This window comes from Protopterus annectens, chromosome 5.part0, assembly GCF_019279795.1.
Source record: "Protopterus annectens isolate FY-2018-M chromosome 5.part0, PAN1.0, whole genome shotgun sequence".
Classification (NCBI taxonomy): domain Eukaryota; kingdom Metazoa; phylum Chordata; order Ceratodontiformes; family Protopteridae; genus Protopterus; species Protopterus annectens.
In genome coordinates this window covers 1,151,375,192-1,151,447,280 of record NC_056735.1, presented here as the reverse complement: position 1 = coordinate 1,151,447,280, position 72,089 = coordinate 1,151,375,192, and positions in this window count along the sequence as shown.

Here is a 72,089-nt window from a genome sequence, read left to right as displayed (position 1 = left end):
TATGATACCTACCATAATTTATATTAACTATGTTTAGACACAATAATAATGACATTTGTACTAGCTGCCAGACATGGCTGCATCCACGCACACCATATCAGGATTGATCAAACAGCACTCGAAGCTATGATACCTGCCATAATTGATATTAACTATGTTTAGACAGAATAATAATGACATTTGTATTAGCTGCCAGACACAGCTGCATCCATGCATACCATATCAGGATTGATCAAACAGCACTTGTAGTTGTGATACCTACCATAATTGATATTAACTATATTTAGACAGAATAATGATGACATTTGTACTAAGAGCTTGTTACTATTATTTAACCAGGATATACATGACATTTCTAAATCATACTTTAACTGAAGAAGGTATTAGTCTCCACGACAGCATTATTTTTTTTCAAAACACTCTACTGTTACTGCTATTATATATGTTAATTTGTTACATTTGAGTCTGAACTCTGATGAATGGTAGCTTGTTGAATTAGTTAATTAATTACTTAAATTATTATAAGTAAAAACAATGAAAAATGAACAAGATAAGTATTCATTGAGTTCAAGTAGGGGAACAGAAACTTCTATGTTTGTATTATATGTTGCTTTGTTTGGCTTATATATAATGTAAATAGTAACCCATCTTGACCTACCTTTGTTAGTGAAGAATAATTGGACTCATTGAACATTCTGAATAAATTATTACTGTTTCTCAGTTGATGTACCATATCAGTTGATACTTTGAGAGATGTTGCTGTAAGAGTTATTTTTTGGGACAGCTATCTTGGAATCAGTATTTTTTTGTTTCTTCTTTCTAGCATCAGTCCAATAATTTGTTTCTTTTATTCTTTTAAGAGTAGGGGCCATGCATTCCATTTCTTCTGGGATAGACACTATGTTGTTATTTTTGATGAATATAGTAGCTTCTTCTACATCATTAAAGGTTTTCATCTCAATGTCAAAAATTATTTTTATCATGGCTTTAATGTTGTTTTGTTTCAACAGTTTTATTACTGGACAGACTTTTTTTCCTTTGTTCTAGTATTCTGGAAGAATAATCATTGTCAAACCTTATCAGGCTTTGATTGTATTTTAAGGGTGATTTTCTCCAAGCAGATTTTAATATTAGTTCTTGTCCAGAAATGAAATAAATGTTATAACTATGGATCTAGGTGGAGTATTTGTTGACTTAGAAGCAGGTTTCCTAAGTGCTTTATGCGTCCTTTCAATTCCAAATGAAAGTCCCTCTTTCAAGTCTAAACATTCAGGAATCCAGGTTGTTAAGAATGAAATAATGTCTTCTCCTGCAGTGTTTTCAGGCAGACCAAAGATCCTTATGTTGTTTCTCCTTTCCCTGTTTTCTAAGTCATCTATTTTGTTAAGCAGCCATGTATTCTGTTTAAGCAGAAATTCTTTTTGGAATTCTTCCTCTTTGAGTCTCCCTTCAATGTCATTTAGAGAAGTCTCTATATTTGTTATTTTTATATGGTGTTGCTGTAATAGTTCCTTAAGAGTATCAGTCTGTTTTTGAGAATTTAATTTGAGGTTTTCTAAGTCATTTTAAAGCCATCCATCTTCAAAGATAGTTCCTGTAGGGTAAATGTCATCAATTGCAGTTCTTTTTTCAAAGCAGCATCTGGATGAGAATTCCTTGTGTTGTTCATATACAGTGACTCAATATAACTCCAAGTTACTTGACGGGAACATTTTTGTATATCTCCACCAAAGTTGATATTTATGTAGTTTAGCAGTTTATCTATAGATTTCTGACATTTTAAACTTGAAAGTAATAAAATGTTTCTATATTATTATACTAGTTTATGGAGCTCTCAAAATTCGCTGCTCTCAGTTGGCCATCGAGGCTCCGCCCCCTCCCTCTGTTAATCTTACCTTCTCAGAGTCTGTAGTGGTTGTATGGATAGTGTGTATTCCACATCTAAGTAGGACCACGTAATGGTATCCATTGTCATGCTTCTCTTCTTTTTTTAATAGACTCCTGGCTAAGATCCATAAATTCATTTGTAACTCTAAATTTCTAGGGGTACACAAAGCCTTTTTGGAACTCCTCAAAACATCTAAGTGGTCTAGATTCTTTCACATAGCTTACAAATTTACCACTGGAACATAAACTGTTCTTTTTGAATATATATTTCCCAGGATGAGCCTGAAACTGATCCAGTTTAATCAGTTCTCTTCCTGATAGACAAACTTAAACAAATAAATAAATGGAATAATGAAGTACTGGATGATAATTCCCTAAGCTGGTCATCATAGCACGTGTGATATATGAGAAAAGCTTTACAAAATTGTTGCCTCTTGCCTATGTCACTCTTTAGAATGTATATCATGTGGTCTAGTATCTTGCATGTAAGTGGAATATGAATATATATATATATATATATATATATATATATATATATATATATATATATATGCTATGTTTCAATTAAATGACTTCTTTTAGGTGATCTGTAATACCCAATGTTACATGGTACCAAAAATAATCAGAAATAAGTACTTTCATTTTTCATTTGAGAAATGTTTCACTAAAGCCACCTAACAATATCTCTTACACTCTCTTTTCAGGGTAATTTGCCTTAGAATTGGAAATTGTGGATCCAGAAATTCAGTTTATTTCTGACTGTGATTGCAATGTCAGTGAAGCCTGAAAAAGTCTACAGTGCTAAACTGCTTCCTGTTACAGTGGAAGAATCCCTGCAATTTTGTAATAAATTTGAGTTTCAAGATATAAACCATTTTGTTAAACTATGCAAAATGAAAAAATATATTTTTAGCCAAAGGGATTGCATTTACTGGAAAATGTGAAAATTGGCTATTTAAGAAAATGGTTTATGTTGAAAATGTAAACAAAATTAATGATATAAAGGAGAAAAGTACATAAAAGGTGGAAATGAAGAATCTGTGGAAAACCTGAGAACAAAAACTTAAAACTGATTATCAAGGATTGCTATGTTGACTGGACATTGGTGCAGAATGCAAGATAATATGTGTTCTACTATTAGCTTTGTGGTACAAAGAAGTAAAGTCTTAACTATGCCCCAGCTGATCTGGTATTGATGAGTATCCTAGGTGCTGGAGGAACTGGTGATACAGGATGAGAGTAAATGGCTTACAACTCACCATCATTGGGTAAGCATGGCAATATGGATCTATAGAGTTTTGGTACCTAATGGGGAAGGAGAGAGAGAGAGAGAGAGAGAGAAGGGGCACACTGTTTACAGTATTTGGATCTACCATGTGTACTTGACTCTGAGGGCATTTTCACTTGGTAGCCTTTATGGCACATATGAAGTAATGTGCATAGCCACAGGGAAAGACATAGCAGGTCTAATTGTGCATTTCAGTGACTAGGGAAGGGCTTATAGTCAGAAAATGAAAAATCACTTTTGACTGACTGAATGCTAGCCACAACATGACTGCTTCTTGTTTGAATGATGGGAAATGAATCAGCATGGAGGAGTTAGAGGCCAGATAGACGGTACACATTATGACAAGAAAAAGTATAAAGAAGAATTCAAAGCACTAAATTTTAGAAAGGATAAACTGAAAGCCAGTGATGTTTATTTATTTTACATTTGTTGACCGGGTTTGTCCAGCTGGTCTGATAGACCTTTTTCAGCAGAGGCCCGGGGAGAAAAGCTCCACAAAATTTACATTTGTAAAAGTAAAATGAAAAAGTAAGACAGCAGAAAGATTCCACAGAGAAACAATTATAAACAGTAGCTGAAAAGCATTCTGAACAGTAAAAAACAAAGATGCTGGAAACGCAGAAAACTGTCAGTTTCCAGCATCTTTGCTTTTTACTTTTTACTTTTGAAGTTATAGTTTTGGAGGTTCTGGATTTATGGCTATCCACTGTTGTATTTGTCAAGCATTCTGAACAGCCCAAGTAATTTTTATTTATTTATTGACATTTGATTACTGGGAAAGTCTGACTGCATAGAAGCCCATTTTTAGTGGATGCCTGTGGAGAAAAGCTCCAAATCATTACAAAACATTTTAAGAACAATAATTTTACAATCTTCAAAAATAGAACATATCAATTTAAATAATTATAACAAATTAGACATAATGTAAAAAAAACTTTGGTTAAGAATCCATACAAGGTATATGACAATCATTTAATATTTAGAAAAATTTTAGACAGTTTGTAGAGAAATTAAAGGTAAGTTAGTTTAATACAAATAGGAATTGCAATATAAAGTGAGGGGAAAACAGGCTTATGGTATATTTAGAGAGAAAGTCAGGGAAGAGAATTAGATAGCAGTAAGGAAGTAAGTGAACAAGGGAGAGTAAGGAGGTTTAAGGAATGAAAATGTACTTGTTCACATTTAGGGATATAGTTTATCCTGGTTTTGAGCATGAACAGAGCCAGATTTCAACTAAGAAGTCTTTCAGAGTGGTTTTGAAAGATGGGAGGGAGGGTATAGACCTGATGGATACAGGTAAGAAGTTCCAGGCTTTAGCAACCTTGTACGAGTACAGACAATGCCCAGCAGATGTGCTAGGTTTGTAGACAGACATGAGCTTTTGGTCACTGGATCACAATGATTGACTGGGAACATAGCTGTGTCGAATGTTTTTAGTGCTGGACAGGCAGGCAGATGCTGAATAATTTTATAGGTGGTAAGAAGGTGTGTATATGTGTTCTGTCCTCAGTGACCATTTAAACTTAAAAAGGACATTAAAGATTTGGTCACTGAAGCATTAACTCTTCCATTTGTATCATATACTCTTCCACACAGCTTTATATTGCTTCATTCTGTTTTATATAGTGGAGTTTTATGGTGTTGAGTTGCCAGCCTGGCGCCCAACCTTCCAGAGAAGGCACACACATGCACCACTCACACCTAGGGCCAATTTAGAGTGTCCAATCCACCTACTGCATGTCTTTGGGAAACCAGAGCACCCGGAGGAAACCCATGCAACCACAGGGAGGACATGCAGACTCCGCACAGAAGACACCCCAGCCGAGAATCGAACCGGAGAACCTCTTACTTCAGATCTAACAGCTGCACCACCGTGGCCGCCCATTGTTTAGAAATCACTAAAGAAGGATAATTTGCTCTTTAAAGCAGTATTTAGTAATATGGTAATATTAAAGACTTCACAATGAATTATTATTATTATTATTATTATTATTATTACAAAGACATGCAGTAGGTGGATTGGACACTCTAAATTGGCCCTAGGTGTGAGTGTGTGCATGTGTGTGCCTTCTGTGGAAGGTTGGGCGCTGGGCTGGCAACTTAACACTGTAAAACTCCACTGCCAATCATGAGCGGACAGATGATCCGCTGTGGCAACCCCTACCCGGGAAAAAGCCGAAAGAAGAAGAAGAAGATTATTATTATTATTATTTCTTACAACTTCATCTTTCTCACTCATTTACTTCACTGTTCTTCATTTTCATCTGCCTTCCTTATTTCCCTTTATTCCTTCTTCTTCCATCTACTTGTCACATCACAGGATTGTTCTATTAATAGTTTTCTACAGTTTTTATTCTTTAATTTTACTGTCTTTCCATGGTTGTTAAAATAGACTGTTGTTTCTATACCTGTTTCGCCACTATATTATCTTGCATTTTTCTTTCTAGAGTTGAGTCTGAAATTGGTCCTTTTAGATAACTTTTCTATGCTGGTTGACCCACCTGAATGAATGAATCTTTAAATAAATACATACATAAATACATACATACATACATAAATAATTGTTTTTTAAACAGAAGGAAACCAAACCATGGGTAAAGCTACTGACAGTCAGTTTGTTAGCTTCCTAAATGTCTATATTTTGGATAGTATAGATTATTCAAATTATGCAGTTTTTATCAGAAAGGTTCAGTGAGTAAATCTTGATGTGATAATATTTAAAATATCCAAGAAAAATATCACTTTAGAAGCACATGAAAGATACCTTTAATATGTCTCAGCATTCATAAGTGGTTTTTCGTTCAAAAAAACACAAAAGCACTTGTGTGTGCTAAGACATATTATTAAAGTTTTCATCCTTCATGTGTTCCTAAAGTGATTTTTCTTAGATGATTGAAATTATGACATCTTTGCTGGCATATAGGTTTTATGTAGATGATTCTGCTACACATCTTATAGGATCATAGGATCATAGGTGGTTACTAGACTAATGGCATTGGGGCACTTACAAGCCTAGCCAAGAGTTTATCCCCCCAAAAAAAACCTCAGTCAGCAACTGTCACCCCAGTCAGTGAGGGACAAAGGTGGAACCCCTGGAACAAATGTGTGGTTTCCATCCACTCATTAATGTTGTGCTTGAAGTGGGTGAGCACAGTACTCTGTTTGACATGTATGGGAAGTCTATTCCAGAGACGGGGCAGCCGCTGGGAGACAAACCTTTCTATCCATCAGATTTTGTTGATGTCACATATTAGATTTAGGCCTATTGAGCAGGTAATGCACAAGGAGTAAGACTTACAGATATGGAGCATCTCTAGTAGGGCAGGGTCCAATATTGCCTTGTAGGTGATACACAAATCACCTCTGAGAAATCTGTATGATACCGAGTAGAGCGATAGTGATTTGAGCCTGTCCATATAGGACAGGTGTTGGAGGCCATGGATTCTCTTTGTGAGGTATTTCTGTGGCCTTTCCAGTTGGTGCAGGTGTTTGGAGAGGTGCATACCAAGCGGGGCATTATACTCAATTAATGGCCTAATGAGGGAGGAGTACAGACAGGTGATAACGTTCTATTTTCTGGAGGCAATCCCTTTACTTATGAGATGAACCAAGTAAAAGGCTTTTCTGACCACTGCCTCCAAATGATGGCGAATGTGAGATTTTTGTCAACCTGAGTACACAAATGTCTCACCACAGGTTGTGTGCTTAGGGGTTGCTGTTGATGTGGTAATCAGTAGGGGCCATGTTTTTGCTGAATGGCATGATAGTACATTTTTTTGCATTAAAAGGCTATGACTTTGTCACCAGTTATTTGTAGCTGTGAGATCCTCTTGCCTTATGTTAACATCATTTGGGGAGTCAATGACAGCACCCAACTTACAGTCATCTGCAAACTGAGTCAGCTACATGCTCTTTGTCTTTGCCTGGACCTCCGATAAGTAGATGACAAACAGTAGGGGTATTAGGAGAGATCCCTGTGGAACACCACTAGTGACAGGTCTGCTGTTGGAGGAGGTGGCACCTATTTTGACCTTGTGGGTCCTATCAGTGAGCCAGCTGGCCACCCACCTGATGAGATAGGGATTTACGCCAAGTTGTGTTAGCTTTTTGATGATGCCCATGTGGTAGATTGTGCCAAAGGCCTTGGCCCTGTTAGCTTTTCAATGATGCCCGAGTGGGAGGTTGTGTCAAAGGCCTTGGCCAAGTCAAGGTAAGCTGTATGTACTGACTTTCCCTCATCCAGGGACTAGGTGACAGTCTCAAAGAAGTCAGCCCGGTTCAATAGGCAAGATCTGCCCCTGACAAATCCGAATTGGGTGGGGTCAATTGCTTACGTCCTTGTTTATGAGGTCCATAATAATATGCACCATGGCTTTACAGATCAGACTTGTCAAGCTAATGGGGTGAGAGTTTCCTGTGTCAGTAGTGGCACCACCTTTGTGCAAGGGGATGACAATGGTAGTTCTCCACTCTGCTGGCATGAAGCCTGTATTTAGGCTGTGACTGAATGGTGTGATCAATGGTGAAGCCAATTCTTGCTGGAGATGGTACAGAATACCACCTGGGATACTATTAGGTCCCATGGAAGCTGTGGTCTTTGTCTTGGATAGGGCCTTTAGCCTTGATCTATGGAGATGTGAGTTGTGGGACAAGTATCGGAGATGTCGAATGGGCCTTTGGAGGGGGATAGGGGACTGAAGTTTGTGCTGAACCTATCAGCTAGCAGGTTGGCTAAGTCAACAGGATCAGTGTAAGTGGTACCATTAAGTACTAATTTGGAACACACCTGGGCTTTGCCATGGAGGTTCCTGAGATAACTGAAGAAGGATTTGTGGTTTCCCTTTTTTTGGAGGCTAGTTTCAACTCATAACTGGCTTTGGAGAGTTTCACTAGTGATCTAATTTGCTTGTTGAGGCTGAGGAGGGAGTTTTTCCAATTTGGAATTTGTTCCTTTTTATCCTTGGACAACAGTTTCTTCCTTTTGTTGCAAAGCCTGTTGATAGAGGACATCCGCCAGACAGGGTTGTGTTTTCTTGAGGAGCAAGTTTTAGTTCTGTTGGGTATGGATGAGTCCATGCAGTTGTACAGGTGCTTGTATACTGCACTGACGTACTGTTCAGCATAGTTGCCTGCATCCTCTAAGAGGGCGGTGGTGTGAAGCTGTTGATACCCTTCCTTAGGAGGTTATAGTTAGCCTTTGATAAGTTTTTTAGCCTGGTTACAACTGGAGGGGGGGGTTGGGTGGGATAGAAACTTTGAATGAGGCAGATTGATGATCTGATCTCACCAGGGAGGAACATACTATGGGAGTGGTGCAGTGGTCTCCATTCTTAGTGAGAACCAAGTTCAGAATGTTATCTCTCCTTGTGGGGATGAAACAAGCTGGTCCAGTGCATTAGAAGTGATGAAGTCAAGGAATTGTTGGGTGAGTGTATTAGTGAAGGAATAATTCACCCAGTCTGTTATGGGGTAGTTGAAGTCAAGGATTAGGGTGTTAGGGGGTACCTTGATGGAGTCAAGCAGGTCCAGGTAGGAGGATTGGGTGTCCTGAGTCATGGAGGGGATTCTATAGCTGGCTATAACTTGAATTGGTGTCTTAACAACTGTCAGTTGCACTTGGTGTAGTTCCAGAGCATCATGCTGACAAACCAGTCTGGAGGTGTGCCTGTCCTTAATGAAGAGAGACTCCACCCTTAGTCTTTTCACCCTTGTTTTGGGGTCAGAAAGTGTGGAATGAGGTATAGCCTTGTAAGGCAGGGGTGCTCTCCCCAGCCTTGAGCCAAGTTTCTGTGACCACACAGACATCAGAATCCTCCAGTGCAAGGAGAGCCTCCAGTGAGTGCATTTTCAGGTTAGGGCTCCTATCGTTAAGCAGCATGACCTTCAAATTGCTTTTTGACAGATCTTTTATGTTGGAAGATTTGTCTTTGGGACATAGCCTGAAAAAGGCACAGTGGGGGAGGCAAGAGCCTTGGGCAAGATCCGGAACCCCAAAGGTGACAGGTGGAGGCCATCTCTGACAAAGCATCATGGCCTGTCGACCATGTCATCCCAGGCAGACAGATACTGGATTCCCTTGGAAAGACACCAGAAACTAAGCCAATTGTTGAAGTCAGTTATTTTTGTTGGTATTGTGGTATCATTCTTAGTGAAGGTAGGATGCTGCTTAGGGCTAGGGTCATACCTGCCTGGGACACATACTCTGAGAGTTCAATCATGTCTGTCTTCATACAGTCCAGGGAGGTATGTCTCAAGTCATTCACACCAACATGGACAATGACAGAGTCATTCTTGTACCTGTTGGTTTTAGCACTTGTGCTTCAGGCCAGTTATTTTGCATTTAGGGTTTTTATGGTCTACACTCTTGTAGAAAACCCCTTATCAAATCCCGCTCTCCATAAGTTAGCCGAGTATTCAGAACACTATGCTCACAACTATCATCTGCTTCCCCATACCACATGTTACCTCCACAAGTGTAACCTGTTTAGTCACTGTTATTTAAAAATGGTTTCCCAACTACTTCAATGCAAGCCTCTTCTAAATATCACTGTGACATCAAAAGGCTGAGCATGTAATATAAACATTTTCATGACTGAAAAAAAAAACATGTAGCCCACCAAATCTGCTTACTTCCTCACATATTCTTTTTAAGTGGTCAGCTGCAATAGGCTGTCCTGTAAGCATGCCATACATTCTTGAATTTCATCACTATTTAAAAATATTTTCCGTTAAAACTTTAGAAGAGTCTGGATTAAAAAAACTCTCTCCTGTTGTCTTTGAAGTAATGACTAGGTACGTATAATATACATATGAATGTTGTAAGGAGCACACACCAATCATGTAGAAATTGCATTGGTGCCTTTCTGAAGAGCAGTAGTAGCACCTTTGTTAATTCATGGGCAGTACCCCCCCCCCACAAATGTTAGACAAAAATATGTGACTATCCATAATTTTCCAAACAGTCATTGCAATAATAATTCACCACTTTGGTTCAGATGAGGTAAATCATTTCCAGAGTCGTATCTCATCAGTGTATCTTCATCAGTCTATACATAAGTAATATGGACACCCATTCACTTTAATGAGCTGTGCCATTAGCTAGACAGTTTATGTTAGCAATCAATGCTAATGTAGAATGTCTAGCATGCCCAATTCCTGTTTTGAAACTGGGAGTAGCACTAGATGATTCTTCATGAGTTTGCATGGTCTGAGAAGCCCCAAAAACATTTTTTTAATAATCAGGTGTAGTGTAAGTCTGGCCATTTATTTTAATTTTACCTTTTTTGTTAAAATCTCTAGTTACAAGCTAAACCCTAGCATAAGTTGTTTTGGACTGTGGCTTTAAGTACTCAGTAGTGAGAAATGTTAAATGTTTAACAGAAGAAACTATGTATAATGAGTTATGTAATGAGTTAACAAAGCATGACTGATTACTTTTTTCTTGCTGAGTTGATGAAATTGTCATTATTTTTAAATGTTTAATAATGCAGACTGCAGTGACTTTGGAACTCTGTTTTGGTTAAAATAAAATCTGCCATTATTGTACTTTGGTTAAATGGTTTAATTATGTCCAAAATTATGAAGAAAAATACTAAAACAACAGTGTGTTAGTTTAAAGATCATTTTTCAGAGAACTGATTCACTTAGAGAGATTTAGTTAAGAATTTATGCAAATAAAAAGAGAAATACCGATCTTATATAATTCTTAAAAAATCAGAGAACAGTGTCTTACATGGAGTGCTTTACAGAACAGAACAGACATCATTGTATGGACCCAGGTAGTTATAGGCCTATTAGCCTCACCAGCCTTAAAAGCAAAGCCATGGAATGTATCATGGAAAAACTCATTTATCCAAACATAAACAATTTAACTGATCTAGACCTGAATTAATCTGGTTTTGTGAAGGGCAGATCCTGTCTTCTGAACCTAGTAAATTTCTTTGACAAGTTTACAGAGACATGGACATCAGTCATTCAGTGCATGCTGTTTGTCTCAACCTGTCCATGGCTTTTGTGACTGCCTTCCACACTGATATTACTGGAAAATTAGTCAAACTTAATACAAATCTGTATGACTTATTGCAGATTGGCTATCCAACTACTCTCAGATTGTGAAAGTTGTTGTTACCCTCTTTGAACATTAAATTATAACAAGTAGGGTACTTTCTGGGCTATCTCCTGTTTGACATTTATTTGGCAGACATCCGGTCCAGTATCACAGATGTGTGATTAGCTCATGACTGCAAGTTTAGTATTATGTACTCATCCAATGGTACTAAACTGCTCCAGCAAGGACCGGAAAGTACACAAACCTGGTGTACCAAAACCAGTGTCAGGCTAAATACAAACAAGTTTGACTTAGTATCCTTTGGCAAAAAAGCTGCTCTACGTTAATATGTTATCAGTGATATTCCACTTCAGACAGATGCACTCACAAGAGATCTGGGCACTTAGGCTAGCAAACCTTCTCTCGCTGTCTCAGTTAGTCTTCATGTTTCCACCATTTTTAGGAAATCATTTATATGGGTCGCTCAGATAATTTCCAAATTAATATCCTCAGGAGCCAAAGAAGTTGTTTTATCACTGCACTCTTCCCCTTTTCATGACCACCATTAAATGCAATGCCCCCTTTGTTATGTACAAATCCAAAATATTGCCCAACCGTAAAGGCCCCAAAAATAATTAAAGGCCTTAGATCATTCAACAATCTCAAGAGATTAACATGGCTCTTCTTGTAGTCATTAGTCTAATGGATCCTCCAAGGTGACTTATGTCTTGCTTTTTGAGCTATGAAAGACCAAATTCTATTTTATCTCCTATTTCTTCACAAAACCAGTGACTCTGTTAACACCTGCTGTAGGGTCCTTAATCTAGGACACCGACAAATAAACAAGACTCACTAGATGACTATGTTTCTTACTCAATGTATTCCCAACCTATGGAGTAAGTTACCACTGCAGGTCAAATGTAGTGCTACTTTAGCTACCTTTAAGGCTAGTCTCAGTTATTTGATAGGTAGACACACGCTCACACCACAGTTAACATGTATGTCCCTGCTCAGTTTGGGAGGTGAATACATAAGTTTTTGATAAGGATGACAAGAATGTTCAAGTGTGCCTACTAAAAAACTCTGTATGACGAGGCATCTTACAGTCCCTGTGATCACGTGTTTGGTATTGTATGTTCCTATGTAGAGCTAAGGCTTCAGCAACAAGTTGCATACAAATAAAGAGATACAACTAATAACATTTGTTGTGGAAATCCCAAAGGTGTTCAATATATATTTTGTATTGACTTCAATATATGACACTGGTGACCCAATTTTGAATAATTACTATCCCCAGTACTTGAACCTATCTCTGTCAGCACTAGAGCAAGTAAATGGGGCTATCTTATACATACACACTTACCCTTGGACTACCTTGGATGGCACTGACCTCCAATTTTCAAAATAAGATCTAAATTTTGTTTGGCTACACAGTCACATTTTCAGTTCTTCACTATTACATAATGCTTTTCTATGTGCAAACAGTCTCAGTAGCTCAGCAGGTATTGCACTCACCTTTGGTCCAGAAGGCTATGGATTCTATTCCCAAACAAGGTACTTGACTGAATTTCCTAATACTGACACTGCAGTGCACCATGGAGGGCTGGGGTGGTGCTGCACTTCTCAGTTTGCCATCCTTTGGATGAGATATTAAACCGAGGCCCCAGCTGTCTAAGTTGATGATAGCTCAGATGGATGTCAAAGAACCCTTAGCACTTATTGAAAAGATCCCTGACCAAATTTCCCCTAGTTCATATGAATACCACCTCAGGTCTCTCCTAAAAAGAAGCCATTGGCCGACTGGGACTAATCTGGCCAACAAAGTGTACGTAAATAAAAAATAAGTAAATGTGCATGGCAACTGACTACATTAATTCATATTTTTAACAACTGTGATAAACATAAATAAGATATATATATATATATATATATATATATATAGAGAGAGAGAGCGAGAGGTGTGTGTGTATGTGTGTGTGTGTGTGTGTGTGTGTGTGTGTGTGTGTGTGTGTGTGTGTGTGCATGCAGTGCTCTCTTGACTCTTCTGTCCAAAACTGTAGTTGAGAAATTACTGGTTAATCTGTTAAAAGAGAACTTTGAAAAGAAGAATCTCCTGTCTAATTTTGAGTATGGTTTCTGGAAGGGACATTACAGAGTTATAGCTATTCTCACATTCTTAGAACATGTCTATAGCTCTTATAATATGTCAGAACTTGCTTTAGCTTATTAATAGGATTTCCAAGGATTTTAATTTGATTAAACCTTTAGATATTATACATACTTTAAAGAATCCTGTTATGAAATGGATGTGGTTATACCTAACTGGCAGACCAAATGTAATGAAAAATGTGGCATGAAACATCTGACCCTTTTTTCTGGGGAGCAGGTTCTATGACCCTTTTTATGTAAAAGACACTTTAGTTGTCTCTTTCACAACAGGATTCTGATAAAATTTGTCTGGTTTGATAAATATGCCTAAAATAAATTTGAGTAAAATATAGTTTATGGCTTTTTGGTTATAACTAAGGAACACTTATTAGGTAATGATTCCACTTTAACTATCTGCTCTTCTGATTAGTTTACAAGTGCCAGTTGTTAAGGAATTCTTATAGGTCCCTATTTAAAGTGTGAATAACATACTAGCAAAATTTGCATTATATTCAAAAACTAGTTATGCTATTCATTTCATAAGTCTAAATCAAATTATAATAACATTTTTGAGATGTTCAGTACTGTCTGTTTTGGATTATAATATGATGATTTATTTGTATTTTAGTGAGAAGGTATATAAAAATTTGGTAGAGTATATCATGTCATTTTAAGGTTTATATTTGGCCATCCTGTAGCAACTCACCTTTTTGTTTTATATTTTGTAGAAAATGGACTAAACATGCGTGCCAGAACTGTGTGAGTACTTATGATATTACCATAGCAACATTCTTAGGTCACTTTTCAATAAATTTCAGTGATTAATATTCTAACGGGACATTCCATAGGGTTTGTAAGCCTATCACTTATTTGAAAGTGTCATTTATATTCAAACATGTTATTTATAGATGTTTCTCCCACTCATTGACACAATTTGCAAGAAAGTCCTAAAAATATACTTCAGTTCTGTTTATAATTGTATATGCTTTATATAGCCTGTATGATGGTGTGGGTTATTTACATTTATTGGTTAATCAATTACAAAGACATACGTCTGGAGAGTTTCTCCCCAGGCCTCCACAGAAAATTGGCATTGTTCCAAGTTGGACTTTCCCAGTAAACAAATGTTAAACATAATAAAATAAATAAAATATATTTACTGCATAGTGATTTATATGTTTATTTGAAAATGGCTGTGAAAAGTCAGTACTTACTATACATTTGTATATATGCCTGATTACTTGAAAAAAGGGTTGCATCTATAATTACCAAGGTTAAATAAATGTTCAACTTGAGTTGAAATGAAGCTGCATTTTTTATTAACATGATTCATTATGGGGGAGATCTCATGTGCTTATTGTGGAAAGGTGTCATTTCCAAGTCCTTCATATTAAAATAGATTAAATTATGAGTTAGTAGTTATTTTGTGCAACACTTGAGTAGTTTTTGGCATATTTTGCCTTTATGAGGTATAGTAGTTTTATTTGATAGTTGTCTGGATGTTCATCTTTAAGTGGATGTTTTATAAGGTAAAATTTTCCCTGAAGGTTCTCACATGGATGCCATTTTGAGTGAGAAGGGAGTGAGTACTATGGCATTAGTGGCAGTGGATGAGGTGTCCGTGATAAATGCAACTGTTGAGGTAAGGGAGTTAAATGGAAAATGATCAATTATAATGGGCATTCTGGACACGTGATATTAAAGACAGTGTTTCACTTTATGACAAACCTGATACAAATTAATAATTTGAGTTGACATACAAGAGAATCACAGACTGGGGAAATGAACTTCAAATTAAATTGGCAACTTTTATGTCTGTGAGTCAAATGGAAAATAATACTAGCTGGAAAAACATACGTGTTGCTGGATCATCAGATAAAGGTGACTGTCTGGATTAACTGACTATGTGACTACTAAGATGACTGACTGGTTGGTATTTCTATTTGTAGTTCTAAGTCTGAATAAGCACAAAGTATTTGTGCCACATGTGGGGATGTTGGCTGGTTGTTCTTATTCAGCCATGATATATAAAACAGCAAATGACATTTGGAGTCATTGTAAGCAGTGTTTCTTCGGGTCGAGAAGATTTTGTTTTTATAATGACTAAGTTTTATTTGGCATATTCAGTGACTTTGGAATCATTTTCCTTACTGCTTCAGCTCAGTTTACTGATGCTGCAGAGGCAGTGGATAAGGTTGTGCACTATATAACCACCCACGAGATTCAGGAAGAGATTATGAAGTTTCCTGATTTAATCAAGTGAAACAAATACCTCCATCAGGAATGATGGAAAAATAAGATTCAGACTACTTAAAAAGCACTACAAACAGTATTGTTATACCTGGTAATTTGATTTTGAACACCAAGTGTATTACAAAAAGCAGGTTATTAGTAAGTATTAGTGTATGTTGGATTTGATGTGGCTATGGTGGAAAGCATGCTTTTTAGGTTTGGGTGATGTGATGATTTCATTGGCTGGATTGGTTAACACCTGATATTACATGGATGGTCCTTACAGATGATTTAATCCAGTTTGGAGATGCTTTTTTGAGTGAATGGTAATTTATTTAAAGTGAGCACACTGTAAATAAACTTTGTAAGCTTGTTCCAGATTGTTCCAGCCAATAGGAACCATCCATCGACCACCCACAGAACCTTAAAAAAAGCTTACAAAAGCATATTAAATAACAAAAGGGACCTACCACTACATTTCGGGGCTATATTAGATCACCAAATGCTTAAAAAAGTGAACAGTGATTAATCGACCCTATGTAAGCAAAAGCTTACAATTTCGAACTATCAGACCAGCGATTTTTTTCCTAGAGAAAAAAAATTGCTGGTCCAGCAAAAAAACAACCACTTTAAACATTACATTGAGTGGGGGGCGAAGCCCCCCACACCCCCCTACTTAAATATACCAAATCCGAGACCACACTACAGTGCTGAAAACGGCAAAGTAACAAAGCGGCCAAGCAAATTCTTTCCCAGGGAAAGAATTCGCTTAAAAGCCGCTTCGATATTTTGCCATTTCAGGCTTTTGAGTTCGACCAAGACGCATGCAAAAGAATGCGTCTTTGGTCTTCTAATAGGGAACCTACATTTCTGTAATAAGAAAGGAATAGGTACTCTCCCATCAGAAAAAAAACTCCCTATATGTAACTGGAATAAACATTAAGAGTACATGCTACAGTGGGGAAAAGCGCATAATGCTTTTAATTTTATGTGTCAGTGTTATGAGTTCCAATCAAATGGGTTTTAGGTGTTTTGGTCTCAGTCAACTGAGTGTCGATCAAATGAACTGTTGATCATATGAAGTAGACCTATATATATATATATATATATATATATATATATATATATATATATATATATATATATATGGGTCTACTTCACATGACTGAAAACTCAAAATTCTGAATTTCATTTGACTTGAGACCACAGTACCTAATTTTCAAAATACTGAAAACTCATTTGACTGAGTCTCATTATACTGAAAGCTTACAATGCTGAATTTTAATGTAATGCAATGTAGACCCCCCCCCCACACACACATACATATATATATATATATATATATATATATATATATATATATATATATATATTTGTGTCTTTTGGCTTTTCCCGGTTAGGGGTCACCACAGCGGAACTCCGGTCCGCTAATGATTGGTAGTGGATTTTTACGTACCGGGTTACCAGCCCTGATGCACAACCTTCAATGAAGGCATGCCCCATTCATGTATGCCTCCACACAGAAGACGCTCTAGCTGAGAATCGAACGGGACAATGTCTTGCTATGAGGTGACAACACTACCGCAACACCACCACCGCAGTATAATATGTATATATATATATATATATATATATATATATATATATATATATATATATATATATATATATATATATATCAGTACTTCCTTTTTTCTGTAAGCACTGCTACTAAACTTGCAAAGTTTAAAATGTCTTCAAATGTATGTTCTAAGATACAGCTGTACATCAAGAACATCTTATGAATTTTATTCAAACTCTGTGTCACACTGCATTTATATTCTGTAATAATCATACTGTTCTGTCATATTTTGAACTGCGCTTTGCTACAACTGCCACTGTACCCAGGGCATGGCTGAAAAGGGTCCAAGGGTCATCCAACCTACCTGTTTAACAAATAAATGAATCATCTAACAAACAAAGGAGTTTTTGAATGATATTTGCAAATGGTACTCATCTGATTTTGACTGAGGATTGTAAGTATCTAACTCAGTATATTAGGTAATAATGTACCTTCCTGGAAGTATTAATTGTCCCTTGTTAGGAGTTGTGGTAGGTGTCCCTTGACCTGGTATGTGAGTCAGCTGAATCTTTGACAGAATTCATTGAATGCAGACCAGAGAGCTTATTAAAAAGTTTGCTCCTCTGTAGTTGTGAACTTAGGTGTGTTTTTGTTTGTGATTGGCTATCTGGTTTGCTTGATCATGAATGTTATTTTATGCTGTAGAATACCTCTCTATTCTTGATTGGCTGCATGCTTACTGTAATGGGGAAGGGAAGCCATAGTGGTGGATTGATTTTGCCTTTGGATAAATGTGTCCAGATTGTGGGAAATAACGCTCAAGATGCTGTGTGTGCATTGTGACAGGAGAAATAATTATCTCTCTGGGTTATTATTTAATATTACTGGAATGCTGACTTTTACTGCATGTCAAAGCCTCTGTCTGTAATACTTCAGTACCACTAGTAATATGATAATATGCAAACAAATTTAACATACGCAATAATGGCATTTATCAGAAATTTTATATTCCATTCATTCTGTGCTATAAATTTGTTTGTTAAACATTTTGATGGAGAAGTGGATGAAAGAATGCTTATTTGTAAGGAGATAAATAAAAGTGATTTTGTTTAAAAAAGTGACTCAGTGTGTGTGAGCCATAAAATCATTTAAATCCATCATTGCTGGGGACCAGGGGATCGGTGATCATTTAAATCCATCATTGCTGGGGACCAGGGGATCGGTGATCATTTAAATCCATCATTGCTGGGGTCCAGGGGATCGGTGATCATTTAAATCCATCATTGCTGGGGACCAGGGGATCAGTGATCATTTAATTCCATCATTGCTGTGGTCCAGGTGATCGGTGATCATTTAAATCCATCATTGCTGGGGACCAGGGGATCGATAATCATTTAAATTCATCATTGCTGGGGTCCAGGGGATCGGTGTGATTGATACCAGTATAAAGACCATTATGGATCACAACATAATCCAAAATGGCAGTATCATAGCTGTGTCAAAAGCTGTTTTTGTACTGAATAAAGTTCCTTAGACCTCTATGTAGGCGACTTTGTCCTGTTTACTCTGTCAATTAACATAACCATCTCTCAGGTCAGAGCACCTTGGAAGAAATATAGTTTTACTCATACAGTGACTAGTTTCACAAAATGCAAAATTCAGCCAAGTGTGCATTATGGCACATGTTTTTTGAACCAATGTCCTCATAGTTATAATAAATACACAAGATGTGAGGAAACTTTTACTCCTTGCAAAACACTTGTATAATTTGATTTTCTTTCTTTAGTAAGTCCCAATTTCATTATTTTGGCTTATTAAGCTGGAAAAATGTTGATTTCACACTATTTGCTACACATAATTGACATGCATCCTATTATAAAATGTATTACTTTATAAAATGAAAGGTTTCTTTTACTCTGTTATGGTTTTGGGAATTCAGTGTTATAATTTTTTAATGCTTTCTGGCTAAGAGGCATGGGATACTCTGTTATATTGCACAATGTTGATGAGTATATCCCTGTCTATTAATGTGGAAAACAGTGAGGGTGTATTACATCCATTGTAACAACAAGAGATATAGAAAATAGACTGGATGGGATCACTGAAGGGGAACTTCATGGCTGTCAGTGTCCAACTGAATGACACTCAGAATGTCATCACTGGAACATTGTTAACATCTTGTAATGGCAGTAAGACTCAGAGAAGAGAGAGGAGGTGATTGTTGCATTTTCATAGCTTTCTTCTACTTCTCCAAGTTTGTGTGTTCTCTGAGATGGTGTGAGTGTGCGTGTTTTGGTGTGGTTATGGTACATTTGGTGGGATAGTTGTTTGGTAGAATAACATTTACTTGCATGCATGTAGTAGTTGAATTTTAAGGTAAATTTTGAGAAGTAGATGACTTAGAGAATTTTTTGTAGAATGTATGATCTGATATTGTCAATTTTCATTCTATCCCCAACTAATGGGTTCAGATCTGATCCCTCAGATCCAACTCAGCCATTGCTAAAGCTCGTGGCAACCAAAAACGCTTGAGCCTCTCCCTTACCCATAATGCACCATCCCCAAATACCTCAGATCTCGTTTGCTGCTTTATGCAAAAGATGTGGTGACCATTACTCTCGATCAGATAGTGTTTAATTTAGTGATTTGTGGTTCTTGTAAGTAAAAACTTTATTTTTCTCAGGTCCTTTTCTATCAATTACCCTTTTTGCTTTTATAAATATTATCTCTACTTAATATTTTTCTTAATATTTTTCTTATTTCTGTATACTTTTTAACTTGAATACTAGTGTTCCTTTCCCTTGCTGTAACACTTAGTGTAGATTCTTTAATACCATTGTTGGTATTTCCCTAGTCTTGTTTCTTTCCTCTTAAAAAGAAAATAAAATGGTTTAGTCTCTAAGTACTGTGTTTTTTTTTTTGTTGATAGTGTGTGTACTGTTTTGCCTCTTCTAACTATGGCAGAGAAAGGCCCAGCTGGGTTCAAGAAATGTCTTAAGTGTGGGCATAAAACTCCTGTATCTGATTCCCACACTTCATGTGTATATTACCTTGGTCCTCTTCATTTACAGAAAGACTGTGCGGTCTGTCATGGGTTTAACCCTAGGGCACTCATTGAGAGAAAAAAATAAATTGATACTAAAAGGTTTGCTTCCTTCTGCCTTTGGAGAGGCTTTATATGAAGCTAATTCACTAAAATCTAAAGACTCAAAATCTCCTTCTCTGGGTCCATCTGCTTTTTCCTCCAGGACCTTGGAGCATTCAAAAAAGAGACCTCAATCAGATTCAACCTCATAATCAGATTCAAATAAGAAAAAAATTATCAGATCTGACCTCAACATAGGATCCTAAGCAGAAAAAATTGTTAGATCCAACTTCTTTGAATCCAGTGAAAAAGTTACTGGAGCTGACCACGTCTCCCAGTATTAGTTGCATGCCAAAGACCAGATATTCTCATTCAATGGACCCCGTACCCTCCTGGGTCCTCTCACCCTTTTTGGAGAGACCTAGATCCCCCTCTGTAATTTTCACTTGCTCTTCAATGAGTCTAACAGAAGAAGATGTGTAAAGAATGGTGGGAAATATTCTCTCTGCGCAGAGTCAGATGGGTGCCCTACCAATTCCTACCCCTTTGGGTCAGGAAATCCACTTTTCTAACACACACCCTTTACCAGTTCCTCCTCTGATTCCTATTGCTGTCTCAGAGTCCTTGGATCTGAGCCATCTGGCTCCATTTGACTCAGATCCAAGAATAGTGTTATCCTCAGATCCGAAGTTCACTCTGAGCACTTCTGTTCAGTCTGATCTGGAGATCTCTTGGAGCCGAAGCTTCCCTGTCAGATCCGAGGTGTTGGAGTTGACTCAGAAGTTTTTTGGGCATCTCAATGCCTCAGAGCCTTGGCATGGGTTAGCTTGGGTCTGGCTTCTACCCTGGAAGGATTGCCTTCTGAGCAGGGAAGGACAGTGGTCCAAAAGCTTGCCTTTTTGGATCCAAGGTCTTCCCCCTCTCTGGCACAGTCTGCCTTTGAGGCTATGGAAAAAGCATTGTCTTTTTCAGTAACACAGATGGATCCTGTCCCCTCGGATCAACAGTCTACAACTCTGATGTCTCAGTCCTCAGAGCCCTATCACTCTTTTCCAAAGGGACAGGCAGTACGAAAACCAGAGGCTTCCCAACAGAGTATCCTGACTTCTTCTGAAACCTCCCTAGAACATCCCACTGAGGAGGTCCCTAAGAAGATGTGTAAGAGGAAGCACTTGGACTCCCCAGAGGAGTCTATCACAGAACATACAGACTTTGATGAAGGTGAAGAGACCCCATGGTCACCTCCTGATCTCCTGATGATGAATAACTTGGAGACATCCTTGAAATCTTTAAGCAGAGAGGTGGCTAGATACCCAGCAACCCTTCATTTGAGGAGTCTGTATTCCTGGAGCTTTCGGTACTGGCCTGTCTACCTCGTGGGTAACTCCACCCACTAATGAGCTCATTGAGTTGATCTGTCAGTGTGCATGGAAAGAGCCTAACACTTTTGAATCTATACCTCTGAGATCAAAAAAATTATGGCACCAACTGTGGACAAACAGTTTTGGGGAAAAGGGGTGCCTATTGATGCCATGGTTGTGGTGGCAGCTACTAAAAAGGAATTTGTTGAGGAGAGTTCCACTGTTCTCTAAAACAGGGAGTCATGAGTGATGGGCAGGTTTGGGAAGCATGTCTATGCTTCAGCAACCTTCACCTTAAGGTCACTGAATTATTTGGCACATTTCACCAGATTGCAGAGGGATTTAATTATCGAGCTCTCAATACCCTCTCAGGATCCATTTCTGAAGAAGTACAATCTTCTGTGACTTCTCAGTTGCCTACCCTGCAATCTATTTCCAATTCTTCCATGAGCCTCATTTTACACGTAACTGAAGGAACCTCAAGTGCAGCAGGTTCAGGCATATCTATTAGGAGGCATGCCTGGATTTGCTTATGTGATTTTGTAGAGTCCTTCACGTCTTCATTCATCAATGCTCTTTTTTGACAACACATCTTTGTTTGGCCCCAAAATAAAAGACACATTATCCAGGAGTGAGAAGGATGGAAAGACCCTCTCTGCCATCTGCGTAATTTTTTGACCCCTCAAAGATCCTTTTCTAGGAATCAATGAAGTTGTCACAAGATGTGATTCAAGAAATCCCAGGGACCTTTCCAGGACACACATGGAGGAAGTTCCCCCAGGGTAGAGGAGGAAACTTTAATGGTTGATGCCACCCCTGCAGCAGAGGTGGCATGCAAAACCAGGGGTTCAGAGATGCTTTCTTTGACAGACCCTTCCAGCATTCCTGAAAGGAAGCCTGATTGTTGTAGTCTGGAGGCAACTATCCCTGCATCAGATAGCCTGGCAAAAAATACTGACAGATACTTGGGTGCAGAGAATTATTTCCAGAGGTTATATAATACCCTTTTCCCTTCCTCCTCCAATTTCAAGAAAAATCCCCAATGTTCCAGCCAGTCAGAGGGAACAAGCAGCAATTCAGCTTCAAAAGCTGCTAGAAAAAAGAATCACCCATGAGGTCCCACCAGAAAAGATAGAATCCGGAACTTACTCAAGAGTTTTTTTAGTGCCAAAGAAAACGGGATTGGAGACCAATTTTGGATCTCAGCAGCTTAGACAAGTCATTTCAATGTACCAAGTTTCAGATGGTCATGGTTCAGTCCATTCTCCCATTTCTGGGCAAGGATGACTGGATGTGCTCGACAGACCTCCAGGATGCATACTATCACTTAAAGATGAACAAACTGTCCAGATGCTTACACTTCTGGCTGGGAGCCAGTCATTACCAATTCAGAGTTCTGCCCTTTGGTCTCACCATAGCCCCCAGGATGTTCACCAAATGTATGACAGTAGAAGCAGCTCACTTGAGACTGCAAGGATTCTGGGTGTTTCCATATCTAGACATCTGTCTCATTACCGCCCCGACCAGGCATAAATTGATAAGGGCAAGAGATCAGGTTCTGCAGATGTGTTTTCATCTGGGGATAACTATAAACTACAACAAGTCTCAAATGGAACAACTCAGAATTTGGAATTCCTAGGAACACTGTTCAACACAAGCTCACCGATAGCTTCACTGCCTCCCTCAAGGGTTCAAACTATTAATTCACAAGTCAGAAAATTTTTCTGCAGTACCAACATTTCAGCTGTCTTGGTTCTTCAGGCTCTAGGTTCAATGTCAGTGATGATAATGCTAGCACCTTCATCCAAATTTTAAATGAGAATTCTCCAATGGATGCTAGCAACACAATGGCTGATACTTCACCAACTTGTGTCAACTCTGATACAAATCACTCACACATGCAAAAGATATCCCAAGTGGTGGATTCAGTCAGATCAGGTTCTGAAAGACCATCTGTTCATTCCCCCTCAGCCCAAGGCCATAGTGACCATGGATGCTTCCCACTTGAGGTGGAGGTGGGGCATTTTCTGGAGAAAACAGTCCAAGGCACTTAGTACCCTGAAGAGGCCAACTTGCACATCAATGTCCTAGAGATGAGGGCAGTGCTTTTAGGCATTGCGGGCCTTCCAAGATTCTCTCCCTTCAGGGATGATTGCAATTCAAATGAACAATATGTCACTAGTCTGGTACATCAACAAGCAAGGAGGGACCAGATCATACCCTTTATGTAGAGAATCGCTCAGAGTGTAGCAATGGGTGTTTTCATCCAACCACTTTCTCATAGCAATGCACATTCTATGGTAGCCCAGTGTCATAGCAGACAAACTGAGCAGGTGTATTCTTCTACCTCATGAGTGGTCTCTCAACAAGAATGTGACAGAAATGATTTCTTGTCGATGGGCCAGCCTTGCTGTGATCTTTTTGCGTCTCCTCTAAACAACAAATGCAGCAACTACTTTGCCCTAATCTCCCCACAGGGGGACTCAGTGAGGGATGCTCTACTTCACAATTGTCCCCCTCGATCTACTATATACCTACCCACCAATCCCTCTAATTCCAAAAGTCCTACAGAAAGCTGCCATGTTGAAGAGAAAAGTCATCCTCATTGCACCTTATTGGCCTTGACAAATTTGGTTCCCCTTCCTTTGGCCTCATTTACTTCACCAGTCTTGGATTTTGTATCCAATTCCAGACCTCCTGTCTCACCCAACAGGCATGATCCATCCAGATATATCAAACCTCAGGCTGATGGCCTGATTTCTCCAATTACATTAATAACCAGACAACCTATGCTCTCTTCCCCGGTCTGAAATTTACTTTTATCTTCCCATAAACCTTCTTCTTGTAAGCTTTATTCCAGTTAATGGAAAAGGTTTGTTTACTGGGCACATCAAAGCAATGTTTATCGCTTTTCAGCTCTGATACATAGCATCCTTGAATTTTTGGCCCTACTTTTTAAAGAGGAAGGTAGTTCCTCAACAATTAAGGTTCAGTTAGCAGCAATATTGAATTTTCACATTGGATTTCACGGTTCCTCTGTTGCCTCTCACAAGGTCTGTAAAGCCTTTTTGAAAGGCACTCTTCTTTTAAGACCTCCCTTTAAAGACCCTACTCCCCCATGGCACCTGAATATGGTACTGTGGGCACTTACTCATGCCCCCTTCAAACCAGTAGCTAAATGTGACCTTAAATATCTTTCTTGGAAGACAATATTTCTAGTAATCATTACTTCTGTCAGATGAATTTTAGAGATTCAAGCGTTGTCTTCAAACCTCTATATTTGATTTTTCACAAGGATAGCGTTACATTGTGAACCAATGCATCCTTTCTTCCTAAGGTGGTATTAGAATCTAATATTAATCAGTCCATTAATTTGGCAATATTCTTTCCTAACTTTGCTAAAAAAGATGAATACGTTACTCTTTTTGATGTCCACAGATGATTACATTTTTTACCTCCATAGAATAAAAGACATCAGAAAAACTGACCAATTGTTCATTTCATTTGCAGAAGGGAAATTGGGAAAGCCAGTTGCCAAAGTAACTTTTGTCAGATGTCTAACTGACTGTATTTCATTTATTTATAGCAAAATGGGTCTTGCTTTACCAAAACTGTTACAGGGCCATTCAACTAGATCCATGGGAACTTCCTCAGTATTCCAATCTAGAACATCCATGGATGATATATGTGTTGCAACAACTTGGGCTACTCCCCATACCTTTGTTACTTGTTAGATGTTGGATCTGATCTCCAGAGGTAGAGCATCATTTGGTTCAATGGTGCTCATAAATGTCCTTCTGTGAGTTCACCCAGGATCCCCCACCCTGGGGACTCTGTCCCATTAGTGGAGGATAGAATGAAAATTGCCAACATCAGATAAAGAAGTTATGTGCCCACCATCATGTTCCATCTATGTTGTCCATTTTCATTCTTCCTCAACTCCCCACCCACCAACCCCCATCCTTTGAAGACTCCTGGAAGAATAAGTGGTTAGAGGATATCGCTGTCCTTTATACTGAGCTCCAGATATAGTCATCTCCTTATTTAACTGCACTGCAAATATTTATTTTTACTAAAAATCAGCATACAAGATCTGAGGTAATTGGTGTTGGTGCATTATGGGTAAGGGAGAAGCTCGAGAGTTTTTGGTTGCCATGAGCTTTAGCAATGGCCGAGTCAGATCTGAGGGATTGGATCCAAACCTATTAGTTGATGAAGATTGAAAATGGACAAAAAAGATGGAATGCTATGGTGAGTCTATAACTTTTTTATAACTTTTTATTTGTGGTGTTTTTCTCTGTGTTTTTATAAAGCTAAGTGATACTCTTGTTAATGTGTAAAGGTTATACTCAGTAAATACTGCTGGTGCAGGGAACTTTGATCATTGCTTTTTTGTGGGAAATCACTGCTGCTGATGCTGCTGCTGCTGTGATGTAGTCTAAGTGCTTATCAGAGATTCTGCTGTTCTGGGAGACTTTTATCCTTTGAGTTGGTATGACAATGGAGTTGGCATAGTATATAAAAGTTTTGGGGGGCTTGCTCCCCACACTGGTGTATGCAAGTGGGGGCATGTCCAACTGTAAAAATACTTGCAGCATTATTTTATTCCCTTGTGTGTTTGGGGAATTTTTGCACTTAACTTGTAGACAAAGTATTTGGTCTAATTTTAAAGTAAATTTGATTCTATCATTTGTATCTATGACTAAAGGGTTTTTTGTGTGTGTGTGTGTGTGTGTGTGTGTGTGTGTGTGTGTGTGTGTGTGTGTGTGTGTGTGTGTGTAATTTAGGAGTGTGGGCCTCAGCTCTTAACCTGCAGACAATGAAAACAGAAACAAAGGCCCTTGAAAATTAAGAATATCCAGCTAAAAAAAAATCTGTACATCTAATTAGCATATAATTTGAATACCAACTATTACATAACTTTTCCTGCTTCCAGTAGGAAAGTGGGTTACTACTCAGAAACACTTGTTTAAAAAAAAGAGTGACAAAAATGATTGAAAAATATGGGCATATTATCAAAGAGATACCGTAAAATTTGCAGACTTTAATGAACTGTATTGCAAAATTCTACCGCACAAATCATTTATTTTTCCTTCAGAAAAAGGGAGTTGTAAGATATGTGTCCTGTTTCTTTAAAGGAGAACCGCACCCACAGACTCAAAAAACATGTTTATTTCATCATGGTTTGGTGTTTCCTACATTTTAACACTGCTCTGGGACTATTGACAGGTTTTTAAATATTTTTATACATAATTTCTGAGTCTGACCACATAGGATCTGGCATCTTGAAGTAATTCTGATTGTTTAGTCTGCCTCTAGGTATTCAACAATGCAGTGTTTGTCTGTAAAAAATTACATTACACAGGCCTCCTTCTTCTTAAAGCTCCTGTCACTGCATTGATTTTACATGCACACACTGCTATCTTTCAGTCAGTTAGTTTTAAGTAGCATTTCTTGCTGTTCAATGACTACTTAATACACAAACAGTGCAAATGCCACAGAACAGACTTTCAAAAAGTTTTTTACTCCTGCTTTTTTTTTTGGAATGGCTAAATTTCAGTCTTTTGTGAAGCTTGAATTGAAATACTATGACTCATCTCTCATCCTCCTTCACACTTAACTTCCCTAGCTGTGAAAGTGCTAAGGGTAATTTGAGCTGTTACCTGCTGTAATTGACAGCTCACAGCAGGAGACTTGACTCATGTATTGTTTCCTTGTTCTAGCCTTTACTTTCTGTATGGGTAGGGGAAAGACCAGGCTGAGACACGAGTGGGTTTTTAAGACTGTCATGGTGATGTCAGTTTGGGGAGGGAATTGGCTAGAAAACTACCAGTATTTATTGGCCTTGGTGACATCAATGAATTGGAGACTGCAGCAAGCTTTTCCATGGTGGGATAAACATTTTTTTTTAAAGTGAAACTATCACAGTACAGTAGAATACTGTTCTAGTGGAGAGAAACCGTCGATTTAAAATATTTTAAATGTATTGTTTTTATTCATAGCAGGGACAGTAAGTAGGGAGAAAAAGGACAGAGAAGTTGAGGATTTAATAAAAGAGTCCATTTGTTGTCCTTCTAATTATTAATGTCACTAGTATGTTGGTCATGTAGTATGGCTTTCAGTTTACTAGACAGCTTAAAACATCATATGATGAGGGGGATTCAGAAATTTGTGTGGAGGGGTAAATTAAGCCTGAAAGTAAGGACATACCTCCAAACATATGGACTTTCTAAATCAGGCCTGAGGATAGAATCACGCCTCCAAAATAGGGAGAATTGAGAGGCCTGGTATGAAGTTTTGCACCCACATCAGGTGTGCTGGGGTAAAAAAAATGTTTTTTTTTGTATTTTTACAACTTTAGGAGTGTTGTTATTTTGAGCAGTGACCCCCTAGGGTCTTCAGTGTTTGGGAGTTGAATAATCGCCTACTGATTATAGTAATCCAACAAAAAGGAAGGCAGCTGCTGCAGGAGGTACATAGCTGTGAAGATGATGGGGATGTAGTTCTGCTGCATTCCCTCAGGGTGATGGCCTCCTGGCCACACAGATCTTTCTGCTATATTTATTTTGTCAAACCTTTTTATTTAAAATCTAAAAATATATCAGGAAAATAGCAATGCCGTTGACAACAAACCTGAACATTTTTACATATTATTAGATACTGAAATTGCTTTTCTGCTATATTAAAATAACAGTCCATGAAACCACTATGTAAAAAACTATTCCGCATGTAAATGGAGTCTCACAGACAAGTTATAATGTTAGATAATAGTATTAAATGAAAAAGGAATAGTATTTCAGTTTAGTTTAAAAAATAATTTTAAATACAAATTGAACTAATCAAAAACTGGGGTTTGCATGCCTGCTGTAATGGAGCACTGGCCACATAACAAGAATAAAAAAGAATGGATAGGCCATTTGCCAGCTACTATTGCCAGTGACATGTGGAGCTTATTTAAGGGAATTGCACATAAAAGCTACAAGAAATATATATCAATACTGGGAAATAAGGGGGCATGGGAATTAGACCACAAAGGCTGATTAAACATGCCAAGCAACCACTAAATTTAAAACAGATATACTTCATACGTACATAAAACAAATGGCATAACTCTTGAATGATGTTAAAGTCTTTTAAAATTACAAGACAATCAGAAGATCTGAAAATGTTACGGTAATATATCTTCTGAAAAAAAAAATGTGTAAAAGTAATTGTGAACATTTGTGCAACTATTAAATATTCACTGAAATGCTGAGGAGAGAAACAGAATCATGGACTTATAAAAATATAACAAATCAGGTATTGAACAATAATATTTTGTGCACTGAGAAGAGAAAGAAAAAATGAATAGTGGTACAACAACAACATGGACAAAATTAACCTTTTGAAAAAGGTGAGACACAAAACGTGTTTACTAATTTATGGCCAGTGATGATCAAAGATTCTGTCTACTCGTGGCTAATATTTCTTAAAAGTTCTGGCTATTTATGAATAATATCAATTAACATTTCTGGCTAGTTATGGCTACTGAGGATTAAAATTTCTGGTTAGTTATTTCACATGATAAGTTAACAGAAAGCTTTGTGAATACTCTTGAAAAATCACAAAACAAGGGCAGCAAAGCAAAGAAGTAAGTACATTTGGTCGTTGTTTCTATAAAAAAGAAATGCATTTATTTATTTATGGCATTTGTCACCTTTACAGACCAGATTTAGAAAAGGACAGTTTTGGGAAAAAGTTTCAGTGATTCATTAGAACGAAAAGTAAAAGAAAACTACACGGACAGCTATATCTATGCAGTCAGAAATAATGGGAAAGTCATGTACAAACAACAGTGTAAGAAATAATGGGAAAGTCATGTACAAACAACAGTGTAAGAAATAATGGGAAAGTCATGTACAAACAACAGTGTAAGAAATAATGGGAAAGTCATGTACAAACAACAGTGTAAGAAATAATGGGAAAGTCATGCACAAACAACAGTGTAAGAAATAATGGGAAAGTCATGTACAAACAACAGTGTAAGAAATAATGGGAAAGTCATGTACAAACAACAGTATAAGAAATAATGGGAAAGTCATGCACAAACAACAGTGTAAGAAATAATGGGAAAGTCATGTACAAACAACAGTGTAAGAAATAATGGGAAAGTCATGTACAAACAACAGTGTAAGAAATAATGGGAAAGTCATGCACAAACAACAGTGTAAGAAATAATGGGAAAGTCATGTACAAACAACAGTATAAGAAATAATGGGAAAGTCATGCACAAACAACAGTATAAGAAATAATGGGGAAGTTATGTACAAACAACAGTGTAAGAAATAATGGGAAAGTCATGTACAAACAACAGTATAAGAAATAATGGGAAAGTCATGTACAAACAACAGTATAAGAAATAATGGGAAAGTCATGTACAAACAGCAGTATAAGAAATAATGGGAAAGTCGTGTACAAACAGCAGTATAAGAAATAATGGTAAAGTCGTGTACAAACAACAGTATAAGAAATAATGGGAAAGTCATGTACAAACAACAGTATAAGAAATAATGGGAAAGTCATGTACAAATACAGTATAAGAAATAATGGGAAAGTCATGCACAAACAGCAGTATAAGAAATAATGGGAAAGTCATGTACAAACAACAGTATGAGAAATAATGGGAAAGTCATGCACAAACTGCAGTATAAGAAATAATGGGAAAGTCATGTACAAACAACAGTATAAGAAATATTGGTAAAGTCATGTACAAACAACAGTATAAGAAATAATGAGAAAGTCATGTACAAACAGCAGTATAAGAAATAATGGGAAATTCATGTACAAACAACAGTATGAGAAATAATGGGAAAGTCATGCACAAACAACAGTATGAGAAATAATGGGAAAGTCATGTACAAACAACAGTATAAGAAATATTGGTAAAGTCATGCACAAACAGCAGTATAAGAAATAATGGGAAAGTCATGTACAAACAACAGTACAAAGTAACATCACTATGTGAAAATAGGCAGAAGGTTATACTTAGTGTCACAGGTAGAACTTAAGCCACTGTAGGGTCAGCTACATGATACTATTATAACTGTGGTACTAATATGGCTATTAGCCTGGAATGCAGGGTCAGCTAAATGATGCTTTTATAATTGTGGTACTAATGTGGGTATTACATTGGAATTCAGGGTCGGCTACATGATACTATTACAACTCTGGTACTAATGTGGATATTAGGTTGGAATGCAGGGTCAACTACATGATGCTTTTATAATTGTGGTACTAATGTGAGTATTACATTGGAATGCAGGGTCAGCTACATGATACTATTACAACTGTGGTACTAATGTGGGTATTACATTGGAATGCAGGGTCAGCTATGTGATACTATTATAACTGTGGTACTAATGTGGATATTAGGCTAGAATGCAGGGTAAGCTACATGATGCTTTTATAATTGTGGTACTAATGTGAGTATTACATTGGAATGCAGAGTCAGCTACATGATACTTTTATAACAGAAATAATGGGAAAGTCATGTACAAACAACAGTGTAAGAAATAATGGGAAAGTCATGCACAAACAGCAGTATAAGAAATAATGGGAAAGTCATGTACAAACAACAGTGTAAGAAATAATGGGAAAGTCATGCACAAACTGCAGTATAAGAAATAATGGGAAAGCCATGTACAAACAACAGTATAAGAAATAATGGGAAAGTCATGCACAAACAGCAGTATAAGAAATAATGGGAAAGTCGTGTACAAACAACAGTATAAGAAATAATGGGAAAGTCATGCACAAACTGCAGTATAAGAAATAATGGGAAAGTCATGTACAAACAACAGTATAAGAAATAATGGGAAAGTCATGCACAAACAGCAGTATAAGAAATAATGGGAAAGTCGTGTACAAACAACAGTATGAGAAATAATGGGAAAGTCATGCACAAACTGCAGTATAAGAAATAATGGGAAAGTCATGTACAAACAACAGTATAAGAAATAATGGGAAAGTCATGTACAAACAACAGTATAGGAAATAATGGGAAAGTCATGCACAAACAACAGTACAAAGTAATATCACTATGTGAAAATAGGCAGAAGGTTATACTTGGTGTCACAGGTAGAACTTAAGCCACTGTAGGGTCAGCTACATGATACTATTATAACTGTGGTACTAATACGGCTATTAGCCTGGAATGCAGGGTCAGCTAAATGATGCTTTTATAATTCTGGTACTAATATGGGTATTACATTGGAATTCAGGGTTGGCTACATGATACTATTACAACTGTGGTACTAATGTGGGTATTACATTGGAATGCAGGGTCAGCTATGTGATACTATTATAACTGTGGTACTAATGTGGATATTAGGCTGAAATGCAGGGTCAGCTACATGATGCTTTTATAATTGTGGTACGAATGTGAGTATTACATTGGAATGTAGGGTGAGCTACATGATACTATTACAACTGTGGTACTAATGTGCATATTACATTGGAATGCAGGGTCAGCTACATGATACTATTATAACTGTGGTACTAATACGACTATTAGGCTGGAATGCAGGGTCAGCTACATGATGGTTTTATAATTGTGGTACTAATGTGAGTATTACATTGGAATGCAGGGTCAGCTACATGATACTATTATAACTGTAGTACTAATGTGAGTATTACATTGGAATGCAAGGTCAGCTACATGATACAATTATAACTGTGGTACTAATGCTGCTATTAGGCTGGAATGCAGGGTCAGCTACATGATGCTTTTATAATAGTGGTACTAATGTGAGTATTACATTGGAATGCAGGGTCAGCTACATGATACTATTACAACTGTAGTACTAATGTGGGTATTACATTGGAATGCAGGGTCAGCTACATGATGCTTTTATAATTGTGGTACTAATGTGGGTATTATATTGGAATACAGGATCAGCTACATGATACTATTATAACTGTGGTACTAATGTGAGTATTACATTGGAATGCAGGGTCAGCTACATGATACTATTATAACTGTGGTAATAATGTGGATATTAGGCTAGAATGCAGGGTAAGCTACATGATGCTTTTATAATTCTGGTACTAATGTGAGTATTACATTGGAATGCAGGGTCAGCTACATGATACTATTATAACAGTGGTACTAATGTGGATAGTAGGTTGGAATGCAGAGTCAGCTACATAATATTATAACTGTGGTACTAATGTGGGTATTATGTTGGCATGCAGGGTCAGCTACATGATACTGTTATAACTGTGGTACTAATGCAGATAGTAGTTTGGAAATACTTTGCTGCTGAGAAGAGGTGTACTGAAGTAATGCAATGGGGTGGATGCCGGGCGGGTAAAGGGCTGAAGGGACTGAAGGTAGGGATTACATGGGAGGTAAAGTGCGTAGCAGATAGGGACAGCAACATTTTGTCTTGTGTGGCAAGTTGTTTTCTAGATGAGTTTAGGCAGATCTCAGAATGTCACCTTACACCACAGATAAGACACCTGTGAGCAGACAGAAGGAAACATTTAAATCTGAGCTTAGATTAAGGGACTGTGAAGCAGGTGATCATGCAATGAAACGGTCACCTCTGACTGGAATTTTCTCCAGATTTGTAGTTCACACAAATAAGCACGCAGTGTTGAGGCTGCCATCATCTGCAAAAAACAAAAACATTACTGAGTAAAAACATAAGAACGTGTACTAACTAGCAGTTTAAGCATATCACTGAGACAGACATCAGCACTCTTTCAAAAAGCAGAACTGTAATTGCAAACCCCGTGTAACAAAGGTTTCTGCAAACCAAACATGTACTAACTAAATCTAAACAACATTTTATATCAGTTAGAACAAAATAGTTAAACTAAGGATTGTTATATTCCTGATGCTGCTTGTCTGACAACAAGTTCTGTGTAGTAGTAAAAAGTGGACATTATTCAGATAAATGAATAAACTACTTTTTTATTATCAGAAGATCTAATACTAGACCTTATGGGAGTCCCTGGGCACAAGTAAAAGGAATGGATTTTGTGTAATCTGCTGTAGAGCAAGCCAGATCTAGGTTAAAGTAATACTTTTGTCAATATACCATTACTTGTATTACTCACAAATGTTTATTTAACGCTCTATATTTGTAATCTCATATTAGTTTACTTATTAGTAGATGTAAGTAATGTAAAACACTAGAATCATTACACCATCTAGCTATTAAACCACTGCTGATGGCATAATTCTGGGAGAGTTATCACTCCTCAGACACAACAGATGTTTTATTGTTATTAATTTTATTGTCCCACATGTAGCAGCCGAAAATGCAGTTTGGAAAACCCAGTTCCTCTTGAATATAAGATTTAAACAAATAACACTGACCTTCAGGAGTATGTAATAGCAAATCCCACAAACAAATTTGTATTTCTCCTTAGTGCTGTCTTTTACTGACATATTACTTTCAGGTCACTACTAACATCAGAACTATCCTAACATCATAGTTTCATGTAATGAATACATAATTTAAATAATGAAGTCATTGCAAGGCAGTGGTCTTGTGTGAGCAGAAGGCATAGTTTGTGTAACAAATGTTTCACATTTTTATTTCAGGCATCACATGGAGCTAAATAACAGCAGAGTAATGTTTTAAACTGTATGTGCTCATTTTTTAAAAACAGAAGAGAGTCCCAGCATTAAAACCAAACTTGGACCAGGGATCCCTCTAGACAGTAATCAGCACATGAAAAATAATGCCATGTGAATAAAAACCTCTATTTACAAAAGATAACTGGGCATTAACATAACAGAGCTTTAAGTCTCAAAGGAAAATTCAGAAAAAAATATTGATTAGATACAGTTCTGCCTGCATCTCAATTATCATCCTTGCACTTAGAGTCATTTTATTTATTGGATGTACAGTGTGCCTTAAATGTGCTTAAATATGGTCTAAATTTTTTAAGCCCAATACCATCTACAGTCTGGCCTGTATCATGAAATGGCTGTCATACTAACAAAGGAAAAACAGCAATGTCACAACAATGTTTTGTGACCTTAGATGGGAGAAACGAAACGAAAACAGGAATGCATTTAAAGGAGTGGTTGTAAAAATTTTGCTTTGTTTTTGTAAAGAAAATGCTACTTACAATAAACAGTGGAAAAATGAAATAAGCTTTCTATAAGCTAGACAGATGTTAAATGACTGGCTCCTGAAGTCCTGAAAGATGAACAGGAAAAGCTTATCTATTAACAATAAAATGCAGGCAGCAGACAGTAGTGCCATATTACTTTGTACAGGGACTATGTCAGACGTCATTGCATCTACTGGTCTACAGTCTAATGTGTAGGTGAAATGTCTTATAAGGGGAGGGTACAATGACATTTGATGGAATTCATGCAACAATTTTGAGTTCACCTTGTGAAACCAAATAATTCAAACCTGTGTTGACAAAAAGACCATTGCAGTATCCAATGTAGTAAATAGTCCATTTTTTTATATAATGTACTTAGATTCTAAACATATAAATATACATTCTATGCAGATGAAAAAATATCTTTGAAAGGAAATTTTATTTTACCCAGTAGTGTGGCAAAGATAAAGGATATTTTTTTATTTTAAGCAGATGTATGGCAAAGCTTTATAATTATTTCATTAGCAGAAATCATAGTGAGTTGTTGTTGTGTCTTTCGGCTTTTCCCGGTTAGGGGTCACTACAGCGGAACTCCGGTCCGCTAATGATTGGCAGATAGATTTTTTTACGTGCCGAGTTGCCAGCCCTGACGCACAACCTTCAACGGAGGTACGCAATAACATAAAAGAAGAAACTTTATGCATGTCCTGCAGAATGATTTTTGTAGATCATTTAGAGATAAATTTTGTTTATGATCTTCAGCACCTTGTCATTTCATTTTCCACAACTCTAAATTTTAATTGACTATATATATATATATATATATATATATATATATATATATATAGATAGATAGATACATATATAGATATATACATATATATAGATAGATACATATACAGATAGATACATATATACATATATATATATATAGATAGATACATATATAGATATATACATATATAGATAGATACATATATACATATATATATATAGATAGATACATATATAGATATATACATATATAGATATATACATATATATATAGATAGATACATATATAGATATATACATATATATAGATAGATACATATATAGATAGATACATATATGGGTTACCTTCAGTTTAGCTACAGTCCACTTCCCCAACATGAATTCACCTGACACATCAAATTACCGACATTCCCAAAGCCGACGTTACCCACGCGGTTAGTGAACACTTGACCATCTACTTGAAGTTTACCCCTTACCCCCACGGTAGTGCGTTCTCGGAGTTGTTATATTTAGTAAAGGGGGGGTGTGGTGGGCATAGCCCCCCCCCACATCGGTGGGTTAGTTTTCTTTGGGTAGTTCTTCTGTCGGGATGGCCAAGTGTTTACTTACCTTTTGGGAAACGTCGGTTTTGAGAATGTCAGTGATTTGACGTGTCAGTAAACTGGGTTTCAGGGAAGTGGACTGTCAGTAAACTGAAGGTAACCCATATATATATATATATATATATATATATATATATATATATATATATGTGTGTGTGTGTGTGTGTGTGTGTGTGTGTGTGTGTGTGTGTGTGTGTGTGTTATACTATATAAGGATCATTTTTGTATATAGCTATTAGAGGAATATGGAGCTACCTTTACTTACTGACACACTGCTGCAGTCTACTTACAAGGTTCTTCTTTTATTTTAATGAAAATCCTAAAGGACAGTAATAGCTGCTGCATTTTAGCATACCTTGTAAAATGGTTTTGAATGGTTCATAGGACTGTGGGACTTCTTCTACCTCACAACATCATATAGGGTAGCCATAGTACATGTGATTACCATTTGTTAGGTCACATGATGCAGGACATTGTCATGCTTTAAGCAGTGCTGACAATCTGCCTTTAACTATAGTTATAATGGCACAAATGGGAACAGATAGAAAGATATACAACTGTATAAATAAGGCAGAAGAGTTACTTTTGTTGGTTATATTTATTTTACTGGTATAAGGTATAGCTCTAAAAATGTATGACAAAGAGAGAGATTTTACTTATGATGAAAATGACTTGGGTAATTTATCAATTAACTGCAGATCTTGCAATAATGAGACTGCAGGATAGAGCAAACATGTAATCAATATATGAGACCATGCATGACCTATTATTGTAATATTGTACAGGCAGGGTTCTTGTAAAGACATTGGTGCCTTAATTATAGCAAGCTACTACAAATGGCATGCTTTTTGTATCCACTGTTTCCCTTCCAAAAATATGAATGCAGAATGCATGAGACACAGCACACCTGGGAATAGGGAATTTATTATTACTAAAATATATATATATATATATATATATATATATATACTATACATAAAGTGATTAATTACCTCAGTTGGTTACCTTTGTTATGGGTACATCTGAAAATACTGAGTGACTATTTCACTTTTCCTTAATATCAGCTTCATTTTTTTATTTCTCATTTGCCTTTTATCAGGAAAATAAATCAAAATGAATAATTAAAAATAACACAAAACAGTTCTCTCTCTCATTATATGTCACTATATTTCAAATATTTCAAATTACATTCAATATAAACGCTCAGGCAGCTGACTGGTAATATTTTAAATGCCTAATGTAACTGATGTTAAATAACTTTCTGGCCATTTGTGCTATAGCAGTGAATGTCATCATTCTGACAAGATATGGAACAAAAACACAGAAAATACAGATAAGGTTATCTTACTTCTGTTTTTTGTTACTTTGATTTGTAGTGTCAATATGAATAGCAAAATTGAAGAAAAAAAAGATGTTCACAGTTACAAAATGTCAGCACAGTATATGACATGCTATCTGTTTTACAGGATGTACTTGTTTTGTTATGGTAAACATAGATTCTGCAAAGTTCTTATTTGACATATTCAGTGCAAGCAGCTTTGCTGAGGAATATGTAACACTGTTGGAAGTATTTGTGCAATTTAATGGTGCTACAAATTGTTCAAACCACAATAAAAGTGAAATGCAATGGTTTATTTGTATTTATGTCAATAGTGGCACAGTTTTACTGCTTAAATGACTACTGCTGGTCAGGTTTCAACACTTAAGTATGAACATTCTCTTTTTAGCATGAACAGGATCCTTATTCTGTTCTTTTACTGCTTTAGATTTTGTTTTCCTGAAGGACACCACAGTAGCTACAGGTGCTGCATAGAAGTTGCCGGTGATCACATTTTATTATATTGAGTGGTATATGGTGCAGTCTTTTCCCTTCCTTAAAGCTGTACACATTAACACTTCCTCTGATCTCTGTCGAGACCACAACATTTTATGCATTATGATATACTGAATATGGAATAAGTACAGAGCTGCTATGAATGTGTCTGTTTTTAACCGCTTATGTGATAATCTGTTATGAAACAAAGTAACATCATAATTATACCATCTGTGTGGCTACGAAACAGTCTTTGTTTATTAATTGCTATTTAAGTAATATAAAGCCAAAACATTCATAAGAGTCCTACAGCTGTCTTTAAAAGGCACCTCTCTGCTGACCATATCATGTTGCCACAAATGAGCTTAGCGAGATACTGATTGGTGTATTAGTCTGCAGTGTAGAATGAAGTAATGGTGATTCCTATGGATGGCACTCACTGTCATATAATGTGGTCTGTTACTATGCTTCCTCACTATACCTGCTATCTTCACTGGTGCCTTAGGCTAAGATGCTGATGAAGGCAGCTGTAGATGCTGTAGTCAGCCTTTGTATTTAGTACTGTGCCATCTCACTTTTTTATAGACACTTTACAACAGGTGCTAGTGTAAAAAATGCTCTCTGTTTGAATTTGGTCATTAGAAGAAAAATTCTTCTTTCCCTGTGTGTAGTGACCTTGAAGTTGATAATATTAAATAAGGATTTGGAGGATATAGTATTAAGGGCTTTGCCCCCACATAAACACAGGACATAGATTTTGCTTTATTTTTTTTAAGAAAATTTAAAATAATGTTGTGTACAATCATGTCATATAGCCAAAATGATAGTGGTCCTGATGGCGTTATTTAAAATGTTTGCAGTAGCTGCATCATTAAAACTATACAGTTGATATTTTTATTGGTTTGGTTTTGTAGACCGCTACGTTTGCTGGTGTTGAATGATCCTTATCAGATGCAGGATATATTGCTGAATTACCGCATACACGTACAAATGTTAAGTGATGCATAGAAGATGCTGATTATGCTTTGAAATTGGCAGATAGATAAGCCATTATAATAGTGCTGCAGCATGAGACCCAATCATAACAGCTATCAGAGGTGCATAACAACTTTTATTAAGCCTGTTTGAATGCTTTTATGATGGCCATGTGTTGCAGCACACATTGCAGCCACCACGAAACCTTTGAAAACTGTAGTGCACTTTGAGCTCTCATATGTACAGTGCCTAATAGCTTTTAAAGCTTTTGGATGTGTGTTACAGCTTTCAAGACTATGACACATACAGGGAGATATGCAGTTATATCTCTTTAAACAGTTCAGCAACTACAACTAACAGTCAATAGTAAGCAAGTAACAAAAGAAATATTACAGTGTTATATGGACAAATTTTATTATACTCTGCCTTTAAATAGTAAAAACGGTTAGAACATTTATATTTAATACATATATTTTTCAGATTAGGGAAGCTTAAAATCTTCATCTGTCTGCAGAGTAGTTGCTCATTTTAAGACTAATAAAATATAATTCAAGAAAAGTAAACACTTTGAAACATTTTCCTAGGAATCCTACTCTGATATAGTATGCCAAATCACGAATATTTCTATATCAGTGACCATTAAACCAGAATTTAAACATTTGCTGTAAAATATCATACATCTGTAATTATGTTTTATTCTGTTTCATATATCTAAACATTTTAATAAGGGGAATAACAAACATAGGTACAACAGAGTGCTTCCAGTATACCCGGCTGCATTTGAAGACATGTTTTCGGCATAGCATTCTGGGGCATTAAAGCTTCAGGCCACATAAATTATAACAAATGTATTTTATGCAAGGACAGTTTACTTAAAATAATAGACAAACACTACTACTACTACTACTACTACTACTAATAATAATAATAATAATAATAATAATAATAATAATAATAATAATAATAATAATAATAATAATAATAATAATAATTAAAACTGTTCTGATTTAGTTCTGACTTTTTAGTATTATTTTTGCTACATTCTTGACCTGCTGGCATATATATCCCTTTACCAATTAGACCACTGACTTCAGGGGGAGCCAAACTTATAGTACAATTTAATTCCTAGAACTGGGGGAATATGGACCCAATGAAGAGCCACTGATCAGGTGTCAAGAACCATTGTGCCGTGGGACATTTGGTCAGAATGTTTATCCAAGAGGAGTAATGTACAATGACATCAGCACATCTATTACCCTCTCCCCTAATGAATTACTGACCTGCGAGGCTTCTAAGCTCCACCAGACATCAAACAGGCAGTGGTTCTCCTGAAATCCTCTCCCAAGATTGGAGAGCTAGCCCCTAGAACGGTCCAATTATGGCCTAAATCAGTCCCAAATTCAGGCAGCCAGTGGTGGAGATAGATATTCTGCCTCTGTGTCTTTTGCTGGCTTGATTTTCAGTATTATTAGATAAACTCAGATCAAAACTCATGTTTTTGTAATATGATTTAGCACTACGGTAAGATACAATGGTTTTTTTTTTCAAAAGAATGGCAAACTCACTTTAGCATGTGATTTAGTCTGTAGCATTTGATCAATTTATTTTTTGTTAGAGGACTTTGTTTTATTTGTGCCTATTGTTTTCAGAAATTTCAATTTTTTACTCCTTTATTAAATTATCACTTAAGACATAGACACACATACATCAATAGAAAACAAAAAATATAAACTAACATAAAAGGCACAGTAGCGATGCAGGCAGTAAACACAGTACTAACCAAAATGCAGGAAACAAAGCTGAAAGAACTGCTGCTTCATGAACTTTAAAATTCTGATTTATTGTGATACAAACAAGAGACGTGGTAAGCGCTTTCACCTGGATAGGCTTCTTCAGACCAAAAGAACCCCCCCCCCTCTTGTACACCCTTATATGGCAAAAAAGGCGCAAAAACAGATAAACTATTAAAGGCACAGTGCAACTATCATAGTACAAAACATAAATAAAGTGCTTACTCTAAAATACATTAACCATAGTAAAATAAAAACCAAATAAAAATGCCTATACCACTCATAAAACATGAATAAAAATGCATAAAAAACAAAAAACTGCATAAATTCATACTAATTGCACAACACTAACAATAAATCCTCTCATAAAAATGTTCTCATAACATATGTAAGAAGCACAGTCATACATATCACTTCAATCTCCTGGACTTCAGGAAAGGTTTCAATGGTACTTTCTCATTCATTCCAGGAAAAACATCTGCTCTAAGTCTAACAATCCATTTAGATTCATTACTCTCAGTTCTACCCCTCACATCCCCACCCTAAAACTAGTGTGTGTAAGATCTAATACCTTAAAACGAAAAAGATGTGTGGAATCATTCGACAAGACATGTTTGGACAGAGCATTGACAGTGGAATGAATCCTGATCTGGCAGAGATGTTCCCTTATCCTGTCCCTCAGCCTCCTGTCCGTCTTGCCTACATAAAACACAGCACAGGCTCCACAGGATGCCAAATAAACAACATGTGTAGATTCACAGTTTGAATGAACTCTTACTTCATGGCTAGTGCCATAGACAGGATGATAGAAATGGACATCAGTGTCTATGGAACAACAATAGTTGCAACTACCACAGGGTACAGTACCAGCAACCCTATCACCTCCACCATCCATAACAGGATAACACAGCAATTTCTTTAAATTCGATCTATTCTTATAGACAAAACCTAGGGCAGCACCCACAATTTCCTTCACATTCGGGTCCAGTGTTAACACATCCCAGTGTGATCTAATCACATCCTTCAACCTACCTACATCCTTAGTATAATATAAGGGCACTCTGAAACCATGATTTCTACTCCCTGCTAGAACACCCTGGGAGGGGCCATCATGGTCCCCTCCACTCTCAGAGAAAAAGGGTGCAGCAGCTTGTTCCCCTCAAATTAATGAGGTCTGCCAATCCTCTCTCCATATCAGATGTCAGATATTCCCTGCTCTTAAACCTCTCACATAAATCCCTAACATCTGCCTCAAAACCATCCTGACTGGGATTATACCATGACGTCCTATATACCTGACCCCTTGCAATATTACCAAAGATGTAACCTGGATGCATACTGCGTCTATGGATATAGGAATTACGCTGACACTCCTTTCTATACACTCCTGTGTTCAATAGGCCACTTTCCAATCTCTGAACGTAAACATCCAAAAAGGAAATCCAATTCTCAGAATCCTCATGAGTAAATTTCAGATATTGCGTTAGACCATTAACTCTCTCCAGGAAGAGAGATAACTCATCTTTTGTGCCCTTCCAAAGGAAAAATACATCATCTACAAAACACCTATAAAACATCACGTTCCTCACAAAATCACCTATACCAAACAAGAACTTGGTCTTCCATGCAGCCATAAAGAGGCTGGCGTAGCTATTGACACAAGAAGTGCCCATAGCCACGCCATCCATCTGTAAATAGCACTGAGAGCCAAAACAAAAAACGCTGTTCTCAAACACAACTTCCAAAAACAAAGCTAACAAATACACTACATCACTATCTAATCCAGATTTGTCCTTCAAGTAATCAGACACCAACTGCACCCCATCTCTGTTTGATATTACAGTGAATAGGGACTGAACATCCATCATGACTAAATAATATGGAAGATCAATGGGGACAGATCTCACAAACTCATACAAATCCAACAGGAACTGTTTTGTGTCCCTTAGAATATAAACATTTGCGTCAACCACTGGGCGCAGGAACCTCTCCACATACAACTAAAATGGTTCCGTGATCCACCCCCTGCCCACAGCAATGGGCCTCATGGGTGGACACACACTGTCCTTGTGGATCTTGGGAAGACCCTGGCAGTAGGCGATCACTAACAAACAAATATTCATACAACTTTCATAATAACATTGGTCTTAATCAAATCATCCAAAACCATCTGTATTCTATGGACATGTATATCCACCATCTTACGTTCCACCAAACTGTAAAACCTTTGGTCTGATAACATAGACCTCATTGTCTCATCACAGAATTCAGAATCCATAACTACCAGGGCACCCCCCTTGTCAGCAGGTCTAATGACAAGAGAGGGATCACTCCTCAGTTGTTGTAGGGCACTCCTCTGTGCATAAGTTAAATTGCCCTTTTGTTTACTGGATTTACCCACTCTCTTTTCCATGTCATAAACCCGAATCTGGAACCGGTTGTTAGGAGGAAGGATTTCCATCATACTATGAATAGTTCTGTACATAGTTCTAGTCATGACAATGTTGGCACTGTGATTGTCAATTACCCTTTCCCCATCAATTTAGTTCACAGGGGAGGGGGGAGATCGAGATCTATGAGCAGGGGCAGGATGAAGAGGAAGTTGTCAGCAGATGCCCAGGTGAACCAAAACGTCAAGAAAATGTGGGAGAAAACTGGGAGACGTTAGTGCATAACATTTCCTCCCGCCCACTCACGTCAGATGAGTTAGGGGTGCTATCCAAGGGATTGACTTTTATACCTAGTTGTGACAGCAATTATGTTGATTCCTTAGTACAGTTTAAGTTATTTATTAGGAATCGTTGCCTTAGATTGGAATTTAAGGATACAGTGCAAGTGTTAGATGGGAAATCGTTTAAGAAGCCTAGTGTGTACATGCCAATGGTACCACCGCTAGTAGCTGCTTTCAGTAAACTAGTTGAGAATGATCTGTATGACATGGAAAAGAGAGTGGGTAAGTCCAGTAAATGAAAGGGCAATTTAACTTATACACAGAGGAGAGCCCTTTCAACAATTGAGGAGTGATCCCTCCCTTGTCATTAGACCTGCTGACAAGGGGGGTGCCCTGGTAGTTATGGATTCTGAATTCTGTGATGAGACAATGAGGTCTATGTTATCAGACCAAAGGTTTTACAGTTTGGTGGAACGTAAGATGGTGGATATACATGTCCATAGAATACAGATCGTTTTGGATGATTTGATTAAGACTAATGTTATTATGAATGAGTTGTATGAATATTTGTTTGTTAGTGATCCCCTCCTGCCAGTGATACAGGGTCTTCCCAAGATTCACAAGGACAGTGTGTGTCCACCCATGAGACCCATTGATGCGGGCAGTGGGTGGATCACGGAACCATTTTTGTTGTATGTGGAGAGGTTTCTGCGCCCAGTGGTTGACGAAAATGTTTATATTCTAAGGGACATGAAACAGTTCCTGTTGGATTTGTATTAGTTTGTGAGATCTGTCCCCATTGATCTTCCATATTATTTAGTCATGATGGATGTTCAGTCCCTATTCACTGTGATACCAAACAGAGATGGGGTGCAGTTGGTGTCTGATTACTTGAAGGGCAAATCTGGATTAGATAGTGATGCAGTGGATTTGTTAGCTTTGTTTTTGGAAGTTGTGTTAGAGAACAACATTTTTTGTTTTGGCTCTCAGTGCTATTTACAGATGGATGGTGTGGCTGTGGGCACTTCTTGTGCCAATAGCTACGCCAACCTCCTTATGGCTGAATGGGAAACCAAGTTCTTGTTTGGTATAGGTGATTTTTCGAGGAACATGATGTTTTATAGGCGTTTTGTAGATGATGTGTTTTTCCTTTGGAAGGGCACAAAAAATGAGTTATCTCTCTTCCTGGAGAGAGTTAATGGTCTAATGCAATATCTGAAATTTTCCCATGAGGTTTCTGAGAATTGGATTTCCTTTTTGGATGTTTAGGTTCAGAAATTGGAAAGTGGCCTATTGAACACAGGAGTGTATAGAAAGGAGTGTCAACGTAATTCCTGTCTCCATAGACGCAGTATGCATCCAGGTTACATCTTTGGTAATATTGTGAGGGGTCAGGTATATAGGACGTCACGGTATAATCTCAGTCAGGATGGTTTTGAGGCAGATGTTAGGGATTTATGTGAGAGGTTTAAGAGCAGGGAATATCTGACATCTGATATGGAGAGAGGATTGGCAGACCTCATTAATTTGAGGGGAACAAGCTGCTGCACCCTTTTTCTCTGAGAGTGGAGGGGACCATGATGGCCCCTCCCAGGGTGTTCTAGCAGGGAGTAGAAATCATGGTTTCAGAGTGCCCTTATATTATACTAAGGATGTAGGTAGGTTGAAGGATGTGATTAGATCACACTGGGGTGTGCTAAAACTGGACCCGAATGTGAAGGAAATTGTGGTTGATGCCCCAGGTTTTATCTATAAGAATAGATCGAATTTAAAGAAATTGCTGTGTTATCCTGTTATGGATGGTGGAGGTGATAGGGTTGCTGGTACTGTACCCTGTGGTAGTTGCAACTATTGTTGTTCCATAGACACTGATGTCCATTTCTATCACCCTGTCTATGGCACTAACCATGAAGTTAGAGTTCATTCAAACTGTGAATCTACACATGTTGTTTATTTGGCCTACTGTGGAGCCTGTGCTGCATTTTATGTAGGCAAGATGGACAGGAGGCTGAGGGACAGGATAAGGGAACATCTCTACCAGATCAGGATTCATTCCACTGTCAATGCTCTGTCCAAACATGTCTTGTCGAATGATTTCACACATCTTTTTCATTTTAAAGTATTAGATCTTACAGAAACTAGCTTTAGGGGGGGTGTGAGGGGTAGAACTGAGAGTAATGAATCTAAATGGATTGTTAGACTTAGAGCAGATGTTTTTCCTGGACTGAATGAGAAAGTACCATTGAGACCTTTCCTGAAGTCCAGGAGATAGAAGTGATATGTATGACTGTGCTTTTGACATATATTATGAGAGCATTTTTATGAGAGGATTTATTGTTAGTGTTGTGCAATTAGTATGAATTTATGCAGTTTTTTTGTTTTTTATGCATTTCTATTCATGTTTTATGAGTGGTATAGGCATTTTTATTTTGTTTTTATTTTACTATGATTAATGTATTTTAGAGTAAGCACTTTATTTATGTTGTGTACTATGATAGTTGCTCTGTGCCTTTAATGGTTTATCTGTTTTTGTGCCTTTTTTGCCATATAAGGGTGTACAAGAGGGGGGTGGGTTTATTTTGGTCTGAAGAAGCCTATCCAGGTGAAAGCACTTACCACGTCTCTTGTTTGTATCACAATAAATCCAAATTTTAAAGTTCATGAAGCAGCGGTTCTTTCAGCTTTGTTTCCTGCATTTGGGTTAGTACTGTGTTTACTGCCTGCATCGCTACTGTGCCTTTTATGTTAGTTTATGTGCTTGGACTGAGTTTGGCACAGGTAGCGTTAGTCCTGTGGGGAGTGATATTTCTTGGACTTATATTTATAAGAAAACAAAAAATACTAAAATTTTTTCATTTACATAAATTATACATTACATATGCTTTCTTTCTTTATAACAACTCTCATTTAGTCCACCATTACATAAATTGCTCAGTTCCTGCTTTCCATTAAACCTCGTCTTGAATGCTTCCCTATTAAATAAGCAAACATTCAATGTTTCGAACGTCGCTTTATCGACAGCTAAATGTCGAATAGTCCAAACCCCGAACAAACGGAACAGTGATTTTTTTTCCTAGGGAAAAAAAATTGCTGGTTCGCAAAAATAAATAAATAAATAAATAAATAAATAAATAAATAAAGTGGGGGGGGCTTCACCCCACCCTTCCATGTGGAGGGCTGTGCCCCCCACACCCCCCCTACTTAAATATACCAACTCTGAGATCATACTACAGTGGAGGAAATGGCAAAGTCCCAAAAACAGCCCAGTGATTTTTTTCCCTAGGAAAAAAATTGCTGTTCCGTTGGTTCGGGATTTGGCCTTTTTGACATTTAGCTGTCGAGAAAGCGATGTTTAAAACATTGAACATTTGCTAAAATAATAGGGAACTGTCCTGAACATTATTCTGTATGTATTGTTCCCACAAATTTTATTTATGTCTATGTAATTTGCTCCTTCCCTTTTCTAAATGTCCCATTTCTGGATCTTTTATCTGTTTTACAATATTCAGTACTTAAAATACAGTTGGTTTAGGTTTTGATTTCCATTTTCTAGTAATTGCTTTTTTGGTAGACAGTATAATTAAACTTAATAAGGCCTTACTCTGTCTTGACAATTCAGATCCTGTGTCCCAGGTCAAAAGAATCATTTCCTTAGTTATAGCCATTTGCTCCTTCAATATTTCTGACAGAGTATGGAATTTTTAAAATCTGCCAGTTCATTACACTCCCAGAAAACATATGTTCCCAGTTACTTCTTTCTTCTCCATCACACCTCCAACATTTGCTATCTACCTGAGGAAAAATTCTTTGAAGTCTGCTTGGAGTATAAAACAACAAACACCTCCAAGCACAAATTCTAAATGTTCTGGACTTCGTTGCATACTTGGAAGCCATACATATGTCTTCCCATAGTTCTCTTGTAAATTGCTTTTCCAGTCTCTCTCTTCCTAATCTTTTCTTACCACCTCTGACTGATTCTTAATTATTCCTTAGATTTAATTGTTATGTGCAGCTTGATAGAGTTAACTAACAATATATAAGGTTAGCTAAGCAGATATTAGCATGCAATGAAAAGCAATACATTTTTCTCGTATAAAAAGAAATACAATTTCGCAAACAGAAGATATACAGGTTGGAGGTACATATAATCTGAGATATCAGGCTACATCTTTCATAAATCAGTATTATTGGAAATGTAAAATAAAGAAAGTTAAAAAAGTTAAATGTATCCTAACCCCTATTATCTTGGGTAGTTACATGAACAAATTAGTTTACTATATCTTGTAATAACTTATGACCAGCAACATGTTTGAATATTTTAATGGGAATTAAAAGATTTTCACCATTATTTTGTTTTGTACAGATTGATGTGCTATATCCCTTGAAGAAACACAGATCAGACAGTGGTTTACTGGAAAAATAAACACTGTAAATGCCTAACTGCAAAAAAAAAAAAAAAAAAAAAAAAAATATTAGGACAGTTCGTAGTAAAGCCACATTCAACGTTAGCATGATAAACATATAATTAAACATGTTGCATGTTTTACAGGATAAATACACTGTAGAAACTAAGTAGCAGACATGCATACAGTAGCTCTATGCAGAGGTAACTCTGCTGTAAGACAGAACAGTGTCCATAGGTACCTTTTGTATGACTTATTGGTTCAGTACATTACAGACTACCTTTACTCTAATATCACAGCTGTTTAAATGACTATAAGGTCATTTAAAATGGATGTATTCACAGTAGATGCACTGTACAGGACTGGGAGACCTAATGCCCTTGGCTTCACATGAAGAGAAACTTGATAAGCACAAACACAGCTGGGTTAAAATAACGGAAAACTCTTTTCCCCTGGTTTCTCAGTGGACTAATCTTCCTGAGGTTTAGGTTTTTTGTTCGTAAAGTCCAGACCTCACTCACGCAAGCAGAGAATAATCCTGGAATAGGGCCTTTCCTGCTTCCAGCCTACAGGAACCCGGTGGTGCTAATGGGACTGTTCTCACTATGTCATCAAACACTAAGGAAATGATTAAACAGGACTTTGACTGAGATTAAAGACTTTAGAATATATCCTGCCAGGCCCTGCTTTGATTATGCGAAAACAGAAAGCCTTAAGGACTTGCGTGCAGTTGATACACTCTATCATGGGCACAAATCCCAATAAAGCTAAATATAAACACGATAAACATTCATATAAAACATGCATTGTTTAGATTACCAGAAGAGAATAACCATATTATGAATGCATTAAATTCAGCTTTTGTATTGCATGAGAGTTTTGAATACTAATAATACATTTAGTTCAAGATGCATTTCCTCCTGTAATGGGTTGGGCATTCCAACACCCTTTTAACAAAAGCTCTGTGATCCCAGATAGATTAAATTGATGACTGTACTGCCATTTTTATTTCAATTCCTAGTGCTACTTATCTCATGTTCAGCCATTATAAGCTTGTATTATCTGTTTGTCTCATGTTGCTGCAGACAAAGGGATTGCCATATTTTTTTGCAGTTGCGTTTCATTTGCTTTACATAAACTGCAGTTTGGATCCTTGCTGATGACATTGGCTTTTTCAGGATTAATGAATCCTAGCGATGAATAATTGCAGGATCACACTCTGTACTACTATGTCCAGTCAGAAAGAAAATTCCAGAATGCCACATTGTTTTAGGCAACAGTGGAATTCCTACTATTTTACGTTCAACAGAACCAGTTTAATAGCAGGGCAAATGTATCATTTAGTAGATATATCAGGAGACAGAAAGTACAATTTTAATCACTGTCTTCCTTCTAGGCTTAAATGACCAAATCAAAAGCAAAATATAATACTGTTGATATCTATTTTGAGATTTTCTGGAGTATACAAGACAGATAAACCACATGACATGCTGAGGTATTACACACATATAAAACACATAAACTGCATGACACACTGGGATATGACACATTATACTGACAAGCCACAAACATGGGTACCCAGAGGGGCACATCAGTCAACAAACACAGAACCGTACATTTAAAACTATATATTGTGCATATATTAGCCTAGTGAAGATCTCATTAATGATTTAAATATTAAATGGATAAAGGGAAATATTTTGAAAAAAAAAAACTTTTTATGGAAAAATACCTCTTTTTTCCTGTAAAAATAACCATTCCTCTCAACTATTCACGTTTTCCCAGACTGTCCAGATTTTTTTGCCTCATATTTTTGCTGTGTTCCTCATAAAATTTGCATTTTTCTTACAAATTACTGGGATGATCTGAGGATTAAAGTCACTAAATTACATGTTTGAGTTTCAGTCTTTATATCCTACAGAAAATGCAGGCTAGCTAACCCAAATCATGTTATTCTAGCAACTTCCTAAGTTAATAAAAGCAATATTTAAAATGTGTCCCTATTTTTAGGCTTTTGTCTTGCATTATGTCATGCTTTATTCAGATTTCTTAAGTTAAGAAGTTGAGAAGTATAAAAATAACAAATGTAGCTACTTGTCTTTGAAGCATTTTTGTGCTCACATACTTAATAGAATGAGTACTTGTTTACCACTACTATGATTGGCACCAGCCCTACATGATCCTGATTAGGATACAATGTTAACTGGAAAATAGATGAAAGGATGTCTGCAAAACTTCAGATTTCTCAGTGTTCTACTGACTGAATGCTCACACATGTCTCTAGCAGCAAATAGAATATCAGGCCAAGGTTATGCCAAGGGTTCAGGCTTTTCTGAGGCAGGTCAAATGCAGAGATTTCTGTGGTGTGTAGTAAGCACATATGGTGGGGAAGGGGGGCAGGAATTGCTCATGAAAGAAATACTGTCAACTAAAGTTGTGACTGTTGTGTGGCATTCTTAAAGATACTGTTCTTGAAAATACCATGACTGTTTTGTTATCTTTCAAATGCCATCCTATCCATGTGTGTGTGTGTGTGTCTGTGTGTGTGTGTGTGTGTGTGTGTGTGTGTGTGTGTGTGTGTGTGTGTGTGTGTGTGTGTGTGTGTGTGCTGGGTAGGCTAACAGCACTGATTGGCCTATCACATCTAGAAGAGACCGTCATTATCCTGCTTTTTTAGAACCTGAGGTGCTACAATTAAATCAGATTTTTTACCGTGTTTTATGACAAAGAAGAAGCTATCATAATTTAGGCACAGTACTTCTCTTTGCATTACTGCCATAGCTCTCAAACTCTTAGTGCAAGAAATCTGGACAAAGCCTAAAATAATGTGGGGACAAATAGACAAAAATAGGGACAGATTTTGAAGATTGATCTTATAAACTTAGAAAGTTTCTAGAATAACAGACTTTGTATTAGTGTACATTTTCTGAAGGATATGGAGTCTAAAACTCAAATACATGTCATTATATAGTGAGTTCAGTTTTTAGTGATTTGCCAGAAAACCACAACTGTTTTGAGGAATAGACCAAAAATATGAGGCAAAAATCTGGACATTCTGTGAAAATCTGGACAGTTGAGAGCTATACTCCTATCATTTTCTGAGAAATACAACAAAAGCAGGTTTCTTACAATTTAAATGACCATCCTGTAAAATATATTGTGTTAAGCTTAACTGAAAAACATTGTTTAAAAGGGTCTTGTAAAGAGTGTCAGAAACAAGATTAAAACCTCAGAAACATGTCCTCGTGCAAATATTTTGGCTTACTTTCTACAGCACCATTAGTTATTTGACTTTTATATGTCCCAAGCTATATGAAATTCTAACCATTCAGCACTTCACTCTCCCTTGGGAGTCAATCAAAACAGGCTGTTTTTCAAAATCATGAATATTGTACACAGCAGGTTTATATTTAACCTTAGGTGAACATATAAAATGCATAAAACTATCTTGTTAATTGGAAGCGCCCTTGTGTTCATCAATCTTTGTGTTTCTCAGTGCTGTCTGTGTTTGGATGAAGTGTTGCTTCCTGCTTCATGAATAGTCACGCAAAGAGACTAAATGTATACCAAAGCTGTCAGCTGTTTCCCTTTGTATTCCCTTTTTATTTCCAGTCAAAACAGTATCTTCAAAAAGACCTCATTTTGTACTCTGCAGATGAAGTGCCCTCTCTCTGTCTTCATTCTCTGTCCCGCTTGTGCATGTGTGTGTGTGTGTGTGTGTGTGTGTGTGTGTGTGTGTGTGTGTGTGTGTGTGTGTGTGTGTGGTGGAGGTGCATATATATACATACATGCACACACAGTTCTAAAGCTTTTTTTCCTTCTACTATACAATAGCTGTATGACCTACAAATTTGCATTTGCTATCTGCCCACTAGACAATGCACATTTCAGACACCTTTGTATAAAACTGAATTTTACTTAGAGCAGAGTAAGGAAACTGTGACTTATGGATCACCTGCAGAACTGTACCTCAGGGAACCGAAACAATACAGCTGAACAGTTTGAATCTGAGCAGGTCAAGTAAACTGATTTTATATTCACGAAAAGTTAAAATCACACTTGCTGAAAGCACAAATCAGGTGTGTAGAAGTCTTTCAAGATTTCATTTCTACACGGTCCATTCTCATTGCTGAGGTATTTTTGGCAACTCTCTTTATTTTTTTGTCACCACAGCCTCGTATTATGGCATGTATTTTTCTTTGGTAGGTCTATATAACATCAAAAATAATCAACATTTATTGGAGGAAAAGCATTTGCAATAGAAGAAACGATGGTATCAGTGAAAACGAAATGATCAGAAACAGTGGACGAGTGACGTACTTCAGACTTATTGTGTAACTATCTGAACTGTATTTCAGGTTTAATTTCACACTGGAACGTTGCTTAGAGCTCATTACTTCTAAAGATGTTTACATGTAGCATATTTTAAAAGTCTATCAAGAAAGAGCACTTTCTTCATATGAATCATCTCTCTCGGCAAACTGCAGTACTCAGAAATGTATGATTTAAAATAATGTCATTTTTCTCTGTAGCTCGCCTGCTCAGAACAATGCATGGTATACCATACTTCTGTTACCCCATTCTCAGTATGATTTCCAACTCGTATATTCTGATCATATCCTAACAATTAAGTACAAGTTCATTGCTGTTTATTAACCATACATTTTTTTCTATATTGTTGTTGTCTTTGCCTTGGCATGTTATTACATTAGATGCATCCCAAAATATGTCTATATTGCAGAGGCAAAATTCTAACTTTATATAGAAATTCTATAGTTTTTAAAAGACTTAAATAAATAAGTACCATTTCTGTCTATGATGAAACTGATGATACTGAAGCTATTTTTTTTCAGAAGCTGCTTTGAATGGGGAAAATTACATTACTTTAACAAGGTACAGCACAACAGTTAAAATTATTTAAATCCCTTGGACTGGAGTTACTTGTAATGAAAATGCCTTAAAATAATAGAATAATTAAGTTAACAATGTATATACTAAGTTCAAAGCATTTTATAAAGTTTGTACTATCATGGATTTAAATAGAGAATGACAACTTCCTTTTATAGCAAAATTGATTTTGTTTTGGCATTTAAAACTAACATTGAAATACCAGACAGGTTGCAAATGCTTTTCTGTAAACTGACAACTTTGATGAAGTAATGAATACTGTAACAACTTTTAATGGATTAACAATAGAATGCTATTTTTGCAGCTTTGTTGTTGGTTTATTCGAAGGTATCATAGTGTACAGAATTTTCAGTCAAATTAAATAGTATGATTAAAAGAATCTGGATTTAAAGTTATGTGAGTCTCTGATGTTGTTAATAATAATAACTATGATGGAAATATTTAAAAAAGACAAAAATAAATTGTATGGTTAAATAGTGGAATCATATTAAATTAAAAAGTGCAACAAATGTGAGACAGTTAAAACAGTGAAAAAAAAATCAGATATGCCCATGAATCAAACTGAATCAAAATCTTGGAAAAAATGCAATAACATTTTAAGAAGGCCTAAGTATATTTCTTAACCGGAAACAATCTAAATCTATCATCAAATTAGGCTTAGATATGCATGTGTACAATGAAATAAATTTCTGCTGGTAAAACACAGGTGCTCAGACAGAATAAATTTGAGTACTGAGTTTCAAAACTGGTTGTTTTGTGTAAAAAAATAAATAGTTGTCTTTTCTTCTGCGCAAAGGTGACCTTGAAAGTGATGATATTAAGTAACATGGAGTGTTTAAGGTGAAGCCCAGTTGTGGAGCATTGGAAATCATCCCTAAACACCGGTTTCAGTCAAATGTCCATTTGTGATATTCTAAGCAAATTCTGTGCACTCAGGATAGAATACCCGCTATCAATTAAAAGATCTGTGGACAGTATTTCTTTTTAGGGTTCTCTTCACCCTTTCCGTCTGCTTACTAGTCTAATAGCGAGTTGTGGTTATCTCTTTCTTTTACTTGCCATTTAGCTTAATGTAAAAGGAATTTAAATTCTTAATGCTCTGTATTATACCACATATTAATTTATCGTTTGAAAAACTAGCAATTTTATTACAGAAGGATCAGTATATATTAGAATATTTTTGTCTGGCACTGAATAAATCCTACACAAGCTTTAAATACATGATTTTATGCAGAAAAGAGTGGACTTCTTTTGTCCAACTCTAAATGATACAATTTTAAGATTATAAAGTAGCGCACTGATGTGGATGTTTAATTTTTTTTATATATTCACTTTTCCAACTTACTGGTACACAAAAATCTAGTCACTAATATGAGTCTTCCTAAAATGAAAGATTTCTGCCTTCCAATATTACTTGCAACTTAAGCATTTAGGTAAAAACTATGGTTTTAAGTCTTGCAATGCTTGTGGTTGTTTATCAAAAATAATCTGCTTGACTGTGAAGGACATACTCAGCTGCTGTTAATCTTATCCCTTGATCATTAAAACCTTATTGCAGCTGACAGTTGTATTAATAAACAATAATACAATTTTTGTGTGTGTGTGTGTGTGCATTTTAAAATGAAAAAAATTGGTTGTGAAGCATGATTCTCAAGAGACAGTCCTAGCTTGGGGTGGAGGGGGGGCTGTTTCCTAATACAGTCATGTAAAAAGTTCAGTTTGAAGGCATTCTGTCTCTTAGAAAATCATTATGTATCTAGCAATGTCTTTCGGTTTTTCTAGTTAGGGGTCACCACAGCGGATTAGTGGTCAGCAGATTGATTGGCAGTGGAGTTTTTACAGTGTCGAGTTGCCACCCCGACGCCCAACCTTCACAGAAGGCAGACTTAGACCTACCTGCATGTCTTTAAAACTCACTTGACTGCAGGGAGGACATGCAGACTCTGCACAGAAGGGTCTCCAGGCAAGAACTGAACCGGAGAACCTCTTGCTGTGAGGTGACAATGCTAACCGCTGCACCACAGTGGCCATAGAATCATTATGTATCTAACATTCTAAATTACCAATCACTTCTTCACTTTCATCTGCTGAAACTTATATCACAGTAACATAACACTAGTATAGGCAGGTAAAGAAAAACATTTTAAAAGACAACAAAGGAGTAATAAGTTTTTTCATTGGAAAATGCACACATACAAAAATATCAACTCTTTCCTTTTCTGGGCTAATAGCATCTCCCGTTTTCTATCCAGAATTTGTAGAAATGCCATAGGTAATGGTATCTTAGAATATTGTCTCCTGCTAATTCCTGCAAATTCTAAAGTAAATATGTTCACCATTCAGTCTATTTGCAGATGTATCACTCTTTGTGGAAGAAATGGACACCTGTCCTTCAAACGCCCAGACTAGTCTTCATTGCCCAGACCATGCCTTCTCAGTCCTAGGTCTCAAACCATTCTTTTCTTAAAAATCATTCAGCTTATCCCTCTTTTCATTCACAAATAAAAGCAGATTTCAAGACTTTAGGAAAACATAACTGCTATCTTTCCAGTCATATAACTTACCTCTTCATTCTCTTTTGTGTACATACCTTGTTCTGACTCTGTTTTTGATTGTGATTCAGCATGCCAGCTCTGATGCCACTCTCTAGTTAATCCATGTATATACTGTGTTTTTTCAGTCACTGCGTATATAATGTCATTTATCTACTGCCTTTATACCCTCAAGCCAACTATGATATTTACTTTGTATATAATGTATGTACAGATTGCTTTTTGTATTTTTGCTGCGTATAATGTCATGTATGTATTGTGTTTTCCCAGGGTTGAGACTGAAATGGGCCCAAAGGAATCAGTGCTCTACCCTGGTTAACAAATTCAAAACAAAATAAAATAAAATTGGTTTTAATGATCTTTTCATTGTCTACAGTTTCAGCTGTGATTTATGCTGCTTGTTTTTTGGTTTGCTTGTTTTCACGTACTTTTTCTACATATAAGAAAAGTTTGGAAAGCTCAGAAAGCATAAAGCTTTGCACATTAATATTTCTATCTGTAAATACTTAACATTTTCTGTTGCTTCTCTTAAGCTATTCCTTGCAACACATTGCAGGACTTGCCTGATTATATTGCCATTTCTTTAGAAGGAGTACATGAAACAAAGAAAGGCGATGGGAAGGGCTAACAATTTAATTGTTATTTTAGTTTATAAAACGGGCAAGGAAAGCTGACCAATCAGATTGGTAGCTACCTGTGCACCAAATTTGTTACATGCATGGGAATCAGGTAGTGCAGGCCATCTGGAGCGCCTATGGGGTCATGCTTCACAACACTCCTGGGTGAGTACCTTGCACACTCCCTTGTTCCTTATTACTTGCTTATACATCTTTGTAGGTGTTCTACTACTTTAAAATGCTGCACCAGGTGTCGTCTGACTAACTGACACACAAAAAGTGTGATACTACAATTTTAAAATGTTTGAAAAATACTTTGGAAATTCCACCATGAACCAGCACCATTTTGCAGCTGGAGGTAAAGGGAATTCATTGCAGTTTAGGGAGTAATTGTCCTCATAGGGAATAATTTAATGCTTCTGATTAGTTAAGAGAACAAGCACTAGACAGCAACTAATAAAGCTCCAATCAGGAATTAAGAATGAGTGCTGCTAATTAATTAAATTTAAGTTGAATTGTAGGGCTCCAGAGGCCTGTAAACTCATTCTTGCCTCTAGCAAAAATTTAGCAGGCTTCCATTTAACAATGATAACTCCTTTTGGTGTCCTGGCATTTTTTGGACTAGCTTCCCTAATTAAATGACTTATCAATTAATAACTGTCAAGAACTGAAAGGGCAAAGATTAAGTAACAAAATGCCATTAAGACAGGTATCCTGTAGAAGATAAATTAATCACTATTTGTCACTTGTTCATGTTTTCATATTTTCATAACTGAGATAGCTGCATGTTAGTGAAGGGCATAGTATGAAATATCATCTTTGGAGACAGAAGACTATATTGTCACTAGCCATGAGTAGTATATCATACTAGAGAGAGATTACTATATTAGTGTTTTGGTAATAATTATAAAGATATCGGATATATAAAATATTTTCATGCATGTATTAATGTGTCCAGTACCAAGTAAATTACAAACTATTGCATGGCATCAGGTAAAGCCTTAAATGATGCAGAAGGAAATTGTTATTGATATTTGCACTGTAAGCTGTATGTCTTGAGCGATATCCAATATATTTACATAGTAAATTATAGAAGTAAGCTCAGTTTTTCATATTTCTATAAATATCTTAGTAAACGAGAACTCAGAAAGTTATTTCTTCCTGTCAATGTGTAAGCTTAAGCTTAATTGTAAACGAGAACTCAGAAAGTTGTTTCTTCCTGTCAATGTGTAAGCTTAAGCTTAATTGACTAAAAAAGCTCTGATACTATATGCCAAGGTTGTACGGTTTCCAAGATATAAAAGCTATGAATCTTTAATGAAAAAATAACTTTTGAGTTTGTGTGCATTATAATATATTACAGTATTGATGTAAAGATTCTAAATGCACTGACTATCTTCACTGAAAAGAAGGCTTCTTTTACAGGTAGCTCTGCTGTTTGCTCCTTTTAACAGCATTAAACATTCAAAATTGTTTACATTTGTTTGACCTACAGTATTTAATCTGATTTTTTTAAGTGCTGTGGAATGTAAGTATGTGTGTAGATTGCTAGACATGCCTCATTTCACAGTTCAGATGTGTTAATGAGTTAACTGCTCATTATTGTGAACAGGAATCTTGAAGCAGGTTGAATCTGTACTGTTCGGTTAATTGTTGTTAGCATTTGGAAATTGAGTGTAAAACAGAGAATTTGTACTGCTCTTTCAGTAAAGACAACTTTTCGGAATGTGTGCTATCCCTGTGCATCTTGGTTATAAGTCTGTAAAAATCCGAGCCCCAACCGTGTTTGCCCTTTTAGTTGTATATTAAATGCAGTTTAGGTATGGGATTTGCATAGCCACCTCAGCTATAGTGTGCTACAATGATTTGTTACATTCCAAGTCCCTTAAATTACAGGTGTGTTAAGGATGGAATTTTACTTACATTTTCTGCATTTTATGTTGGATAAACTGTGGCTGATTATAACAAAGACACATGGCTGCAGTCATAACTTTGAAGCCTACTTTAAAACAAGCAGAGGTCGCATATTATTAATGTTGCTGTTACTAAACCTGTTTAGAGTGTGCTTATTAAGACTTTTTTTTTTATTAAGGATACCTTTTTTAAGCTCTCTAATGCTCTCAGGGGTGAGCAATATAGTAATGGTGTGGGCGTGCGCGTGGTACCCGGGAGGTGGCCGGTTGGCTAAAAAACAAAGCCAACTAAGCTTTCAAACATTGGGGGACCATTACCACCCAGAGAATATTATTATTATTTGTTATTTACATTTACAAAAAAAAAATAATTACTTGTTAATAAATGGCAAGTATACTGCCTGTTTACTGCCCTTCGCGATGTCGGCGGTTCTGATGTACTGCTGACGCCTGTGCAGTACGTCAGCGGCAAAGGCAGCAAACGGAGAAAAACGGATCTCCGCTTTTTTTTTGTTTAAAGCTATATTAAAAAATGAGTTACAGATTTTGTTTAGTTAAATTAAACAAAACCGGACTCCTCCTGCTTATGTTTTACTGTTAAATATATTTAACTCATTAACATATTTCTGAAAAAAACTTCTTGAGATCTTTTCTCGTTCGTTTTAAACACCACACTGTACTGTCTCTTGGAATGGGTTTGAGTTTAGAGACAACTTTAAAAACCGCGGAGATCTCCGTTATTTGTTTTATTTTCGCTAATGTAAAACCATTTAAATTGTTCTAAATATATTTATTTTAAAGAAAGATACTAATGGAAAAAGTCCCGGGGACCCGGACCTTTCATTATTAGTATAAACGATTTTACAACGGGCACCAGCCAATCAGCGCGCGCACTTTGGGGATCATGGTATAATATAGGGTAGCACTGAGCTTTTCAGTGACCATGAAGTTGTCTTCCCATTATTAAAAGGCAGCTTTCACTTTCTGAGCAGTTTGACATTTCTCTACCAACCAACCAACCAACCACTTTGCAGTAATTAAACTCCACTTCTCTGTGCTCAAGTTATGCTCCAAACATACAACCTGTGGAAAAAGTATAAAAATATTACATTTACTTTCCTTTCTTTTGCACGCATGCTATTTGCAATATAGGACTTTCTTTTCAAATTGCATTCAATGTTAACTTTTCCAAGTAAGTTCTTTCATAGTATTTGTATGGTCAGAATAAGGGCATGTGGAATTGTTTTGTTGTCATGACAATAGCAGAAGTGATGTCAGCACTTACATGTTGTTTAAGCAGAGCTGGAGCCCTTGGTAAGAATCCTACCCCACTTGCAGAATGTGTGATGCTGAAGACATAGTCTAAATATCTTGTACTTAAGGGACCTCTTTAGTGGAACTGTTTAGCAAACTAAATTGATAAAATAAAATTCTCATACATCAGTAGAACTCATGGACAAAAGGCTGGCTTCATAAACATCCAAGACTGATTGTCAGGTGCTTTGGCAGAAAATGCAAATGAGTTTCTGATTCCTGAAAAATAGAGGAAAATGAAACAGTATAATCTAATAAAGCTAAGGGTGCTAAACACACTTAGTGTTATGATAATGGAAAGTTGTGGCATATCTCATGATTCATAAACAGGTGTAAAACCAACAGAAATCAGTTTGAGACTATGTATGACTAAGTATACATACTGAAATGCATCAGAATACATACCAAGTAAAATAAATCAGCATGTCCTTTTCTGTGCCAGTTATCACCACCTGGGGCCAGCAGATAGTAGCTGCTTGTATCTCATTGTACAGGCTGTTTCTGGGTGTTACCAGCAGCATTGCTAGAGGTACTTCAGTGACAGGGCAACATTTCATCCCCTGACTAATCAGGAAATATGGCACCATTATAGTTTTGATAGGGACACACTGGCTGCTCTTTGTGAAGTGTGTGGGGAGCACACATCTTTTAGTGGTGCACATGGAAAAATACCGCCCCCCCCGAAACTGAGCTATATGCTGCTTTGTGAATGTTGGATACTCGTATGCTCCAGCGGCAGGCACACACACACACACACACACACACACACACAAATATATATATATATATATATATATATATATATATATATATATATATATATATATATATATATATCATCACTCATTAGACCCATTATAAAGTATAATGCCCCATTTGGTATGTACCTCACAAGACATCTGCAACAGCTGGAAAGGCCACAGAAATACCTCACTAAAAGAATCACAGGCCTAAAGTAGATGCCATATGCTGACCATCTAAAAAAACTCCAGCTATACTCTGTGGCATATTGTCTACTCAGAGGCAATCTCTGCTTAACATACAAGGCCATGTCAAGCCCTGAGCTGTTGGGCATGCTCCACTTAAAGAAATCCCAATCCCTCAGAGCCACACACTCCAGGGATCTAAACCTTGTCATCACAATGAACAAAACATGCTGGAGGGATAGGTTCCTGACCCAGAGACTCCCCATACTCTGGAATAGACTGCCCATACATGTCAAGCAGAGCGCCTCATTGGCCCTCTTCAAAAGGAACCTTGATGATTGGATGGGAGATAGGAAATTCACTCCGGGGATCATGTCAGTTGCCCTGCTAGACAGGGGTCTAGAGAAGTAAATATTGTGGGGAGAAATATCCAGGGAATTGTTATGGCTAGGCTTGTATAGGCCTTAGGACTGATAGCCTAGTACCAACCTGTGAACCTATATATATAGATAGATAGATATGTGTATGTATATATACATATATATATATATATATATATATATATATATATATATATACATATATATATATATATATATCTATAAACAATCTTCTTGACACCCTGTTCTGGTTCATTAGGAAACACATTCAATTCCATAATGTGGTACAAGAATTCTGAGATACCCTGAATAATTCCATGTAATAACAGTCATGTCATCTGTATTAGGGTGCCATATACTACCTGTATGTATACATTAATGAACCAGATGAGGGTGAGCTATACATCAGTCACAAGACATGCTGCTCTATCATTGCCATTTTGTCATAGTACAGATATCATTGCCACCAGTGTTAGTGTCCAGCATCCTAATAGTGCACAAGGTCACATAAATGCCACTGTAATTTATTGTGTCAGGCAGTCATACATGACAAGATAGTTATGTGGACATCTCATTCATATATACATTACCCACTGACATCCATTTGGGAAATGTGTTGAATGCAATCCATACAAGTAAACATCCAGATGGGGCATGGCACACACACTGCCCACAAGTAAACATGTACACGGGGTATGACATACACTGCCCACAAGTAAACATGTACATGGGACATGGCACTCACACTGTCCACAAATAAACATGTTCACGGGGCAAGGCACACACACACACACACACACACACACACACACACACACACACACACACACACACACACACTGCCCACAAGTAAACATGTACATGGGGCATGGCACACACACTGTCTACAAGTAAACCTGTACATAGGGCATGACATACACTGCCCACAAGTAAACATGTACATGGGACATGGCACTCACACTGCCCACAAATAAACATGTACACGGGACAAGGCACACTCACTGCCAACAAGTAAACATGTACATGGGGCATGGCACACACAAACTACTCACAAGTAAACCTGTACATGGGGCATGGCCCACACACTACTCCTCCTTTTTCCACATCGTTGATATCAGTCACCTCTATGGTCATGTTTTATGACACCAGTATGTCATTCATAAACAGTAGCATAAGATAGCTTTAGCTAGACACATGTCCAGGGAAGAAACTTGTGGGCCATGTCTTTTGCCACTAAAGATGTGCTTCAGGTGTTTTTCACCTTTTAAGTGGAGCTTTGCAGTATACCCCTACACAGTGAATGTGACTGTCCTGCTGTGTGGCATAATGTTTTAGAAAAGCTGCCAACATATGCAACCATCAGCAGACCAATAATTTAAAGCAACTACCACCCAATTTGGTACAACATGCAGACACACAGGTGGTGATCTAGAGCAGTATGCATTTGAATCACCACTTGAAACAGAACACGTGGCACAGTTAATTCACTATAGAAGGTGACAAGTCAATTGAGGTCCTCTGGTAGAGAAATATGCAGTAGAAGAAGCATGACAGCCATGAAATGCATGGAGTAAACTGAGGGATACTGTGTAGAAGGTACCGCATCATTGGGTACACAAATATGAAACACAAGAAGCATGACAACCATGAAATGCATGGAGTAAACTGAGTGATACTGTGTAGAAGGTACCGCATCATTGGGTACACAAACATGAAACACAAGAAGCATGACAGCCATGAAATGCATGGAGTAAACTGAGGGATACTGTGTAGAAGGTACCAGATCCTCTGGTACAGAGATATGCAGCACAAGATGAACAACACATGTGAAGTACACAAAGTAAATAGAGGGATACAGTATGGCAGATACCTCATCATCTGATACACAAATATGCAACCCAAGATGCATGACACATATGAAGTACACAGAGTAAACTGAGCAATACTGTGCAGGAAGTTCCGCATCAATGGGTACACAAAAATGTGACACCTATGAAGTACACAGAGTAAACTGAGAGTCATTTTACAGGTGGTACAACACCATCTGCTGAACAAATATACAGCACAAGAATCATGACACCCACGAAGTGCAAAGAGTAAGCTGAGGGATGCTGTGCAGCAGGTAACAACTCATCTGGTACCATTGGCACTCCTATCCTGTGCATAAACATGATCTCTATTTGTTAAGAGTGTGCCGACTTGTTAGAAGATGTGCAGAATATAGGATTACCTGACTACTACTAAAAATAGTCATTATAGCAATCAGATGATTAATCTGCAACTAGAAGAACGCACATTAAAAAGCATTTTTGCAGGGGTCAAGTTTCCTCATATCTCCTATATAGGAGTCTTTATTAATTATTTATTTAAATTCTACTTAAATATGTGAAAGTCTTTATTAATTGTTTATTTAAATTTTGCTTAAATATTTTAAGTTGCACTTATAATGACCTGGGTGATGATACTTGTTTATACTTTTCCACTTTTTCCATGTTTTAGCCAAAAATGTTATCTGTTTGCATTTTTTTTTTAGTTTGTTCTGGGAGTTTAGTTTTGTAGATTCATTTGCAGATGTGGAAAGATTGTGTATTACTGCAAGATTTTAGCATCATTTTATGTTATGCTGCACTTCTATCTCCATACGTTGTAAAAGCTAGCTGTTTGTATGTTGACCCTTGAATAGGACCTTAATCTTGTAGCTTCATTCATATTTGTGGCAGAACTGTGAAGTACTACCATATATGAGTCTCATTTAGTCATGTATTACAGCATTTTCCATAAAGAGTGTTACTGGTACATTTCTCCCTAGTCTGGTGCCTTAGTCATGGGAGAAATTGCAGTAGTAGCAGTACTGTGAATTCTGCTCCATGAATGAAGTATTTTTAAAGCTGTATATATTCCAGTTTAGCTGTTGGAGTGTTATATTCTGCTTATCATTTACCTGCTTAAAGTTGCATTTCATTCACTTTCTGTTTACTTTGCTACTTCTTTGCGTCTACCCCAGCCCCATTGAGACATTAAGCTAAAGTTCTCAGAATCATAAGACCAGCCAATATTAGCTTTATTTGATTTGATTCCTCTCTTGGATGTCTGCTTCTTGCAGCCTGAATTTTTCACCAACTGTCCCAACCTGCCCACTGTTTGCCAGCTGTGGTCTTAAAAGGCTGCATCTCTGATTTCCACCCATTATGGTAACCTGACATCCAAAGTCCATCCCTCCCATCTTTCATTGCTATTGTCTCTTGTGTAAGCTATTTAAGTGCTTTTGTCACCCATTGTTTTCCATATATTCATAATGCTAAGTGCCCACCCAGCAAACCAGTTTTGCTCTTGAGTAAATCTTCCTTCTTACAAATTGTCTCCTGTGTATTTTCCCAGAGCTTCCATCTGCTTGGTGCCCTTGCCACACTTTGAGAGGGTCTTGAGTTAATACTGCCCCATCATTGGCAGATAATAGATTTATTTTATTGTTTTGCAGTAAAGCTAACTTGCTCCATCCTTGGCAGATAAAAGATTTATTTATTGTTTTGCACTTCAGTTAGCTGATTTAGAGTACTACTGCTCTATTTTGCTTTATTTGTTGATTTTGCTGTGCAATTTCCTTGCCCAGGTAGTTTGTTTAAATTATTTGATTGTAGTATTACACTCTCAAGCAATCATTTTTGTTGTTTTTACATTAAGAGGTTATCAGCTCCCTGTACAGACACAAACACCTAGATAGTACATTTTATCTATAAAACTCCCCTTAGAACTGAAACCTGTAACTTAATGTGGCTAAAACAAAGCCAGTGTATGGAGACAAATTTAGAGCAGCTAATTTGAACATTAAACAGCACTACTATTAGATCTTAGCACAATCTAATCTAGTCTAGTGCCAAACCCCCAGGGACCACCCAAGGTGACCTCTGTATAACCCAGTTCACAACCTAAAGTAGCCCACCCACATACAGGTCTGGACAATATGGATATGCAATTTCCAAATATCTCCATAGCCAACTTGGTAGTCATGGGCATTCGGAGATAATGTAGCAGTTGTCTCATGTTAACAGACAAACATTTAATCCTTAAAGAAACAAACACTGTATGCAAGAGATGCACGTACACAATTTCACTGATGACAAAAATCTCTCACATAAACAATGTTGTCAAGAACGCACACACTACATCTGCCATACAGTATCTACCACTCACATACATCAACTTATGCTGTGGCACTAAAAAGTAATCTTCTCAAACCTGAAATACCACCTAAGCCTATAAACGGTAACACTTATCCTCAGCAATCTCTAAAGCACTCACCAAAACAACACCAAATACTACACATATGCCTACACAAAGTGGAGTCCCAAGAGCAAAGCCCATAAGGGAAGCCAACACAGGGCTTTCATGGACAGGATCCTTAAACATTTGAGAGACATTAGAAATGTGAAAGTATCCAGTGCTTTAGCTATGCATGTTAATGAGACAGGCCCCAGTCATAAGTTCAAGTTCTTTGCTTTAGAGTTAGTGCATGCTAATATTTGAGGTGGTGATCTATCAAACAAGACTGAATCCATAGAACAGAAATGGATTATTCAGCTACAAGCTGACAAACCCGCGTGTTTGAACAGCAAGGTATCAGTAAAACCTTTCCTTAAAGCAAGAGCTCTGATACATCGTTAGCCCTGCTGTTAATATGATAACATCAATTTTTTATCATGATGTTCTATGACTATATTTATATCTCTCAACTATGCATTTGGTAGCATAAGCATGTCACACAGTTTACACACCATCCTATCCTCATTTCTGTTAACTATACGTTTAGTATCAGGCAGTTTTTATTAGTACCATACAATAGTCATACTAGTTCAACTACTTCTGTCTTTAGACTCTCAAACAGATTCACTGCCTTGTTTTTTCATTATTGTCCATGCTGATATAACAAGGAATCAGCAGGATTATTTAGACATTTTATTATTAGCTGCTGCTTTAATAAATGCTGCTATTCATTTGTATAACAATCTGTTTTATGCATGTATATGTGTTGTGTTTTTAAGGCTGCAATAGTTTGATAGTGTTTAACATTGCGGATGTGACCTGGTTTCAATTGACAGCACAAAGCAAGTATATTTTGCACTACAGTATGGAATTTAAATGTACCGACCTTTCCCTTCCTTCTAGACTTGTACTTGATTGGCTGCTGTAACATTTAAATAATTATCTGTTACATTGTGTTTAACATGAGCGGAGATGAAGCGGAGTTTGTTATCCGTGAAAGCGCTTACCTGTTTGTACTTTTTAGAATAAAAGAATCAACGAAACAAAGCAAAGATCGCATTTCCCATGTTTGGAACCTCTGTGGTTGTTTTTGCTCCCAAGCCAACACATTACCTGGTACTCTAACATAGGGGACTGCCTTACACAACACACAGATGCCCCGATCACCAGAATGAGCAAGGAGAAGACAAAGGTTAATAGCTTATCTGGAGCCTGGATCTGCCGAGTTATGCACACACTCAAGTCACTACACCGCAGGTAACAGTATGATTCTGTCATATTCCATCATGTGGGTGTTAATTTCCTGAGATGTTCCTCCCTGGAATATATGAAGAAAGGCATAATTAATCTCTCTGAATATGAGATTCAGGCTGGAATGTACCTCGCATTGAGCAGCATTCAACCTTCACCAAGAATGATGCAACAGTATGAACAAAAGATGATTGACTTCATTAACTGGCTTAGTTTCAGGTGTTTTTTCAGAGGGATTCAGTATTTGTCAGCAGGAGAGGATATGGTTAACAAGCCATGCTGCTTTCAAAAGGATCTGCTGGCTGACAAATTCAGCTCAAACTTCCTGTGTTTCAGAATTTGGATTGCTGAATCCCGAATCTTCAGTAGGGAGCTAAAATCAATGAGTTTGTACTCATCCACTTCATGCCTATCTAAATGTTGGACAGCCAAATATAGGAGAGAGAGTGTTAATTTGTCAGGCCATGTGCTGTCTCTTTTCTTATGTTTTCTTGAGGTGAGGCAACCATCTCATCACTGTTAGAGACACTTCCTCTTAGATATGTTGCCTGTACTGTGGAATTGTACTGTTCTGTTGTCGGTAGTAATGTTGACTGTTCACTTCAGCCATGCACATGTCCTGCTTTAAACCATGCCTTCCTCATGCTGACATATCATCACCATGCAGTCAGTCTACCACTGGCTCATGGCATGATGATGCCTGAAGACATATGTAACCATGGGATTGTGACCTCCCCCAACCTCTGTACTGGAAGTGTGTGCCTAGACTGCATTATCCATAGCATTGCAAACCTCATTCATCTGTACATGAAGTAAGTGCAGGTCTCTTGTTTTTCTAAGTTGCCTGATTGTTGCACTTAGCATCTAGCAGCCACCCTACCCCCATAGGCTCCATCATCCTATTCCACTTGCTATTTCTCACAAGGTATACTGTAAGTCCTTTTGCTCCTCTGCTTTCCTGCTGTCTTAACAGAATACCCTCATCTGCTGCTATTTAAAGACTTGTGCCCCCAAGTCATGTCTTCCTTCTCTCTTCTTGTTTCTAATGAAAAAAGTCCTAAATGAATCCATTTGTTTTCGTGTGATTATTCTTTTGCCACTTTAATTATCATTGAGGCTATTCTTACCATTGGTCTGATTACCATGTGATCACACTCATTTTTTCCCGTCACTTTTATGGCATGCATGCTGGAGCTTTCCTGCTTTGTCCGTCATTTTTATGGCATGCATGCTGGAGCTTTTTTGCTTTGTCCGTCACTTTTATGGCATGCATGCTGGAGCTTTTTTGCTTTGTCCGTCACTTTTATGGCATGCACGCTGGAGCTTTTTTGCTTTGTCCGTCACTTTTATGGAATGCATGCTGGAGCTTTTTTGCTTTGTCCATCTCTTTTATGGCATGCATGCTGGAGCTTTTTTGCTTTGTCCGTCTCTTTTATGGCATGCATGCTGGAGCTTTTTGCTTTTTCCATCTCTTTTATGACATGCATGCTGGAGCTTTTTTGCTTTGTCCGTCTCTTTTATGGCATGCATGCTGGAGCTTTTTTGCTTTGTTCTCATTGTTACTACTTTCCTACTTCATTTGGACCATAAACATCTGCTCTGTCTAGCCCCTTGAGGTTGCTTACACATTGTCCCCATGCTGCCGGACATAGCTGGCCTTAGGCATATGCCAACTAGGCAGCTTCCTAGGGGTGCCAGTCTAGTAAGGGCACTTTTTCAATATTTATTTGGTGTAGGTAGACTAGGATGGGGGCACCGGCTGATGTGGTGGGGGTCACCATGGAGACCTTTTGCCTAGGGCACCAGTTGACCTAAGGCCGCTCCTGAGACACCCACAGGTACTAACTGTGTCCTTCTGTGACTTTCCTCCTTCATTGCTGCATGGCTGCACTTGCTAGAGCTCATTGTGTGGTTTGACCTGTACTTTGTTCACTTGTATTCTGCCAGCCATGCCTAGGTGTGCTGCCTACCAGTATGCACTAACTATTCCTTTTACACATTGATATTACCTACATCAATGGCATATAATATGCAGATCTGTAAACTGCACAAATTAGTGCGTACTTTTATGTGTGTATGGTTCACTAAGTGCTGTTGTGTTTGTCATGTCTGGATCTTTTGTGCATTCACTGTATGTATTTTGGTTTTATACTGACACTCACCTGAACAGCAATTCTTTCTACCTTATTCAAACAGTACCTTGCAAACAACGGACTTGCAGGCTTCTGTCTGCCTGACACCAGCTTATACATAACACAGCTGTTTTGGTGGTAGTAATAGAGATAATGTTCTATTTTGTTATGTAGTTTCCATTTAAAAATAACCAACCCCTAACATAGTATATGCATTCCATGAGGATACCCTTGCTGTATTCATACAATATTTGTAATGAACTGCAGGATGTGGCTACAGTTACTGTGTGACTGGGGCTTCCAGAGACTACCTGACCACATGTGGCATCCAAAGCATATTTTTTCATTCATATTGACTAAGTGCCACAACAACAAACTGCATTTGTACCATAAAAGATAATAAGCTCCAAAGAAGTTCTATTCTTTAGGGTCCCCATACTCTTTGCAGTCCCCTTTAAATATTAAAAAATGGAGGTCACTGTATATCAGACTACAAATATACAACCATTATACGTATTCAGAGTTTTAGACAATAATGCCTGTACAGTCTTCTCTCGTTCATCTAATTTAATAAGGTTCCTACTCCTCTTCATTAGCAGATCGTTTATATTTTGTTTAGTGATGGACACAACCTCCACTTATCTCAGTGATTAGCTACTCATGTACCTGCCACATGCAGTTTTATACAACTGAAAATGTGCAAACTGTGCTGTCAGGAAACATCTAAATGAGAAGTAGCAGTGGATAGCTGGCAGCTTATAATTTACAGCATTACCTTTGCAATGTAGGAAGCATGAAGCATCTGTAAGCCAGCTTAGGCCTTGTATGCACGATTACACTGTAATAGAAAATGAGTCCAAGTGAGCCTTTTTCATAATGAGCACTTGGTCTGAGATTTTATATGCCAGACTGCAGTCACTAATGTCTAAAGAATGTCATATTCTTTAACTTACAGTACATTGTAATCCTTTTCTTCTGTGGTGCCTGATTTATTTTCCTGCTTTCCAGTTGCTTCTGTTTGACATTCTCTATACATTTGCTTTCCTGAGTTTTCTTCCCTTAGTTTCCTCCATACTAATCACAGCTGATTTAACGGACAATGATTTTATCTATTCTGTCTTGTCTCCTGTTCCTCTTACTTTGACTAGACAAAGTGCTATGTACTTTAAAGGATGAATGAAGGCCATCCCTTCTGTATAGGCCTTTATCCTACTTGCTAGAACCAGCATCTCAAATGAAGACAAACCTCTTCTCAAACCTCATTACACTATTTTTCAAACTGAATATTAAAGGTCCTGTTGCCCTAATATGCTGGTGGTCATAGTATCCCTCTCCTACCGAATGAATATTGAAGCAACCTAAGGAAAGGGAAATAACTACCTGAGCTAAGCACTGCCCCACCCTAAAATTCCCTATAACTTTCCTTCACTTCCTATCCTCATCCTCTGCCACATTTGAAATCTCACCTAGGGTAAAGATGACATCCAGTGTTCTATCCCATATTCCTTCCCAGCTAATTCTTAAATTCTAGCACTTTCCTTCAGAAGTCTACCTTATAGGAATGTTCTTGACAAACATAAAACTTCATTGGTGATTGCTGTATACAAAAGTGATCATTGAAGATGAAATTGCATGTTATAAAAGCAACATGTGTACATCCAAACTTTTTAATGTCTGACATTGTGTTGTGGAATTTTGTGGCTTCGACCACCTCTGGACATTTCCTTTAAAGATGTGATACATAAACATGCTATTACTACAGTGTGTTATATTACCATAATACATGTCACTAATTTACTGCACATCCTAAAAGGCGTTAACATGCATAATATATCTATTAGCATGCTCTATGATATTTATAGCAGTCTCATTTTTTTCCATTTAAATAGCTTAATAAGCATTGTGGATATCAAAAGGTGCTAAGAATAAAACTAAAAAAGCTGAATGGCTTTTCACAGAACTGAAACTTCAGGTCTATAAATTGTTATGAAAATATGTTGCAGTTAGTTTCATTTCAAATGCGTTTGTAAAAAAATAAACAAACAAAATTGCAAAAGTTTGAAGCTACCCTATGCAAGTTTCTTAATAAACATCAGTTCATAAAAATGGCTCAGTGAAACACATGTCCTGAATAAATCTAGATATGTGCTATCAGCACATTGCAATATATTCTTGTTATGTGGTAATGAAGAATTTCTTGGAAAAAAGTCAGAGGTCACCTGCTTAACTGAGAACATAATAGGCCTTTTAGATGAATCACAGACAGAAGACAGAATTATTCAGATAACATTTGAAGAGAATTGTTAGAAGCAGTTTTGAAGACACTATTAGCGACACCCTTCATTATTTTGAAAGGTGCATAGTCTCTTTCTCATATAAGAATTATATAATGTTGCTGCAAGAAAATTAATGGAGGATAGAAATCATGTTGGTTATTTTGCTAAATCAAAACTACTGCAATGGGAAAAGAAAGAATTAAACAAGTTTCAAAATGTTTAGAAGGGGGGAAATATACTCTATCTTGAGGAGAAAAAGCAACATTACAGCATTTTTTACCCTGACTGAAAGGACTATATAAGCTTAATGGGCAGGTTTAAGTAAATATTTGGCATTACTGTCCACACAGAAGCTGCTGGTCTCAACAGCCCTAGTCCTGTAATGCTTTTGCTGGAGTTTGCCTTTACTATAATCTTCTTTTCCCCCCACCTGCTTAACCCTTCACAAACATGTTTAGTATTTGCTTTCTGGAGTAATCAGTCACAGTCCAGCAAAGTATTAATAGATTTGGCTATGTATACTAAAAACTGTGCATGTGTGTGTGTGTGTGTGTGTGTGTGTGTGTGTGTGTGTGTGTGTGTGTGTGTGCGTGTGTGTGTGGTGGGGGGTGATGGCCAGAAAGAGGTAGCAGACTTCAAGGCTGTCTATAAATGATGGCACCAGGACATGTTGGTGTCCCCTCCTTATTATGGAAATGTGTGAGTGAGTTGTCTGATGGGAGAGCTGATTAAAGTTCAGGACTGTAATGTGAGCTGGATCCATAAGCAGGAGACTTAAGCAAATGTCTAGGGCCTGCTGGCTGGGGATGGAGATGCCACAACTTTCATTTAATTAAAAACAGTAAATGTTTAAGTTTTCTTAGATTTACTTCTTTCCATCTATCTTAGTCTTTCTCTGTTGCATCTGCTTTAGGATGCATCCACATGTAACACAAGCAACGAGCAACATTTTGTTTTTTGAAATATTGGACTGGAGGAAGCAGCATTATGGACGATTCTTCTAGCAGCATGAATACTGCAAGGAACTTGCATTATGGATGTTCTTGTAGTGCAACTTGCAGGTACGAGCAAAGTGTGTGTGGGGGTGTATTTGTGTGAAATGCCCTAGTTAGAGATGGCTGGTTAGTTAATTAACTTACTCAGACTAAAACCATTACCCTGGCTACAAGCGACAAGAGCCTTAATCCTCTACCCAACTAACAGATCCTACACTTAGTCCTTAGAGTTGGCTAAAATGTGAAATAGGTTCTTTAGTCATTTATTTGTATATACATTTTGTTTCACTGCTTAGTGGAAAAAATGTTCAAAACTACAAATTTAAAATGCACTCTACTAAATGTGGCTGTATTTAACAAGATATATATTAAATCAGGAAGGCAAGTCAAAGAACATCTGCATTAGTACATGGTCCAAAAATGTATGCAGGGTCCCATGGACCAATACTTAATCTGCCACATGTGCATTTTCAGTGAATGTAAGTTTGAGTGTCAATGCATTTTCAATGAATGTGAGTTTTAATGCAGTTTCAATGAACATGGGTTTCACTGCATTTTCAATGAATGTGGGCTTCAAGAGAAGAGAAATTTACTGTTGTTCATATTAAGTCTTGTTCTCAATGTGCAACTCTTTTGTGAAGCAAATGGCTGTTAATGTTTGCGCTATAAAATTTGCAAGCAGTGTTGGTAGCTCACCTTTGGTACAGAATGCTGTGGGTTCTACTCTCTCACCAAGTAGATGGGTTGCTGGCACTGCAGTGCAGTATGGGGGGAGCTTCATTTCTAAGTATGTCAACCTTTGATGAGATGTTAAACCA